Here is a 72,089-nt window from a genome sequence, read left to right as displayed (position 1 = left end):
GCCAATTATCGAACGAAGCATCCTGAATCCCTGATGTCTGTTTCTGAACTTTCTTCTGCATTCTGAATCATTAATATTTTGAAACCAAAAACACCATGATTCACTTGCTTAGCTTTGAATGCATTATTAAATCAGGCAGAGCTGGTTTCCTCTTATTACTTTCCTTTTCCAGAATTTTCCAACCATTCCTACACATTAGAACGTGACTTCCATCCTGGTTGACAAGAGAGCAGACAGCACATCCAGATGGGCCCTAAGCAATTTTTGCTTCCCTACAGCACTGAGACACCCCGTCTACAACCCGTGGGTGAGAAGCCCTGCCCAGGATGGCGCCCAGGGGAGCCTGCTCACAAGGGCCAGGTCACCAGGTCATGGGGAGATGGGATCTAAGTGGAGACAACAGGCCCTGAGGGAAGGCCCCAGGTGAGTGTGCACGTAGAGGACTCAGACAGGACACTTCAGAGTCAGACACGATTTGTGAGTCCAGAGAAGGGCATTTCAGGAAGGACAGACTGAGAATCCACTGAGAATATGACCTTACCTGAGAAAGAGCCATGCCTGACTCCTGTTCTTTCTTCTTCCTCCTCTTCAAGGTTTCTTCTTCAGGCAAAGACTGATCTTGAGAAGACAGTCCTGAGTGTCAAGAATATGCCGTTTAGTGCTTGGGATCAACACACCCCCTTCCTGTGCCCCAAACACACACACAGGTAGGACCTCGTGGAACAGACAGTCCTCTGTGTTCACTGTCTCAGGAGCGACTCAGGACAGTCAACTCCCGCACACAGTCCCAGCACGGGAGCTTTCCCACACTTTCCCTCAGATCATGCTACCCTCCTGGTGAGGAGTGGCAGAAGAGTGCCATCCTGTCCTGACTTACAGCCCCTTCAGGTTCCTGCCCAGAGACCTGCCCCCAGCACCTTCCTGCCAATGAAAACCCCTAGCACCTGACCCCAGTCCCCTAGACACTCCTATAAGCTCCCAGTGGGCCCTCCACAATATTACAGGACAGAAACCCTTACTGAGTGCACACTCTGCCATAGGATCCCACAGCACATCCCAAATGTCAATAGCTTTTGTTCTGGCAGGAGGACACTCACCAACCCAGGATCCAGTATATTCCTTCTTGGACTGTGTGTGTTAGTCGCTCAGTCATGTTGGACTCTTTGTGACCCCAAAGACTGGAGTCTGCCAGGCTCCTCTGCCCATGGAGATTCTCCAGGCAAGAATCCTGGAGTGGGTTGCCATGCTGTCCTCCAGGGGATCTTCCTGACCCAGGGATCAAACCTGGGTCTCCCGCACTGCAGGCAGACTCTTTACTGTCCGAGCCATCAGGAAAGCCCTCCTTCTTGGAGACCCCACCCTAAAGTCAGGCACAGCCATAACATCCTAATGCAAGAGTGATGACTCCAACAATCCACGTTTTCCACGGAGACTCTAATATCTTCCATCTTGGAAACATTTCTAAGATGTCATCTGTATCCGGCAGAACCCACATGACAGTAAAACTTGGGCAGTAATAATGAGATCCACCCACTTAAAACAAAGCAGATTACCCCCAAAATGGTCTGCGAAATTCTTCCTTTTAACCTCTTATGGGTCAATGGTCCTCGCACTCATTAGAGACCCCATAGAGGTTACTACATAGAACAAACTTCCTCAGTCTGCCTCTCAGGATTCAGACACAAACTCCTCCACAGCCAGGAGTTTGGCTGCCGATAGCTCACAACTCAGTCTCCGCTTGAAAATGGGACTCAACCACAGGGAGTGGCCTCCACAACATCACAGCACCTCGCTGGACAGGACAATGTCTGGTCAGCCTCGGATGGGAAGGCCTGTATCTTCCCTCAGATTGGACCAGTTGTGGAGGGTCACCCCACCTCCGGAGCCCCCTTTTGTAAAGTCCTACAGTGGAGTCTGGATTCTCCTCCTGAGGGCAAAGGGAAGACATGGAAGGGATTAAGACCAGAGAATTCGTCCCTGCTCTGTTTCCCCCTCTGCTTTCCTTGTCGCCTCTTTCCCCCTCTTTCTGTCCCAGGACCACTCTCTCTGTTGTCCAGGGCACCGATACTTTTATTTTCCCCTCATTCTCTCAGTTCCAGGTACCTGCCCCTTGCGGTTCCCACATCTACCCTGATCAAGGTCTCTCTCACCCAGTTTGCTTCCCTTTGTCTTTTTGAAGGCGCCTTTCTACCTAGGTTTCTTCTGACTCACTCTTTTGCTCTGACTGTATCTCCACATCCACCTGGTCCATCGTCTATTTCAGCCTCTCTTTTTCACTCTTCCTTTCTCTGTCGGTCTTTCTCATCCCCTACCCTGTACATTCACAGGTACGGAAGAGATAGGGAGATGTCCCCTACCCACGAAATGCATTTTCCAGTGGGGCTTCGGGAATGTAAACACACCGCGACAAGCACAGACAGTGGGATGCGTTTTGTGCAGAAGAAACACAAAGAATGTAATCAAATGGGTGCGTGTCACCTCTTTCAGCGCGTGGGGCAGAGAACTCCAACGCGGTGAGTGCAAAGTGCAAAGGATGACTACGGAGGGAAGGGGCCGACTCCTGAGGCTACGTAGATATGGAAGCTGTCAGGAGAGGGGTGATGTCTGCACGACCCCGAGGCAGAGGAGAAGATGTGGCCTCCGGGTATACATGGCCAAGCGGCAGAAGAGAATCCACCCCGGAAGTGAGAGCTTTGCACAGCGCGGCTGAGAGAGACAGAGAGAGAGGGAGGATCGGAGCCTGTGGAGGTCACTGCAGGCACTTCAAGCAGGCAAGAGGCGTCACCTGGACCCAAGGCTGAAAGGCCAGTGAGGAGACCCGCTTTATAGAGCGATTTTAACTCGAAATAGACGAGGACCTCCGATCCGCCGCGGAGCTGTTAGGCCTTGAAAGTATCGCGATAATGCCGAGACTTACCGAGGGCGGACGAGTGGATGAAGGGGATCTTAACGTAATTGACGACCCCTGAACCTTGGATGTGGCGGATCGGGGGCGTGAGGGGCGTCTAAAATACCCAGTCGTGACAGAAAAACCAAGGGCTGCGCCCCTCCCTCCGCTTCCGGGTTTGCGGGAAATTGCGCCTGCGCAGGCGGAGCGAGGGCGGGGCCGGCGAGGGGCGGGGCGTAGGCGGTATCAGGGACTGAACTGAAAGCAAGAGGGCGGGGCCGACAGGGCGGGGCCTAGAGGAATCAGGATCTGGCTTCTGTCCCACTGTTTTTCTGCCCAACAGGGCATGATCCTCTTCTTCAGAATTTTCTTTATTTTCTTTTTAATTTTAAAAATGTATTTTCTGCTGCTCTGGGTGTTCCTTGCTGGGCTAGGGCTTCTCCTTACAGTGGTTTCTCTTGTTGCGGAGCACTGGCTCTAGGCGCCTGGCTTCAGTATTTGCAGCACTCGGGCTCAGAAGTTGTGGTGCACATGGGTTTAGCTGCTCCGCGGCAAGTGAGATCTTGCTGGATCAGGAAAGTCCCTTTGGTGTCCCATGGACCCTACCGCTTCTTTGCTATTTTAAGTTAATGTGTCATCAATGATGGAGAAGGAAATGGCAACCCACTCCAGTTTTCTTGCCTGGAAAATCCCATGGACGGAGGAACCTGGTAGGCTACAGTCCATGGGGTCGCAAAGAGTCGGACACGACTGAGTGACTTCACTTTCAGCCACTTAAATTTCAAGCTGAGATGTTTTCCTCTCAAGTTGAAAATGGCTTAAGTCAATGCTCTTTTGCTAGTGGGTAGTGTTGAGTAATATAATTTAAAATGACATCATCTTACAACCCAGAAGTCCTCTCCACAAAGGTAGTAGAAGAAGGAAACAGTTTTACTATTAAATAAGTATTAAACCAGAAAGTGATGTCCATCACAGGCAATCTGCTAAGAGACTGCAGACTGAAAGTCCTAACCTGTAATATTAGATAAGCAGATACAAGTGTTTACATACTTGTTCTCAAGATAAACAATAACTCGTTCTCAGATAAGAAGATGTGATAGCATCATTTGTCACAAAAAGTTCATCCTAACTTCACCAGGTAATTGGACTAACCAACTGTGTTAGCTAATTGTCTTTATCCAGAGGAAAAACAAACTTATCCTATCTTTATGACAGGAGAGAGTTCTGCAGCATGGAACAAGGCACCTGCTAAGTTAGGTTCTTGTTGTTCAGTTGCTAACTTGTGTCCAATTCTTTGTGACCCCATGGACTGTAGCCCACCAGACTCCTCTGTCCATGGGATTTCCCAGGCAAGAATACTGGAGTGGGTTGCCATTTCCTTCTCCAGGGGATCTTCCCCACCCAGGGATCGAACTGGAGTCTCCTGCATTGGCAGGCAGATTCTTTACCACTGAGCTACCTGAGAAGCCCAAGTTAGATTCTTACCCTTATGCAGAAACTGGGAGATAAGTTTGCTATCTCCTTTGATGTTTACCTTTCAAAGAGATGGCTTCCAGATCCTTGAGGAAATATTCCTGGGTTGCAAAATTGACAAGAGCCTTGTTTAGCTTTAAGGTTGTGCATACATTTCAAGGAAGCCAGGAAAAGACCTTACAAGTTTCTAAAGGAAATGCTCTAAGAAAAGAGGCGGCGGGGAATAGTCTCTTCTCTTATTCTCAACAAAGAAAATTAAGCCAGGTTTTTTTGTTATTATTTTTAGTTTGTATTTGTCCTTACAGAAACAGCATGCATTCATACATTAAGGCATTATTTTTGAACATCTACTATAGGTTCACAAGAATGGTAGCATGCCCTCTATCTCATGACTGTGCTGGGAACCTCACATGAATTATGTGATTCAATCCTTATAATACTGTGGGAGTTGGGTGTTATATGTCTATCTTCCCTAGGAGGATTTGGGTGCTGGGCTGCGCCTTTCTTAGGGATAGAGATTCCTATGCCTCTTCAGTTTCCGACACTGATCATTAAAATGATCTTACATGTGATGGCAGCTCACTCAGTATACATGGAAGAGAGGAAGGCAGAAAAGAATGGTGGGATTAGGACTTTTCTGGTGGCGAAGTGGATAAGAATCTGCCTACCAATGCAGCGGGGGCTTCCCTGGTGGCCAGTGCAGGAAATGTGCGTTCCGTCTCTGGTCTGGAAGATCCCACATGCCTTGGAGCAATTAAGCCTGTGTACCACAACTTCCCTGGTGGCTCAGACGGTAAAGCATCTGCCTACAGTACGGGAGACCTGGGTTCGATCCCTGGGTCAGGAAGATCCTCTGGAGAAGGAAATGGCAACCCACTCCAGTACTCTTGCCTGGAAAATCCCATGGACGGAGGAGCCTAGTAGGCTACAGTCCATGGGGTCGCAGAGTCGGACACGACTGAGCGACTTCACTTCACTTCAGTTCACCACAGCTATGAGCCTGTGCTCCACAACAAGAGAAGCCACCACAATGGTAAGTCTTCACACCACAACAAAGAGCAGCCCCTACTCACCATAACTAGAGAAAGCCTGAGCAAAAGCAACAAATACCCAGCACTACCCCATGATAGATAAATAAATACATTAAAAAAAAAAAAAAAAGAATGGTGGGATTAGTCATTCTGAGTGATCTTCAGAGGCTTTGTCCATTTGTGTTCACATATTTTGTTTTTAACTTGTGAAACAACCAATGGGCCCCTAAGAGTCGGAGACATGATGCTTCGAGGAATTCTCTAAATACAAGTTATAAACAAAAAAGCAAATAAACTTACCAAACTTTAAGTTCTTTGCTCCCTTCTGTGTGTGTCCAGGTTTCCAGAAACTGGGAATTCTGAGTCCAGTTCCAGGTTAGCAGCAGAAGTCGACCTAAACTGAGTTCCCCACTAAGTAGTTATGAGAAGGGAGGATCTGAGGACACGTAGAGGATCGGAGAGATTCAAGAGGTAAATTCGCATCTAAGTTATTTTAGAGGGTACCTGAGAGTTCTATGGAACCCCAGAGACCCCAGCTAGGCAGAGATCGCCTCTAGGGTGCAGCTTTGGAGACAACTGAGCTTTGTGTGCACAACTGTTGTTGGCCAGAAGTGTGAGGTAGAAACCTAACAAATTTGGAAGAGCAGCTCTAGTTAGGGCCTGTGGGCCCCTTCTCTATTTATACAGCATGCGGTAAATCTGGCCGGCAAGCCCCCTGCGGTCCTAGTGCTGGATTCGGGCCCTGAGGGCTGCGGGCTTTCCCTTGTGTGTGTAGGTCGGAGGGTTTAGGCAGGAAAGGGGAAGGGTGGGGAAGATAAAGTGCCAAACGGGATGGTGGTGGGACTGGTTTGTGCAGCTGATTTAATATGTCCCAGGGGGCTGAACCCCGCAGCTTCTTCCTATGGGCTTGTGTCAGATTGAATTCTGGTTGATTGATCAGAGCCCCAGACCGATATAAGCACCAAGTTGTTGCTGCAAGTTTGGATCCTGGATAAAGGGGCTCTAAAGGGGCACTGAGATAGAAGACTTCTGGGCAGACGTGTACCATCTGGGCAGGAAAGCAGAGCAGACACCTTGAGAAATGACTCTTGAGGGCGGTGTCTCGTCCCACGAAGGGCGGGGCTATCTCAAGTTCTTGGGCGCACGCGCGTGTTTAGGTGCAACGTGCATAGGCGTGAAATGTGTCTTGTGGGCTTGCTAGGCGAGGCCGTCACTTCCTAAATTCCTTGGAGGAGCTACATCTTGAAGACCTGTGCCCAGTGGGGTACTGTCGTCTCCTTTTGACCATGGCTTTTTTTTATACATTGCTTGTGGTATCTAATCGTGACCATAAAATTCATGATAGTGTCTTCAAAATTTTTTTGTCCCCATGATCAGCAGAAAAATGACAAAGGTACAAATATTTTTCTTAATATAGCCCCATGGTACTTTTATTTTATTGAAGTATAATTGATTTACAATGTTGTGTTAATTTCTGCTGTACAGTAAACTGACTCAGTTATACATGTATATGTATTCTTTTTCATATTCTTTCCCATTATGGTTTGCTGCAGGGTATTAAATATAGTTCCTTGAGCTATATAGTAGGACCTTGCTGTTTATACATCCTATGCATAATAGTTTGCATCTGCTCCCCAAACTTGCAATACTTCCCTCTCCTACCCTGTCCCTAGGTTCTTGTTCAGAAGTCACAGAGACCTCTCTGACTTTGGTTATTTACAGCCATGTCTTCTGACAGATAGTGATGTATTTAAAAAAAAATTATTGAAATACAGTTGATTTACAATATTGTGTTACAACAGAAATTATGTTTTATGTGTGATAGTGTGAAATCGTGGAAAATATATTTATTACTCTCTGCCCCTGGTTCCTGGCACAGAGCACCTAAAACTCATGATTTCCTAAGTGATGAGAGCACTAGGCACATCTTTTGTTCTAATTTTGGTCTTTGATTCCTGACATAGGGCACCAAATCCTTTAGAATTTCCCAGGGTGATAAGAGTGTCTTTTATTTTAATGAGACAAATCTTGGTGCGCTCCTGGATGGGAGCTAGTCACCAGAAAGACCAGTCTATGATTAGAAGGTGGGAACTTTCCATTCCTCACTTCCTACCCAGTCTCCAGAGAGAGGAAGACTGACAATGAAGTCAATGATCAATCATGCCTATGTGGGACTTCCCAGGAGGTCTACTAGTTAAGACTCCAAACTTCTACTGCAGGGGGCACAGGTTCCATCCCTGGGTGGGGAACTAAGATCCTGCAGACCATGAGTACAACCAAAAAGAGAAAAAAGAATTCCTTGTAAAAATGCCCTAATTGCCCAGTGGTTAGGACTGTGCACTTCTACTGCAGGGACGGCATGAGTTTGATCCCTGGTATGGTATTCTTGAAGCTGTTCAGTGTGGCCCAAAACAAAAACAAACAAAAAATTAGTTCCTTTTTTTTTTCCTTCTTTTTCTTTTTGGCTATGCTATGGAGCTTGCAGAATCTCAGTTCCCCAACCATTAGGCCACCAGGAAACTCCCTTCTTATTTTTGAATCTTTAATTAATTGGCATCTGTTTGGGTTTTTTTTTTCAAACTTTAAACTTTTTATTTTGTATTGGGGTATAGCTTGTTAACAATGTTGTGGCAGTTTCAGGTGAACAGTGAAGGAACTCAGCCATATATACATATATTCATTCTCCCTGGCATCTGTTTTTCCATATGACAAGAAGCCCAGGGTGGGCCACCCCAAAACGTGCCTCAATGCAAATTTTGAATTAAACCTACTTAAGAAACGACCAGTGTAAGGGAGACACTCTGATCCTCCTTTCTATCTCCTGAAAGCAAGAAATAAATCCTCATGTGGAAGGTTCATTCCCTGCGTCTGGAGGTAGAAGGATGCCCTTATCACCAGAGATAAGAAATCCAGGCAAGACGCCTGTGTAAACAAACCTTGGAAATTCCCTGGTAGTCTAGTGGTTCAGTTCAGTTTGGTTCACCCAGTCCTGTCCGATTCTTTGTGACCCCAAGGACTGCAGCACACCAGGCCTCCCTGTCCATCACCAACTTCTGGAGGTTACTCAAACTCATGTCCATTGAGTCGGTGATGCCATCCAACCAACTCATCCTCTATCATCCCCTTCTCCGCCCACCTTCAATCTTTCCCAGCATCAGGGTCTTTTCCAATGAGTCAGTTCTTCGTATCAGGTGGCCAGAGTATTGGAGTTTCAGCTTCAGCATCAGTCCTTCCAATGAATATTCAGGGCTGATCTCCTTTAAGATGGGACTGGTTGGATCTCCTTGCAGTCCAAGGAACTTTCAAAAATCTTCTCCAACACCACAGTTCAAAAGCATCAATTCTTCGGTGCTCAGCTTTCTTTATAGTCCAACTCTCACATCCATACCTGACTACTGAAAAAAGCATAGCTTTGACTAGACGGACCTTTGCTGGCAAAGTAATGTCTCTGCTTTTTAATATGCTGTCTCAGTTCAGTTCAGTTGCTCAGTTGTGTCTGACTCTTTGCGACCCCATGAATTGCAGCACGCCAGGCCTCCCTGTCCATCACCAACTCCCAGAGTTCACTCAGACTCACATCCATCAAGTCAGTGATGCCATCCAGCCATCTCATCCTCTGTCATCCCTGTCTCCTCCTGCCCTCAATCCCTCCCAGCATCAGTCTTTTCCAATGAGTCAACTCTTTGCATGAGGTGGCCAAAGTACTGGAGTTTCAGCTTTAGCATCATTCCTTCCAAAGAAATCCCAGGACTGATCTCCTTTAGAATGGACTGGTTGGATCTCCTTGCAGTCCAAGGGACTCTCAAGAGTCTTCTCCAACACCACTCTGCAAAAGCATCAATTCTTCGGTGCTCAGCTTTCTTCACAGTCCAACTCTCACATCCATACATGACCACTGGAAAAACCATAGCCTTGACTAGACAAACCTTTGTTGGCAAAGTAATGTCTCTGCTTTTGAATATGCTATCTAGGTTGGTCATAACTTTCCTTCCAAGGAGTAAGCGTCTTTTAATTTCATGGCTGCAGTCACCATCTGCAGTGATTTTGGAGCCCAAAAAAATAAAGTCTGACACTGTTTCCACTGTTTCCCCATCTATTTCCCATGGAGTGATGTGACCAATATGGTGTCTAGGTTGGTCATAACTTTTCTTCAAAGGAGCAAGAGTCTTGCTAGTGGTTAGGACTCTGCATTTTCGCTACCTAGGGCACAAACTCAATCCCTGATCTGGGAACTAAGATCCTGCAAAATTCGTGGAGCAGCCAAAAAAAAAAAAAAAAACCAAGAACCCACCACCTTATTACTCTTTAATTTACTATCCAAATACCTGATTCTGTTTAGATTCTTCACTAATCGAGCATGCAAAGCGTAAGTTTCTATGTCCTGTCAATTCCTTGCAAATTTGTTTTTTCTTTCTCCAAAAATTATAAAAGCTGCTTTTCTGGCCACTTCTTATGACATCCTTATGGGGTTTCCCTGGTGGCTCAGCAGTACAGAAATCTGCCTGAAATGCAAGAGATGCTACTGGAGCCACAGGTTCGATCCCTGGGTCTGGAGGATGCCCTGGAGAAGAGATGGCAACCCACTCCAGTATTGTTGCCTGGAAAATCTCCTGGACAGAGAAACCTGGCAGGCTACAGTCCATGGCGTCACAAAAGAGTTGGATGCGACTTAGCAATGAAAAAAAAAAAAAAAAATTAGGTTCCTATGACACCTCCATGTGCTCAAATTAAAATTTCCTTTTCTTCTTTTATTACTGAAGCAAACTTGGGTCTGCTCACCTGAGTGCAATAAAGCCAATCTACTGACACCATGTTATGGAAAAGGAAAATACGCAATTTGTATTTGTATTGTAAAAGCGCCAATACAAGGAGGATGGGTGGCTTATGCCCAACAACCTCTAACTCCCTCAGGGCTTTCAGAGAGGAGTTTTATAGGCAGAATTTGGGGCAAAGGCTGCAGGGTGTGTGACTCTCATTGGTTGGTGGCGATGCTCCAGGAATCTTGTGCTCAGCCTGAAGTTACCATCCTCCACCTGAGATGGGGGACTTAGTTCCTGATGCTGCTGCTAAGTCGCTTCACTCGTGTCCAACTCTGTGCGACCCCATAGACGGCAGCCCACCAGGCTCCCCCGTCCCTGGGATTTTTCAGGCAAGAACACTGGAATGGGTTGCCATTTCCTTCTCCAATGCATGAAAGTGAAAAGTGAAAGTGAAGTGGCTCAGTCGTGTCCGACTCTAGCGACCCCATGGACTGCAGCCTACCAGGCTCCTCCATCCATGGGATTTTCCAGGCAAGAGTACTGGAATGGGTTGCCATTGCCTTCTCCTTAGTTCCTGCAGAGGAGCTCAAAGATATAGTTCTGCATTGAATATATTCCTTGAGGAGGAACAAGGACCCCTGCCCCAAAGCTGCTCTATTCTTTCTCCCTTGTCTCAGCACCCCCTTCCTTCCCTGATTAGCAATTGAATCTGCCCTTTGGAACTCAGGGAGGGTCATGGATGCTGAATGAAGCCTCCTTTGGTGCTCAGGGAAGGTCTTCAAGGCTGAAACCTATTTTCTACAAATAAGATGGGGGGGGGGCAGGGCTGGAAAGAAGGGGGACACAGAAAAGATCTATACCTCAGAGGGCCTGACAGTGTGCTTCTCCATTTTCACCGGAACTTAAAATAAGCAGGACTATCACTAAGCACATCTGAAACCCAAAAGTTTACCACAACTAGATGTTTGTAAGGTGTGTCTGAACAAGTGGGGATAACTTGCTCAAGTTATTAAGAAGGCCTACTCAATGTGAGTGGCTGCAGCAGGTTTGTCCTCGGCAGAGTGAGAACTACAGGTCTAACTGGCCAACTTGCACGCACGCTTAGTAGTGTCCAACTCTTACACCATGGACGCATGCCAGGCTCCTCTGTCCATGGGATTTCCCAAGCAGGAATACTGGAGTGGGTTGCCATTTCCTCCTCTAGGGAATCTGCCCGACCCAGGCATTGAACCCGCCTTTCCTGCATTGCAGGCGGATTCTTTACCACTGTGCTACCTGGGAAGTGGACTGGCTGACCGAGTGATGAGGAATTTACCCTTGACTCATAATCTAATTGTCTATTCCTAAATTATAAAGGTACTCATACTTTTTGGTCCTATCAGACAAAAATTTCATATGGATATATACAGCAGTTACTGTTAAGTATTACTGAACATTGAGTAGCAATCTGTACGTTTAAAATTTGTTAAATCTATTTTTTAAAGGTTATTAAAGCATACCATGTTAATTTGCTTTTGTAATCAAGGTGACTAATAATTTCAGTTGTGTAAATAAAGTCATGTATCGTTTAAAAAAAAAAAAACAACGAAACCAAGAGACATGCACAGAAAAAACAGTCAAGCCCTTCCAAGCCCTGACAACGCAGAGGCATTGAGAGCGGAAGCCCTGGCCCCGCCCCTGCTTGGCCCCGTCCAATTATGCCTCTTTCCACGCCTCCACGTTCCCGCCCAGCCCAGGCCCCGACCCCGAATTGCCCCGCCTCCGGGTTGCCCCGCCTCTTCTCTTCGTTCCCCTGCGCAGTTTCCTGCCGACCCGGAAGCGGTTATCGCGGAGCGAAGGTCGCCCTACGGGAGCGTGAGTTTCATCTTTCTTGTTTAAACCTGCGCTTTGCGGTACGCTGTCCTCCATACCTGGGTCTGAGGGTCAGTACGAATTTTAACGTTCCGGCACTCATCCTCTACCCGAAGTAAATACCGACGTCGCCTTGAGAGGGGGTAGGGGTGGGGTGCCGCTTCTCCGTCTTTTTGAAATCCGCGAGCTGCCTGCCACTCGTGCGCTGCGTGCCCCTCAACCTCGCCCTCTCGGCCACTGGAGAACAGCGCCAGCTGCCCGGGTGCAGGAGAGGGCGCGTCCTCTTTGTGACGCTGGGGCTCTGGAGAGTCCGCTACTTTCCCGAGACACACTCACGTCCCTTCACTTCGTACAGTCCTCAGCAGAGTCGTACCCATCCCCAGGCCTCCCCGTGTTAGTCACCGCCTGTCCTCACCTTGCGTTGGGGAAGGAGGCTAAAAAGAGCCTGTCTTGAGACACCCATGATTTTTGTGTCCGAAATTCTACCCCACTGAATAATGTGTCCTATTAATGTGAAATTAATAGGTATCTAATTCCAGGGCTTCCCTAATGGCTCAGTGACAAAAAAAAAAAAAAAAAAGCCGCCTGCCAAACAGGAGACGTGGGTGGATCCCTGGGTCGAGAAGATCCCCTGGAGAAGGAAATGGCAACCCACTCCAGTATTCTTGCCTGCGAAATCCCATGGACAGAGGAGCCTGGCGGGCTACAGTCCATGGGGGTCACAAAAGAGTCAGGGCTAAAAACAATCTAATCCCATGTATCCACTTGAGGGGCGGGGGACGGGAATGCACCACGTAGAAGTTGAGAATGCTGTTTCATTTGGCAGATAAAACTGAGGACTTAAGCCTGTAAGACAGCCTCCCAGATCTCTCAAGAAGTAAGGGAGGAACCAGGGTATATAAGAGTTTTGCAGCAACAAAAACAAAAAACAGGTAGTTGGAACATCAAAAGATTAGTTAATTTAAGGAAACCAGACATCTCAAGCTAATGAGTTTAGTACTTTTCTATGCATAGGAAAATGTTAGCTTTTGGGTACATGGAAGTCATTCCTTTGGTATGCACTTTATCATAGTATCTATGGCTTTTCTCCACCCTGAATTCCCTCAGAGTGCACAGTTGGGGTGGCTGCAGTGGCTCTTGCAACATCCTTTGTTTAGATAAGGCTGGCGACATTCTTCATCCACACATCCCATACCTGGGACTGACCCACTGAGGGACTGACCCACTGAGAGACTGACCCACTGAGAGAATTAGGAAAATGAGGAAAGAAAACTGAAGGGGAACCATCCACAGATGCCACAGTGAAGGATAGATGAAGTTTAGTCACTTAGTCGTGTCCGACTCTTTGCTACCCCGTAGACTGTAGCCTACCAGGCTTTTCTGGCCATGGGATTTTCTAGGCAGGAGTACTGGAGTGGGTTGCCATTTCCTTCTCCAGAGGATTTTCCTGACCCAGGGATTGAACCCAGATCTCCCACATTGTAGGCAGATGCTTTACCATCTGAGCCACCAGGGAAGTCATAAGAAACGGTTATTGTCCTAAAAAATAAAACAGCCAGTTATTTTACCAGCAGAATGGGTTTAGGAATTGCAATACAGGACAGGCAGACAGTAGCAGAAAACCATAGGCAAGACCAACAAGCCATGATGAGGAATTGCTTTATAGAGAAAAAGGGGAAAGTCGGGAGTAGTTGTTTTGAACAAAAGTCCTTTGGAGGGAAGTGGAAAGTTTGGAAACACAGCCAAGGTGTTTCCCATTGGCTGGGCTCCTGGGCGGGGAGCATAATTCCTGTTGGGGTTTGTAATTGTCTTCTTGGCATTTGTAATTGTTTTTTTTACTGCCCCCCGCCCCCATCAAGTGCTCAATATCTTTTTCTGTTTTGAAATATTTGTTTATTTGGCTGCATTGGGTGTTAGTTGAAGCACCGGGAATCTTTGCTGTGACTTGTGGGCTTCCTTGCTCTGGGGCATGTGGAATGTTAGTTCCCACACCAGGTATCGAACCCTTGTCATCCTTTGCATTGCAAGGGGGATTCTTAACCACTGGACCACCAGGGAAAGTCCCTGTAATTGAATCCCAGTGGTAGTGCCTGAGACCTTTCCCTGAAAACCTCCAGACTCCACATTTTAGAAATTTTATTTGTTCTGTTTCACAGAGTGAAAGAATAAACTGAGAAAGTAGCAGGGGGAGAAAGGAAGATCCAGATTATTTAGAGTAAGGTTGGGGTGGGGGGTTTCTCCAGGGAGATGAAGGAAAGCAAAACAGGGAGAGGAGGCCCCTGATCCGCAAGAAGAGCACTGTGCCTAGAGTGGGGGAGAGGGGTAAGAGAGTGGGCGGACAGAGCAACTTTGAGCTGGTACAGAAAGAAGGGACAATGGGAGACGAGAGGGGCAGAAGGAGAAAAAAGCAGGGAAAAAGCAGAGTGAGCCTGGGGGACAGAGGGTAGGGATGAGGCAGGTATAACAGGAAAAGAGTGAACACAGCAGAGAGCAAAGGTGGGGGAAGAAAGGCAGAAATCCACGAAAATGTGATGCAATCAGGGTGATTGGGGAGAAAGAACAACAGGGCTGGAAACAAGTCCCCAGAGTGGAGCAGAACAAGGCTGAGAGGAGGAATCGTTCGGCCAAGGGGAGAACAGCAGACAGGGAGGAGACCAAAATCAGCAGAAACCTGGGAGGAAAACATGGAAAAGCCAGTAGAAATGATGAGAGGGGAACTGGGAGCTGTGGAAAGAGAAGGAGCCAGATGAGTGCTGAGTTGACTGGAGATGGATGATGAGGGGGTGAGATATTTGGGTGTTGCTTTCTCGTGGCTCAGCTGGTAAAGAATCCACCCGCAATGCGGGAGACCTGGGTTCAATCTCTGGCTTGGGAAGCTCCCCTGGAGAAGGGAAAGGCTACCCACTCCAGTAATCTGACCTGGAGAATTCCATGGACTCTAGTCCTTGGGGTCGCAAAGAGTTGGGCACGACTGAGCTACTTTCACTTCACTTCTCATAGAATGCATTCAAGATCTGGTTAAATTAGGCACGTGAAGATGACATTTGCAAAACTCCTTTCTGAAAGGCTTGTACATTTTTGTAATTACTTGTATCAGAGGATAACTTCCATTTGCAGTCCCTATTCAGCCAGGAGGCAGTGATTTGACTCAGCTGGTTATCGGTCACCCTTTTCCCTTTTCCTAGTGTGGGGTAGAAGGTCAGGGAGATCAGAAGGAGGGCATGCAATGACTGTCCCTACATGGTGCTGTTTGTGGCCGCACTGTCCATTTTGCAGGATCTTAGTTCCCCACCAGGGATTGAACCCATACACCCTGCAGTGAAAGCGCTGAGTCCTCACACTGAACTGCCAAGGAATTACATCAAGGGTCCTGGAGCAAGTGTAGAACCATTGGAAAGGCAATGTAAGGTCTGTCTACAACACCTGCAGATGGGTTAATGGGTGGTTATGGGGCTGCGTCTTGGAGTGCTATTATCTTAGCTCAAGTTCCCTGGGACATAGATGCAGAGACTGAGATGTGCAGGTGTGGGTTTAATTGGGAAATTCGTGGTCACACTTGAGGAATGAAGTGGAATTAGGCCGAGTGAAAAGACATCCTACGATGTTGGAACCAAAGCCTGTGCTGGGCTCATTGTGAATTCATGAATTGCTGGGGTTTGTGCGATTTTGTCATAGGCGGGAGGTTCAGCACGGAGTATCTGGGGAATGTGTGGGGACCCAATGGGAGTTTGTAAGAGCATCAGATTCTAGAAGTGGATCAGTGGGGCACTTCAAACAGCTCAACTGGCAGATGGTTTTCACTAGGGAGAACTTGCTGGGTATGGGCCTGGAGGCAAAACACCAGAAGAGAGCCATGAGGTAGGGAAAGATCTCTGAAGAATCAGAGGGCAGTGACGCCACAGCAAAACACCTGCAGTAGAAAGGCTCCTCCCGGGAATTTTTTTTTTTTTTTTTTTAAACTATAATTGATTTACGTTGTTGTGTTAACTTCAAGTGTTGTTGTTGTCATCTGGTCTCTCAGTTGTGTCCGACTCTTTGCAACCTCATGGACTGCCTGCCAGGCTCCTCTGTCCATGGGATTTTTCAGGCAAAAATACTGGTATGGGTTGCCGTGTCTTCCTGCAAGCGATGTTCCCCACCCAGGGGCCAAACCCATGTCTTCTGCAGGTCTCCTTCATTGGCAGGCAGGTTCTTGACCTCTGAGCCACCAGGGATACCCCAATTTCAAGTGTACCGCACAGTTACTCAGATATATATATATATATATATATATTCTTTTTAGATTCTTTTCCCCTTATAAGTTATTACAAAATATTGAGTGGAGTTTCCTGTGTTATACAGTGGGTCCTTGTTGGTTATATTTTATTTATAGTAATGAATATTTTAATCCCAAACTTCTAATTTATTCCTACCCCCTCCTTTCCCCTTTGGTAGCCATAAGTTTGTTTTCTGTGTGGGTCTATTTCTGTTTTGTAAATAAGCTCATCTGTGTCTTTCTTTCTTTAAGATACCACATATAAGTCGTATCATGCACTGTTTGTCTTTCTGTGTCTGGCTTACTTCCCTTAGTGTGATCATCACTAGGTGGGACTCTCGTTGGAAAGACACAGCCTACCTTCCTTGCTGCCAGGGGAGTGGGGATTACTGTCTACTGGTCACATGGTCCCTACCCGCACTGACACTTTCTTTTTTAGAGTCACAGGCCTCTTTGCTTAAAAAATTATTTTATTGAAGTATAGTTACAATGTTGTGTTAATTTCTGCTGTACAGCAAAGTGATCCAACCCACTCAGGATACTGGAGTGGATTGCATGCCATCCTCCAGGGGATCTTCCCCACCCAAGGATCGAACCTGTGGCATCTTCTGCATCACAGGCAGATTGTTAACCATCTGAGGCACAGGCTTCCCAGAAGTTTGATCCCTGGGTTAGGAAGATCCGCTGGAGAAGGGAATGGCTATCCACGCCATATTCTTGCCTCGAGAATTCCTTGGACAGAGGAGCCTGGCAGGCTACAGTCCATGGGGTTGCAAAGAGTTGGACGCAACTGAGCAGTGAACACTTTCACTTTCACGTATATACATTCTTTTCATATTCTTTTCCATTATGGTTTAACATAGGATGTTGAATATAGTTGCCTGGGCTTTCTCTTTGTGGCTTATTTCACTTAGTATGATCATCTCTAGGTCTATCCATGTTATGGCAAATGGTATTGTTTCATTCTTTTTTATGCCTGAGTAATATTCCTAAGTATTCCATCTTCTTTATTCATTTCTCTGTTAATGAACATTTAGGCTGCTTCCATGTCTTGTAGATTTATCTGAATATATGCTCAAGGGTGGGATTTCTGGGTCATTTGGTAGCTCTGTTTTTGGTGTTTTGAGGAACCTCCCTACTGTTTTCCATAGTGGCTTCACCAGTTTACCTTGCCAGCAGCACCTCGTTTCTAAGGCCAGTATTTAACTTCCTGGGCACATTTGCTTTTCCCGTCAGCCACAGGTGCCACCGGTCATCACTCCGTTTTCCTTGAAACCTTGGTTTTGAGGATGTCTGACTAACCTCTACAAGCCTATCTGCCTATTTGTTTTATTTTCTTCTCCCCTCTCTGTTCACTTCTTAGTTTCGTCTGATGAATTCCTGAACTTCCTGGTCTTTGAATATGGGAGCATCCCAAGGCTTAGTCCGTGAATCTCTTCTCTGTCTACACCCGCTGCCTTTCCTCATCATCTCATCAAATGGCTTTCAACCCCACCTACTTGTGTCCCAGTTTATCCTTTCCATTCAGACTCCTGCCCTAAACTGTCAGTTCTGCATTCGGCTGTCTCCTCAGTATCTCTGCTGGGACGACCCACAGGCATCTCTGCCTTAACTTGTCCAGAACTGGTCCTGACCACCTCCGGTCCTGTTCCCCCTGCCGCCCTCCTTAAGGTTGCTTAAGGGCAACCCTGTACTTTCCAGGGCTTAGGTGAATATCTCAGCATGCTTTGACATACATACTCCATAATTTGTAAATGTTTTACTGTATAAGGTAAAGCAAAGATTAGATGTTTACTAAAAGTGAAAGAAGGAACACATAGTTTTCAAAATTTTCTTAAGTGATGGGAGAAGAATGTTTGGTCCTTCCTCTTTGGGTTCCCCACCCTGTGCCTCTCTGGCTGCCACTCCTGTCTCCCCGTCCCCTTCCCCTGCTCCAGAGGCACAGCTCTCTTTCCCCTTCGAGCCCCAAGTTTGCTACCGGCTCAGGGCCCTTAAGGGAGTGTCCCTCTGCCTAGAACTCTCTGGCCCAGCAGATGTAGATGGCTTCCTCCCCCAGGTCTTTGTTCTGACTTCACCTTCTGAGTGCAGCCATCTCTGAGCTCCCTGCACCCATGCCAGCCCCGTCCTCACCCCCACCTCTGTTCTTTAAGGCCTGCTTGGTGTGTTTTCTTCTGCTCCTTCCCCTTCTGTGGCTGGTTCCTGGTGACAGCAGTTCACCACGGGTCAGAGAGAGACAGAACGTGGGGCCGTGCTGGGTGTGCCTCGGAGTGGTGTGCAACCCAGCCTTCATGTTAGGTCCATGAAGCATTTTGCATAGACAGGTTTGTGCTCCTTTTCCCATCAGAGACTCTCCTCAGACAGTTGTGTGGGGCCTAGCCACAGGAATGTTTGCATGTGTGCATGCCAAGTCACCTCAGTCATGTCTGATTCTTTGAGACCCCATGGAGTGTAACCCACCAGGCTCCTCTGTCCATGGGATTTTCCAGGCAAGAATACTGGAGTGGGTTGCCATTTCCTTCTCCAGGAGATCTTCCTGACCCAGGGTCAAACCCACATCTCTTAAGTCTCCTGCATTGGCAGGCGGGTTCTTTACCACTCGTGCCACCTGGGAAGCCAGGAATGTGCACAGAGCCGCAGATGATTCCAATCTGGATCCTGCATTGAGGACCAGGGCTCTTAGCCTCCACTTCTGAGACTGAGCTCAGGCCCTGGGGGAGGGGAGGGTGCTCTGCTCTGAGTGGGACTGTGTGACCTGAACGGCATCGTGGGGTCAGCGGAGGTGCTCCCTGCTGCTGTGTACATGAGGCCTCACCAGGAGGGCAGTGTGATCCGAGGGAAAATGTGGGAAAGTCCTGTGTTGGTCTCTGTGCGGGAGTTGACCGTCCTGCGTCCCTCCTGAGACAGTGGGCACAGCGGACTGTCTGTTTCACATGGTGAGGGCTTCCCTGTGTATGTGGTTGGGGCTCAGGAAGGGGGTATGTTGGCTCTAAGCATTAAATAACATGTTTTCCACTTTCAAGACTGACTTCCAAAGTCTCAACGATGCCTGAGGAAAAAACCCAGACGAGGAGGAAGAGGAAAGAACAGGTAATGGCTCTTTCTCAGGTAAAGGTAAAGTCATATTCTCAGTTGATTTACCACCTGTCCTTCCTGAAATGCCCTTCTCCGGACTCGCGAATCTTGTTTGACTCTGGAGTATCCTGTCTGACTCCTGTACACGCACACTCACGCGGGGCCTTCCCTCAGAGCCTGTTGTCTCCACTTGGATCCTCGTGACTCAGTGATGAAGAAACTTGAAAAGGCTCCATTGTGGTCATAGAGAGACAATTCCTTTTATTTCAGTAAATTTAAGTGCATATACATGTGTGCATGAATGCACAGGTGTGCCAGCCTGTGGTTTTTATAAAATACATATCATTATGTCTATATAAGTTATATGGTATTGAGTTGTGAAATTATATTTTATATATTTTTCATTGTCTTAAAATTTTTCCACACAGTGACATTCATGAGTTAAATAAGAGTAATTAATGTATTTCTGCATGTGTGCGTGATGACATTTTATGCGATTCTAGGTTGTTAGCCTTGAACTTGTTTCAAGTTTGCTCAAGAAACCCTCTGCCAATGTACCTTTGGTGATTTTATATGACTTAAGTTTTTTACATTTAATTCTAGAACCTAAACACCTGGGTTTATATGCTTGCTCTACCATCTTTAGCTGTTTGACCTGAGGCAGATTTCTTAGAATGTCTGTGACACAACTGTCGCTGCCTTCAGATGTATGGGACTTGATTTTTTTATTTTAAAAAATTTGTTTTTAATTATTTTATATTGGAGTATAGTTTAATAGCAGTGTTGTGTTAGCTTCAGGTATACAGCAAAGTGATTCAGTTACACATACACATGTGTCTATTCTTTTCCCATTTAGCTTATTTCAGAGTATTCAGCAGAGTTGCTTGTGCTATGCAGTAGGTCCTTGTTGTTTATCTATTGTATACATAGTAGTGTGTATCGGAGAAGGCAATGGCACCCCACTCCAGTACTGTTGCCTGGAAAATCCCATGGACGGAGGAGCCTGGTAGGCTGCAGCCTACCAGGCTGCTACCATGACTGAGCGACTTCACTTTCACTTTTCACTTTCATGCATTGGAGAAGGAAATGGCAACCCACTCCATTATTCTTACCTGGAGAATCCCAGGGATGGGGGAGCCTGGTGGGCTGCCATCTATGGGGTCGCACAGAGTTGGACACGACTGAAGCGACTTAGCAGCAGCAGCAGCAGTGTGTATACACACCCAGTTCCGCCCCCTGCTCATGCCACATTTTCCCTTTGGTAACCGTAAGCTTGTTTTCTATGTCTATGAGTCTGTTTCTGTTTTGTTTTTCATTTATTTATTTACTTGCTTATCTATTTATTTTGATATTTTAATTTTATTGGAGGATAGTTGATATACAATATTGTGTTAGTTTTGGGTGTGCAGAAAATTGAGTCAGTTATACATACACAAATATCCATTGTTTTTAGATTCTTTTCAGATGTTTTAAAATTTGCTATTATGTTGTTATACGATTAGTACATGCAAAGCATTTAGAGGAATGCATGGCACCTGAGAAGTGTTGAAACACTTGATGAGATCCCTGTTGCCGTCATCACAGTTTCTTTAAAGTCACTATAGACACTGTCATCTCTAAAGATTTCATTGCTGCTCTAGTTCCTCTTAACATTGAGTATTACTTGGTGTGTGGAACATACTGTCTCACATTTCTATACAGATAATCCTGTGTCGATTGTGTGTGTTTCTTGTATTGTCCATAAAAATGGGAAATATATACTGATTTAGAGGCTGTTATAACCTCTCGTGGAAAAGTATAATAAACCAAAATCAGAGACACATAACTTGCTCAAAAGTACCTTCAGTGAATCTGTAACCACACTCACTTTAGTCAAAATCAATCCTTACACCTCTCTCCTTTTCTCATTTTGTGTGAAAATAAGACTTTCCTGGTGGGCCCCTTGGTGAAATGTGTTTTCGTTTCAGGGACGGTTGACATTCAAAGATGTGGCCATTGAATTCACTCCCGAGGAGTGGGAATGCCTGGACCTTGCTCAGAGGGCCTTGTACAGAGAAGTGATGGTGGAGACCCTCAGAAACCTGCTCTCTGTGGGTGAGGATCACTTCCCTCCAGAAGTTGGAATCTGCCCATGGGTAGCTCTGCATTTTCCCTCCTGTAACTCTTGGGGGCGCCTGCATTGCCTAACTGAGCTCAGAGCCCTGTTGACTCAGACATGAAAAGCTTCCTAATGCAGCAGGACTTTGAACTTGTCCTTTCTTCATATGACCTTCCCATTTCATGGTCGAGGGTGATTCCAGAGCTCAAATATGCACCAAACCTTATAACAAATAAAAAATATCCAGTTCCCTCTTTTCTACCCCTGAGCTTTTGATTCAGAAATTCTTGGAAGACAGCTAGGTATCTGCATATTATATACTGTGCCCTATGCATTAAAAATCAGGCAGCCAGTGGATGAATTTTTGGATTGTGGCGGGGGGAAGCTGTGTTGTGTGGCATACAGGAACTTAGTTCTCCAACCAGGAATCGAACCCAGGCCCCTGGGATTGGGAGTTGAAAATCAACCACTGAACCACCAGGGAAGTCCCATGTAATGGTTTTTTAGCTTTATTGAGGTATAGTCAAATAAAGTTATAGTATATTTAAACTGTACAACACAGTGACTTGATACACATGCACATTGTGAATAGGTTTCCATGAAGTTACTTAACACACAAATTACCTCACATGTTACTTTTATTTTTTGTTTTGGTGAGAACACTTAAGTTCTACTCTCTCAGCACATTTCAGTTTTATAGTATTAATGTTATTCACTGTCATTGTCATGTTATATGTGAAATCCTCAGAGCTTGTTCATCTTATGATGGAAATTGTGAGCCCTTTTATCAACCCCTCCTCATTTCTGTCACCCCCAGTCCCTGACAGCAGTTATTCTAGTCTGTGTTTCTTGGCCTGGTTTCTTCCCTTTTCATCACATTCCCTATCTTTTAAGTCTCTTCCTTTTGGCCCCATGTCATACAGTTAAGAAAGGACAGTATCATGCTACTTGCTAAGTCAGTTTCTCTTTTCTTCCCGGGTCAATGTTTTATGTGCCCAAGTACGTTTATCTTCCCACAAATTGGCACGTACAAACACTGCCCACATGCCCTTTGCTTCCTACCCTCCAGTGTTCTTTTTTTTTTTTATTCTCTCTATTAATTTATGTGTATTTGATTTATAATGTTGTGTTAATTTCTGCGGCTCAGCAGAGTGATTCAGTTATACAGCTATATACATTCTTTTTCATGTTCTTTTCCGTTATGGTTTATCACTGTTTACTGATCTTCACTATAACCTATAGATAATGATTTTTCAGGATGTATTTCACAGTATAACCGACTCACACCATTTGTTCATGTGGCAGAATGGCCATTCTAAGTGAGTATGGTTTTAGAAGTGGCATTCAGAGAATTATTTTATTTTTATAACATTTTATTAAATTCTTCCTCATTTCCACAGGGCAGATACGGTTTTCCAATTCTAAAGTGCCATTTACTTATATTACTCACTAATTAAATTTGTTGTGGCTTATTTACCATTAGAGTACTATGCTTTAGCATTATTACTATACATTAAGTATATAGTAAACATATATAATATGGGCTTCCCTGGTGGTTCAGATAGTAAAGAATCTTCTTGCAATGCAGGAGACCTGAGTTCAATCCCTGAGTGGGGAAGATCCCCTGGAGAAGGCAATGGTTACCCACTCCAGTATTCTTGCCTGGAGAGCAGTAAGATTGTTACTGTGTAATATTGTACTTTCAAGCATGAAGCAGCCATGTTTTCTGTGAAGTAATATGTGGGTTTAGGTCATGATGCCAAAATACCCCTGTCAGGACTAACGTAAGTTTGCATGCTGAGGTTTTCAGCCATTGATTATTTAAAGTAGGCTTCCCTAAAATTAATTTGAATTACATGTAATCACCCTTTTTTTTTTTTCTTTCACTTTTTTCAATTATGGTAGAAGTGACAGAACATGAACCATACTATCTTAACCATGTTTAACTGTGCAGTTCAAGCTTCCCAGGTGGCACTAGTGGTCAAGAACCAGGCTGCCAATGCAGAAGAAGTAACAGAGCTTTGATCCCTGGGTTGGGAAGATCCCCTGGAGGAGGGCATGGCAACACACAGAGTATTCTTGCCTGAAAAATCCCATAGACAGAGGAGCCTGGTGGGTTATAGTCCACAGGGTCACAGAGTCAGACACGACTGAAGTGACTTAGCATGCATGCACACAACTATGCAGTTCAGTGGCACTAAGTATATTCACATCATTGTGTAACTCTCACCATCATCCATCTCCCAAATTTTTCACTTTCCTAAAGTGAAACTCTGTCCACATTAGATATTAAGTCCCCATTCCCCCTCCCCACACCTCCTGCCCCTGACACACCTCGTCCCTGGCATCTTACCAGGGACTTTGTAACTGGAAAGAGTTTCTGACTCTGTAACTTTGACTATTTGACTCATAAAAGTAGAATCAAACAATATTTGTGTGCACCTCCTGCCAATATTCCTGGTGTGTTCCCCAAAGGGAAAGATCATGGTTGCACCATTTCTTATTGGTGTGTTCCCAAAAAGGAAAGATCAGGGTTGCACCATTTCTTATCTGTCCAAAGCACGTAGTCCTTTCGGTATAATACCATGTTCTTCCATGTGAAATATTTCTTTCCCAGCTATAATTAACAGGAGACATGCGATTCTGTTTGTCTTGCAGATACCTCTCCTAAACGTGTGTTGAAGGGATCAGCACCAAAACAGAGCAGTCACACAGGAGGGATCCTGCAGACAATGTTGTCGGAAAGACACAAAAGCCATGACACCAAGGACCAAGGCTGTCAGAAAATCCAGAAAAACGTGTACCCACGGGAAAGTGACAAAAGTAATCAGAAGGGAGTGCCTGCCACCCGTCCAAAAAATCTCACTTGTCCAAGAGACGAAGGAAACGAGCCAATTGAAAGCAGGCTGGCGCTAAGCTTTCCGTCATATCTGACTGGACTGCCTGTCTTCCCAGCTGAAGGGCAGTTTTATGTGTGTCATCAGGTTGAGAAGGCTGACAACACAGGAGCCTCCTTTTCAGTACTTCCAAGAATTGTTCCTCCTGTCCAAATCAATGTTTCTGATGGATACGGCATCAGTTTCTGGCATTCTCCACTACTCATACAAGACCAGAAAGCACATGTTCGGGAAGACCCTTACAGACGCAGCCACGATAACAAAGCAGTTCATGACGGCTCCCAGCGCCCCAGCCGTCCGGTGACCCATGGAGGGGTGAGGCCTCACATGTGTAACCTGTGTGGCAAAGCCTTTCATCAGAACTCACATCTCACTCGACATCAAAGAATCCACACGAGAGGGAAGCATCACAAGTGTGAAGAGTGTGGTAAGGGCTTCAGTTACAGTTCACACCTTGTACGCCACCGCAGAATCCATACTGGAGAGAGACCTTACCAGTGCAACGAGTGTGACAAAGCCTTCAGTGTACTTTCAAGTCTTATTTATCACCAGGTCGTCCACACTAGAGAGAAACCTTACAAATGTAATGAATGCGACAAAGTCTTCAGTCAGAGTTCAAGCCTTACCAATCATCGCAGAATCCATACTGGAGAGAAACCATACAAATGTGATCAGTGTGGCAAAGCCTTTAACCAGAGCTCGCATCTCACCAGACATCAGGTCATGCACACCGGAGAGAAGCCTTACAAGTGTGATGAGTGTGGCAAGGTCTTCACTCAGAACTCCAGCCTCGTAAGTCACCGGAGAATTCACACTGGGGAGAAACCCTACCAGTGTAACGAGTGTGGCAAAGCATTTGGTGTGTATTCGAGTCTGACTTATCATCAGGTAACCCACACTAGAGAGAAACCTTACAAATGTAATGAATGTGGCAAGGTCTTCAGTCAGAGTTCAAGCCTTCCTAGTCATCGCAGAATTCATACCGGAGAGAAACCCTACAAATGTGATCAGTGTGGCAAATCCTTTATTCACTGTTCAAACTTCAATAGACATAAGAAAATCCACACTGGAGAGAAACCTTACAAATGTGACGAGTGTGGCAAGGTCTTCACTCAAAACTCAAGCCTCGTGAGTCATCGGAGAATTCATGCTAGGGAGTAACCTGACCAATGTGATGAGTGTCACAAAGTGCTTATTGTAAGTTCTAGCATAAATTGACACCAGAGAGTCCATACTAAAGAGAAATTATATCAATATAACATATAGGACAGTTCATAGCTCACTAGACATCCAGAATCATACACCTTTGATGAAGCCACAAAAATGTAATGTGTATATAAAAATCAAAACTAAAGAACATCATGACATTCCTATTGGAGAGCAGCCTTACAAATGGAATGAATATGGGAAGGTTTCTTATTAAGCATTCATGCCTTTGATGTCCTGAGAGTATTTAAACTAGGGAGAAACCAGACAGACTTACTGAGTATGGAAAGGCCTTTCAGCAACAGTATCCCATCAGAATTCACCAAATAATTCATTAATGGAAAGAAACCTTACAAACATAATGAATATTTTAAATTTCTTCATGACTTTTCATAACAGTCTGCCTCAGAGCATTCACGTGAGGAATGACTAAGTCTCAAATTTAATCTGAAGTATTTCAGACTGCAGAAAAAAATATGTTCAAACTTAGATAGGTCCTGAGGATATTATCCTATGTTTTTTTTCTTACAATGTAAATTATGACGGTTTTACATTTCATGTTTAAAGCTATGACCAATTTTAAACTAATATTTGTACAAGTGTGAAGTTTTGGTGGAGCTTCTTTCATATTTTTTTCCCTAGTATGGGAAATCAGTTGCTAGGGTATAATTTTTCAAATTCTTTGTCCATCTGGTTTCCTTGGTACCTTGTCAGACTCAGTTGGAAGTACTTGTTTGGGGGCTGTTTCTGGGTTTTCTGTTTTGTTTCTTTGACCTGTATGTCTTACTCCACAGACATCACAGTCTTGATTACTTTTTACCATGTTAGAAGTCTCGAATGAGAGTGACTCCAAACAATTTATCCTTCTTCAGATGTTTTTGCTATTCTAGTTCTTTCCATGTAAGTTTTAGAAAAATCCTTTTTGTTTCTACAAAATACCTTGATAGAAAATGTCTTATCAGTTTGCAATCATTTGACAGCGTTTCTGTGTTATGCCTTCCAATAAATGGCTGTTGTATGTCTTTATTTGTCTGTTCTTTGGTTTCTTTCACCAATATTTTATAAATATCAGCATCAAAATCCTGTCAACACTTTGTTTAGCACATTTCTATACTTTTTGAATAATTGGACATGTTATTTTTAATTTGTCTCCATGTGTTAATTGCTACTATATAGAAATACAGAATGTATATAAATATAGAAACACACTGTGCAGTTACAGGAGAAGGCAATGGCAACCCACTCCAGTACTCTTTGCCTGGAAAGTCCCATGAACGGAGGAACCTGGTAGGCTGCAGTCCATGGGGTCGCACAGAGTCAGACACGACTGAAGCAACTTAGCAGCAGCAGAAATACAGTAGATTTTTGAATGTTGATCTTGTATCCTCAGAATTTACTAATCTCACTTATTCTAGAGATTTTTGTAGATTCTTTGGACTTGTGTATCTGTAATCATTTCAGTAGTTGCCTAGTTCATCTTGCCAACAAAAATTCAGTTATCAAGAAGAAAAGGGAATTTATTCGAGCCAAACTGCAGATTATAATCCAGGAAGTAGATTCTCAAAAAGCTCTGACAACTGTTCCAACTGTTCAAGGTACAGTCACAAACATTTTTGAGACAAAGGATTGTACGTCAAAATGACATATTTTAAAAAATTGTTTTAACATTTTATTTTTGACTGCTCTGGATTTTCATTGCTGCACAAAGGCTTTTCTCTAGTTGCAGGCTTCTCATTGTGGTGGCTTCTCTTGCTGTGGAACACAGGCTCTAGGGCACGCGGGCTCCAGTAGTTGTGGCTTAGTTTACCCTGTGGTATGTGGGACCTTCCCAGACCAGGAATTGAACTCGTGTCCTTTGCATTGGCAGGTGGATTCTTAACCTCTGGACCACCAGGGAAGCCCAGACTACTGATATTTTACATGAAGTTCACCAAGGATACATGGTCCAGGTAAGTACATTCAAAGTGAATAGCAGGTCACCAGGACCTCGTATAGAATTTGGAAAAGACACCATTCTTTTAAGAAGTTAAATTGCTAGTTCCAAAAGAAAGGGAGAATATTAGGCCTTTTCTGTTGGTTGGGCAGACATGGCCATCCCTGAGAAACTGTGGATCATGTGTAACACAGGTGCACACTGTACATTCGGGAGGGAGGGAGGAGGCCCAAACAATATTTAATGTTTAAATTTTTTCTTGTCTTAAAATACACATTGTATTTCATCAGGCTGTAAGAAATTACCACAAACTAAGTGGATTAAAACAAATTGTCTTCCAGTTCAGGTCAGAAGTCTAAAGTGAGTATCTTAACAGAACTGGGAGAAATTTGTTTCCTTGCTGTTTCCAAGTTCTGGGGACTGCTTACATGCTTTGCCACTTCAAAATAAGCCAGGTACCATCTTTTTTTTTTTTCAATTGCTTTTGGCCTCACTGTGTAGCATCTTGGATCTTAGTTTCCCAACCATGGATTGAACCTGTGCTGTCTGCAGAGGAGGTAAGGAGTCTCAACCACTGAACCTCCAGGGAATCCATATATATGAATTCATGTACACACACATACACATTATATATACATATATATGTTACACAAGCTTGAATATATTGTTTATTGTTGAAACTCCTGTAAATTTTTTGTCTCCTCAAATCTAGTGATCACAAATAAGGGTATATTCTAATCTTTGTGTATGATTGAGAAATTGTCCATTTCTACCACTTTTTTATTCTTCTGCTTTGTTCCCTTGGATCTTTGCCTAAAGAAAAATCCATATAAACGAAAAGGCCATACACCCCACCCCGTTTGTGTATGTTAGTTGCTCATGTCTGACTCTTTGCGGCCTCATGGACTGTAGCTCGCCAGGTTCCTCTGTCCGTGGGTTTCTACAAGCAAGAATACTGGAAAGGGTTGGGATTCCCTTCTTCAGGGGATCTTCCCAATCCAGGGATGAACCCCAGTCTCATGCTTTGCAGACAGATCTCTTCACCATCTGAGCCCCCACCCTGCTCCTCTGCTTTTCTAGAAATAGTAAAGATTCCACCATAGATATATTTCCTCAGTGGAGGACAGGAGGAATGATGCCAGGTTGTTTTGAGGTTCATGTGAAATGGTAGCTATTAAGCATTTGGAATACTGCCTGGCACAAAGTAGGAGCTCAGTGATCACTGTTTAGTAACTAAGCAGTGTCTGGCTCTTTTGTAACCCAGTGGATTATAGCCCACCAGGCTCCTCTGTCCATGGGATTTCCCAGGCAAGAATACTGGAGTGGGTTGCCATTTCCTTCTCCGGGGGATCTTCCTGATCCAGGGATTGAACCCTCAACTCCTGCATTGGTGGGTGCATTCTTTACCACTGAGCTACCAGGGAAGCCTGATAGAGGACGTGGAAGTTCAAACTGACTCCTGTCTTCCCTCAAACTTACTGAGATAGCATTTAACAAAATATTTCAGCCTCTAAATATCCCAACATCCAATTGATATTTTTATTCTTTTTAATATTTATTTGGCCACACCACATCTAAATTGTGGCACACAGTGTCTTCAGTCTTTGTTGTGGGATTTTTAGTTGTGGCATGTGGGATCTAGTTCCCTGAGCAGAGGTTGAGCCTGGGCCCCTGCATTGGGAGCACAGAGTCTTACCACTGGACCACCAGGGAAGTCTCTCCAGTTAGTATTTTTGCTTGTTAATTTCCATCTTAAAAATATTCTACAATGAGATGCCACCTCATATCCATTCAGATGACTATTATCTAAAAAACAAAAACCATAAAATATTAATAACAAGTGTTAGCAAGGATGTAGTAAAACTAAACCTTAATCACTGCTGGTTGGAATGTGAAATGGTACAACTAATATGGAAATCTCATGGCAGTTCCTCAAAAAATTCAACACAGAATTAACATATGATCCAAAAATTCTGCTACTGGGTATATACCCCAAAGAACTAAAAGAAGACTCAGAAAGAAATTTGTACAAGCATGTTCACAGCAACATTATTTACTGTAGCCAAGAGGTGGACACAACCAAGTGTCCATTGGCACACAAAAGAAACCCAACGTGGTCAACAGTAAAATACCGTGTATGTGTGCTCAGTCATGTCCAACTCTTTGCAACCCAGTGAATTGTGGCCCTCCAGGCTCCTCTGTCCATTGGATTTCCCAGGCAAAAATACTGGAGTGGGTTACCATTTCCTTCTCCAGGAGATCTTCCTGACCCAGGGAAAAACCTGCCCTTCAGTGCAGCGTCTGACACGTTATTCCCCCATCCAGATCCATCCTAGGTATGTAAATCAAAACCGAAGGCTCTTTCTTTCCATAAACTCTTCTCACTTTTCACTGCCTCCTGAATTGTAGGGAAATTTTTATTAGATTGAAGTACACATACTCAGAGAAACTTTATATTATCTTCAAATAATCACAGGCCACACTTTTTACAACAGATCCTTGTCTCTGAAGTCTTACATTGAAACAGCTCATGAAAATGAAACTCATGACATTTTACTTAGTAAATAACTGGTTCAGTGTCTTCAATATATTTTATTTTTTGTGTATGTTACTTATACTTTTTTTTTTTGCTTAATTTTTTATATTGGAGTATAGTTGATTTACAATGTGTTAGTTTCAGGTGTACAGCAAAGTAACTCAGTTATGCATATGTCCATTCTTTTTCAGATTCTTTTCCCATAGAGTTTATTACAGAACATTGAGTTCCCTGTGCTATACAGTAGATCCTTGTTGATTATCTATTTCATATATAGTAGTGTGTATATGTTAATCCCAAACTTAATCTATCCTCTCTGCCACATTTCCCCTTTGGTAACCATAAGTTTTTTTTTTGACATCTGTGAGTCTGTTTCTCTTCTGTAAATAAGTTCATTTGTATCATTTTTTAAAGAATCCACATATAATTGATATATGATATTTGTCTTTCTCTGAGTTTACTTTGTATGATAATCTCTAGGTCCCTCCATATTGCTGTAATGGCATTATTTTGTTCTTTTTCATGACTGAGTAGTATTCCATTGTACCACATCTTCTTTGTCCATTCCTCTGTTGGACATTTAGGTTGCCCTGTGTCCTGGCTGTTATAAATAGTGCCGCTGTGAACATGGGGACACATGTATCTTTTCAGGTTATGGTTTTCTCCAGATACATGCCCAGGAGTGGACTTGCTAGATCATATGGCAGTTCTATTTTTAGTTTTTTTAAGGAACCTCCATACCAGTTTCCATAGTGGTTGTACCAACCAATAGATTTTAACTTCTGAAGACAGTCTGCTGCTCACCACTCTGTGATATGACAGCTCATTGTGGGGCTGGACACAGCGAAAACTGAATGAATAAAGGATTTTACACTGTGAATACAAGTGGAAAATTTAGAGCTTTCTGACCCGCTTAGGGACTGGGTTATTCCTTCTGCAGCAGGCAGAGCAGAGCCTGGATACACAGGTGTCTGGACTCATGAGAAGAAAGGGACTGATAGTGGGGAAACATGAACGTGTTAGTGAGGAGATGTTAATCAGCCACCAACTGGGATGATTGAAAACCAACATAAAAGTCACAAAAATGGTGCAGAGCATGTAGAAAGATAGAAAGGTGCTCACCAGGGCAAGGATTCTTTGGGCAGCTCTGATCTCAGGTAGGGATCTGGCTGAACGGTTGTTCCTAGGAATGTGGCGGACTTGCTGGTGATGTCTGTACAGGGTGAAAACCATGTATCCGCTGGCCAGGGTCATGAGTCCAAAAGACAGAGTGCTAGGAGGGCTTAAGAAAGCTGCCAGTAGTGTGGATGTTATTGTATCAAGATGAGTAATAGAGCAGTATCCCACATCTTTTTGCTTTGTGGTGTTCATGCTGCTCCATTTCCCAGACACATATGTGAACACAAATGTATTTACAAGCAAGTGCAAAATCCAGCACAGATAAAGAGTGAAGCCGGCGTACTTGGGAGCTTTTCCTTTAAGACTTGTCCATGTGGAGTTCCTGGGGCTGATCATGATGGCCTGTAAGACACTTAAGAGACATGTGGTGCTGAAAGACACCCCCGCAGCCACCCTGTGAACGTAGAAAATGAGTTTGCATCCAGAGTCACCGAGGAAATGTCTCAACCCAAAGGCTGCCACCATCTGGGGAAGTCCTTTAGAAAGGAGGGCCAAGATGTTGGCGAAGATCAGGTGCCTGAGAGTGAAATCAAGGGGTTTTAACTTGTGTCCCCTGAGGTGAGTGGTGACATTCTGATAAAGAAACAAGAAATTCCCTAAGATTCCAACTACGGTCTGTGATAAGGAGATGACCCCTACTGTAAGATCCCTGGAGGCCACTCTGCCACCTCCCAGACCCCAGGGTTCATGTTCAGAGTAAGCTGACATTGCAGGAGTATGTGAGCTTTGTGTTACTTGGTGACGTGGCAATTGAAATCCGCTATTCTTCACTCGGGCTTCCCAGGTGGCTCAGTAGTAAAAAATTCGCCTGCCAAGCAGGAGACCCAGCTTCGATCCCTGAGTCAGGAAGATCCCCTGGAATAGGAAATGGCAACCCACCCCAATATTCTTGCCTAGGAAATCCCATGGAAAAGGAGTCTTGCGGCCTACAGGACTTAGCGATTAAACAACAGTTCTTCATTCAGCAATACTCATTCATAGTTTCCAACTGGTTGCATAAGTGGTATTGTTTTGTATGTAACAACATCGACTCTTCAACTCTGAGATGTTATTGTTTTGCAGAGGAGGAGCACCTAAGTACAGATTGTAAGAACCATGCAAACTCGCAGCCCCCTAGGTGACCGTGTGAGAAATGGAACCTGTGTTTTCTAGCTGCAGACAAGCCTCTTCACCACAATCCTACATGAAGAAAGGGTGTCAGTTTTACTCTTTGTGTCCTCAAAACCTGTACTTTTTTTTTTTTTTTTTTACTGATGTCCTTTGCCATTCTTAACTTTTTATCTTCATTAATAATTGTTATGGTAGCAATTTTATAATTATGTCTATAAGTTTATTTTTTTATAGGCCAGTGTTGCTTATGAATAAATATTTAAAATGAAAATCAGACGATAAAGCACCGACTACCATAAAACCCTGTAAGAATGATTATCCCAGACGAAGTGTTGGGTTTATAGGGGCAAGAATGGCTTAATATGATGTAACAGAGATGCATTTGTCCTTATTCCAAGAACAAGCATAAAGTGAAAGTAACCACCAAAATCTTTGTACTGTAATATGATGGGCTAAACTCTAGGCTTTGAAACAGATATGAGACAAAACACTGTAAAAGAGAGACTAAATTATTATTGATTACATAGGGCATAATTGATCAATAATGAAAGGATTAAATGAAACTCTGTGAGGAACAATGTAATAATTATTGAAATAGACTCATATACAAGCATTTCAAATGACATGCAGGAGGCAGGGAAACAAGTGTAGTGAATAAATTTAAATTGTAGATTTGGTATGAATTTAGGATTGACATTAAAAGTTATTCTGTTTTTCCCCCAGACCCTGTGGCATGTTCGATCTTAGTTCCCTGACCAGAGCTAGAACCTGTGCCCCCTTCTTTGAAAGCACAGAGTCCTAACCACTGGACAACCAGGGAAATCCCTAAAAACATTTAACAGAGAAGTATCAGGAGAACACAACTGAAGCTTCAAACTGTCCAGATCATTTTGCTCTGAAACCCACAATGTTTTTTCTGAAATAGTCTTTGACTAATTTCTTTTTTGGGGGGTGGAGTGGTGGGTTAAGTGTGATCTCTCATTGGTTTTCCAATTTTCTACACAAAAATCCACAAGAAAGACTGCTAAGTTGGATAATAATGAGTCTTTGCTGATGCCTTCCACTTGCTCTAAGAGTAAAGGGAAAAAATTCTACACGAGACTGAGTTTATCTTTCTGATGCAGGCAAGACGCGTAGGTGGGTCTTGAGAAAACCCAGAGGGGAAAACTCTGGGGCCGCCTCCTTGGAACCAGGAAGGGAGCCTGAAGGCACGAGGACTGAGGTATGTGTCTCAAACCGACCTAGGATACCAAGGAACTGAACTGGGACTCTCCCTTCCTCTGGAAATGTGACTGAAGTAAGTTCCCTCGTCCTTAGTGCTCCTGGAAAATGGGGCCCATTAACCAAGAGACTACATGCCCTACCGTGGCAGTAAGGTGCTTTGAAATCCCCTGCGAATCTCAGCCCAGAAAACAAAAGGGTCTGCGAGGGAGAGGGGAGGGGCGAGGATAGGAGGGGAGAGGGTCGGTGGGAGCCAGGGAACATGTGCCCTGGGAAGAGAGGACTAGCGGAGAAGAGGGCAGAGAAGGGCAGGAGGAGGGATGGGGCGTGTGGGTGTCCAGCCTCTGGAAGAACAAAGCAGAAAAAGAACAAAGCAGAAAAAAACCACGCCTACCAGTGGCTGTTGGCTGCAGGGCACCCTAAGCCCAGCATCTCCCAGGCAGCCCTAGATTGTCAGTCTTGGCCTAATTAAAGAGGGTTTCACCATAATCAGAGCACAGGGAGTTTCTGTTTGGGTGTTTTTTTAAATCCACATGGAGATAAAATTAGTGCATCCATTTGAAACAGATGATGTGCTCAGCTTAAGAGGGAAAAAAGATCTTTTTGTTGTAGCGTTAAAGAAGAATTAACCAATAAGACAACTTTACCAGCCAAACTGAGAGTTTTGAAAACTGTTTTGGGCGGAGGTCAGTTTACATGTGATTTGCGGGAAGGGGCTGTGAAATCCCCTGTGAAATCCCTGGTCAAGCATGCCTCTTAGTGGAAGGTTGCTGCTGGTCACCGGGAGCAGACATCCCAGGGAATGGTTTCAGTGCTTTTCTAAGTATAGGAAGATGCAAGGACCCAGATTCATGAAAACGTTTCTCCTGGAAATATCTCCATCTCTGAAGGCCAGTTCTGCCAGTTTTCCCAGAATAGAGTGCGCTTCATCCTCTCAGGGCAGCTGTAGGTCAGTGACCGCGGTGACTGACGTGGTTCTTGTAGAATTGGCTGGTGGGCAACATTCTTTATTTTTACAGTCCCTTCTCTTTCGGTCTTAATTTCAAGGTTTGGGAGGCATTTGTGACCAATTTGTCCCCCAGTGCTAGGAGCTGGGAATGCTCATTCCTAGGTCCGCCAAGGATTTTGTTGGTGGGCTACTCAATGTGCCATCAGTAGTCTAGACCCTGTAACAGTAGCCAAAGGTTTCTGGACCTTCTGTCTCGCTAGTCTGTTACAAGCCAGGAAATGATGGCCCTTGGTTATTTCTTTCCATATCTGGAGTTACACAACTACGGTCATTGATCTTAAAAGACTAGGTATTTGGACAATGGTTTTAAGTTATCTAATCAATTTGCTCAGAGGCTAAGTGAGACATACATCTGGTATGCAGGAAACTATCATCTTGTGAAATAGGCAGGACACAGGTAGTGTAGCTAGTAACATTTATAAGGAAGGTGATGCATGTTTAAACTAAACTTCCCTTAAGTGTGTCCCATTATCTCCCTAGTTGTCTGACCAGTCTGTTCTGTACCAATTGTTATCTTTAAGGGAAATGATATGACATTATTGTACATAAGTTTTCACCAAAGATGCCTGCATGCACGAGGTGAATGGCCAGTCACCGTGGTCCCTCACAGGAGTGAGAAAGGAACCTTATGTTCCAAGGCAGTGGTTTTCAACCTTTTTGGCACCAGGGACGGGTTTCGTGGAAGACAGTGGTTTCCACAGACCTGGCGAAGAAGGTAGAGGGTAGAGATGGTTTTAGGATAATTCAAGTGCATTACATTTATTGTGCACTTTCTTTCTATTATTATTACATCAGCTCCACATCAGATCATCAGGCATTAGATCCCAGAGGTTGGGGAACCTTGTTTTAAAAAGTTACATGGGGACTTTCCTGGTGGTACAGTGGATAAGACTCTGTACTCTTAATGCAGGGGGCCCAGGTTCAAGCCCTAGTCAGGGAGCTAGATCCCACATGCCACAACTTAAGACCTAGCTCAGCCTAAATAAATATATAAAATATATATTTTAAAATGTACTAGAGTAAAACAGCACTCATCCTCCTCAGGGTGGATTAAAAGGCATCAGGAATTGATATATAGAGTCAGAAACTATCCATCTCTCTCCATGAGTTCAGCACATACTCCAGGAATTATTCCTGCATCCCAAGGACTCTGTACACTAGACCGCTTTCTACCTGGGAAAATCCTGTTTCTGAAATGAGCACCTCTCCAGATTCTTGATACACTCCTGCCCTTATGGGTGGGAGAGGGCTCAGAATAAAAGAGAAAATATTCAGAATAAAAAAGAAGATACTCACCAGAGTCTTCTGGCTGCTAGGATGAGTGGGCTTGGTGCCAGAGTCCCCACAGTCAGTACATGTGAGGGGGAGACAGCCAGGCACTGAAATAAAACCTTGTGATGCTGTGACCTCACCTCCCCACAGAACTACAATTATTATTTCACCTGTAGCAGCAATGGCAGTACCCACTAGGGGAGCTGAGAATGTTTTTAAGCCATTCATCCCAGTTCTTGAGTATTAAAAACAACATGTCTAGTGAGTATCTCCCAAAAGGCCATTGGGGTGTGTAAGAAGAGTCTTTTTCATGTCTGTGTCTCTGGAGCATTGCCCTGAGGGCCAAGCCATGAGGGACTTCCAGCAAAGCAGGTCTCTCACGGCATCCTCTGCTGTCCTGAGAAGTTCTATTAAAGACTCTTGTTCTTTCCTCTCGCTCAAACCCCTCTCAAGCTTCCAGACCCCTTCTAAGTTATGGGAAGAGAAATTGGATGACACAAAAGAGACTGAGAAGGACTAGCGAATGGGGTAAAAGTGAAAGGAGAAATGATGTCAAGAATTGAAATATAAAAACATTAGATAGCCAGCCAGCAACAGATGACTGGGTAAAGAAGACACGGGAATACTACTCAGGCATAAAAAAGAATGACATTTGACATTTGCAGCAACATGGATATGAATGGACTTAGAGGGCATTGTGCTGAGTGGAATAAGAAAGACAAATACTATATGATACTGTTTATATGTAGAATGTAAAAAGTATAACAGTGAATATAACAAAAAGGAAGCAGACTTAGAGATATAGAGAACAAGCTAGGGGTTACCAGTGGGGAGAGGGAAGGTGAGGGGCAAGATGGGAGTAGGGGAGTGTAAAATAAGCTACAAGGTCTATTGTACAACATGGGGAATACATTCAGTATGTTATAATAACTCTAAGTAGAATATAACCTTTAAAAATTGTGAATCACTCTATTGTACACCTGAAACATATGGTACATCAGCTCATCTATCCCAGAAAAATTAGATAGTATATTGTGTTTAAAATAAACGCTTCAGACAAGACAGATAACCCATACAGCTGTTTTGCCAAAAGTTTTACTTTCTTTTTTTTTTTTATTTCAAATTTATTTTTATCTGGAGGATAATTGCCTTACAGTATTGTGTTGGTTTCTGCCATATATCAACATGAATTAGCCATAAGTATACATATGTCTGCTTCTCTTGAACCTCCCACCACATCCCACCCCTCTAGCTTGTCACAGAGCACCAGATTTGAGCTCCCTGCGTCATACAGCAAATTTCCACTGGCTATCTAATTTTACATATGGTAATGTATATATTTCAATACTACTCTCTCAATTTGTTTTAGGTTCAAAGGATTTGTTAACAGCAACAACAAAACCACTCATTACACGCAAATAAAGTTTCAATTGTTAATAGATTATTCAACTTAATTAATTTCAATATACAGTCATTAGAAGAAAAGTTAGAAACAAGAGAAGTAACAGCATATATTATCACCAAGTTCGGCTGAACCTACATTCAGACTTGAACAGTGCTGGTAAGTTATGAATGACAGCAATCTAGAGTCCCAGTTGGGGAAGGGGTCCCAGGCAGTGTGTCCACCCCACAGGTGAGACTTCAAATTGCAGTTTGAGGGCTCCTACTTATAATCTCAGGCCACAAAATGGGATCATCAGTCTGTGTGCAAAAATGCAGCTCTGTGGAGGCTGGGTAGGAAGCTGGCCAGGCCCCCAGAGGCTCAAGAATTCCAAGACCTACTACCTTATCTAAAGCGCTGCCTGACTTGCTGTGATTGGGGGCAGGCATGGAATCTGGGCAGTGTCTGAGCAGGTCAGGAGCAGGTCAGAAGCCTGCTCTCCTGCTACTGAACCCTGAACAAGACTTCCTTCATTTTAATTTCCTTAACAGCATGGTAGGCACTAAATTAACTTGAGGTTTTCTGAAGCTGTGTGAGGAGCACGTAGAGAATAACAGCATAATTATAAATCATTTATGTACTATATCCTCAAAGAGGTGGACTATAATTCCCAACTCTCTTCAGTGTTGCCTGCATTAATTTCTTGCTTTTAAACAGTATAGTCTGACTATAAATAAAGTAGATGAACAAGGTCCTGCTGTATAGCACAGGAAGCTATATTCAATATCTTGTGTTAAAACATAATGGAAAGAATACAAAAAAAATGTACATGTATGTATAACTGAATCACTACTGTATAGCAAAGATTAACATTGTAAATCAACTATACTTCAATTTAAAAAACTAAATGCAGCTCTGCATTTTTTTCTCTGCTACCTTTGTGGAGAGAATTTTATTTTTATTCCTTTTTCATGTTTTTAATTATTGAAATATAGTTGATTTACAGTGTTCTGTTAGGTTCAGGTGTATAGCACAGTGATTCAGTTTTACATATATATATTCACACCCTTGGGCTTCCCTTATGGCTCAGCTGGTAAAGAATCTGCCTGCAACGTGGGAGACCTGGGTTCAATCCCTGGGTTGGGAAGATCCCCTGGAGAAGGGAATGGATACCCACTCCAGTGTTCTGGCCTGGAGAATTCCATGGACTGCATTGTCCATGGGGTGCAAACAGTTGGACACAACTGAGCGACTTTCACTAATAACACCCTAATCTTGTCAACAACCCCACTGTTTTGAAACTCTGAAGAAGAAAGAAGACAGCAAGACTATTTCTGCTGATCCTTATTACATATCCTCCCCTGACTATATAAACTCTCCCTGCTCCCTGCTCACCAGGCACAGTTCTTGAGGTGCTAGGCTACTGTATCCCCACTTTGTCTGGAAAAGTTATAAAGCTACTGTTTCTTCTCCTCCATAACTCTTGTGTCCACGTTTCAGTTTGGCCTTAGGGCACCGAGAGCCAAGATTTTGGCATCAATATAACCTCTGGGTTCTTATTCAATTTAAGAGCAACCCAGACCTCTGACTTGACTTAATGATTTAGAGCAAAATTCCTTCAACACGTACTGGTCTCTAGGATGTGACAAGACCATACACAACACAGCCACATATAGACACGCAGGACCCTTCAGCATCATTCAGAGGTATATATGCCAAGGTTCTTGGGCCTTTGTTATTGTCTTATTATTATTACTTTAATATTCCTAATGTTCCATTTTCAGCTATAGCATGTGTATTTATCATTTTTGACTCTTGCCTGTTGTTACAGTTTATGGTGACAGAGTTGAAGCTTACTTCAGACCCTCTAATTGTGGAAAATAGCAAAGGTTAAAGATTTCAAGTTCCAGGAAATGGCTTACTGTCAAGACCCACCCTTCCCCATTATCACTGATTTAAGACTCCCGCTTGGTCCCTTGTTTACCTGGGGAAAAGCCAGACACAGACTGTCCAAAATTCCATTCTTTGGCCTGTCAATGATTACCACTCCGATGGCCCCGCCCACCGCGCCTCGAGGCCCCGCCTCCCCACCCAGGCAAGCCCCGCCCACCGCGCCCGGGGTCCCCACGCCGGCCCGATTCTGTCCACGACCCGCCCCGTTACAGCCTCGCCCCGCCTAGGCCCCGCCCCCCAGGCCGCTCGGCCTTTTCTCTCCTGGTGCGCGCAGTTTCTCACACACCCGGAAGCTGAGAGGTCTCGCTGTGCAGCGTGAGTTTCCGTCTTTTTAGTCAAATCTGAGCCTCGCAGTTTCCTTTCTTCTGTACCCAGGGTCTCAGGGTCGCTACAGACCATGAATCCCCTTGCCCGCCCCACAACCCCCCAGCAAATTAAGGCGTCTCCCCAGGTACTTACCTTTCGGTTTAAAGTCGCTCTGGAGCCGGTTCCTGCCTTCTGTCTGCTTAGACGCTGCCTTTCGCACCCCTTTCCAGCTTAAAACCTTTCGCTGACCTCACTGACCCCTCTGCCCCTCCTGCACCGCATAAAATTCCCTCCCATACCGCATAAAATTCCCTCCCATGAGGTGGATTTATTCGCACCACCGCCCCTAGCCTCGCTCTCTCGGCCCCTGAGGTCAGCCCCGGCCACCCTACTCTCGGAGAGGCCGCGTCCTGTCCCCGTCCTGAGACACCCCCTCCCCCCAGCCCCGCTGTCCTCGAGTCTCCTCAGGCCGGTCCTTCTGCCCCGCAGGCGTTCCCTTCATAGTGACCTTTCCTCTAAACCCGTGTTGGCAGAGGTGACCTGGGTCAGCCATGAGACACCCATGGTCTTCGGTTCCAAATTCCACCCTCTGGAAAATAGGCTCCTGCGGGAGAGGGGACTTCTTATTCAGTCGCCATCCCTGTAAATAGTGGGCGAGGGGGGTCAGGAGAAGCAGAGACAGCGACTCCGAGAGAAATATAAAGTTGAGAAAAGCATGAGGGAGAAGCGATGGCAATGAAGAGGATTGGTGGGGAACTTGGAAGAGACACCTTCATGAAAGAGAATAAGCCTTGAAGGTAGCGGGTGGGAAAAGAAATTTAGAGAAAAGCAGGATCTCCGGAGAAATGAAGGTGAGCAGAATAGGAGAGGGGCCCCTGCTCAGCAGTAGCAGCGGGGAAGCAGTGGTGAAGCGCGTCATTCTGATGGGGCAGGCCAGAGGGTGAGACTTGGAGCCATGATGGTGCTGGGACAGAAGGAGACCTGAAGGGAAATCTGCCCCCAAGGATGCGGGGCGGGACGGCTGGAGGGGGGGGGCGGGCGGTGAGGAGGGAGCGAGGGGAATGTCAAAGGGATAAGAGGGAGGGAGAGGAGAGGAAGCTCAGATGGGAGAAGAAAGAGGCAGAAATATTAATACTTGGAGATTTAGGACAGTCAGGCTGGGGGAAAAAGAGCAACAGAGAAGTACTGAGTGGCAGAGTGGGCAGGGCTGGTGTGAGAGGAGAAATAGAAGGGCAGTAACAGCCCAGAGCAGAGGGGAACAAAAGGACACAGAGAGAGAGAGAGGAAAAAAAGAAATAGATAAACAGAATGACAGAGGGGAACGCGTATTAGTGAAGAAAGAGGAGTGACCTGGACCCATGTGAGTCGGTTGGATATGAATTTGGATATAAATGGATATAAACTATTGTTGTGATATCATGACTTTATAGTCTAATAAATTTAAAAGTTTGTATATATGATGAGAATTGCAAAATTCTACTATCTAATGCTTGTGTTGTTTTAGATTTATTTTTATCAGAAGATAACTTCCATTTGCAATCCTTCAACCAGAGACATGGAATAGGGTGTATGTTTGGAGCAAGAGAAAATTGTCACTTCATGGTGCCTATTTAAAGGAAAATTACAACTCCTTTTTCTGGTAATTTTTTTCATTGTTCTTTTTTTAGCTTGAACTAAATCTTATCATTCAAGTTCTACTTTCCTATAAATAATAACTTCTGAATTGCTTTGCTGAAATTGCTGGGCATCCTGTAATCGGCTCATGTGATTTTCTAAATTTATATTCATAATATTTTCTGACTTTGACACCAGAATTGTGTAGGATATATATATATATAATTGTGTAGGCTATATATGTGTGTGTATATAATGGTGTAGGCTAATATATATATATGTATATATAAAATGGTGTAGGTTGTATATATCAGATCAGATCAGTCCCTCAGTCGTGTCCAACTCTTTGCGACCCCATGAATCACAGCACGCCAGGCCTCCTTGTCCATCACCAACTCCCGGAGTTCACTGAGACTCACGTCCATCGAGTCAGTGATGCCATCCAGCCATCTCATCCTCTGTCATCCCCTTCTCCTCTTGCCCCCAATCCCTCCCAGCATCAGAGTCTTTTCCAATGAGTCAACTCTTCGCATGAGGTAGCCAGAGTACTGGCGTTTCAGCTTTCACATCATTCCTTCCAAAGAAATCCCAGGGCTAATCTCCTTCAGAATGGACTGGTTGGATCTCCTTGCAGTCCAAGGGACTCTCAAGAGTCTTCTCCAACACCACAGTTCAAAAGCATCAGTTCTTTGGTGCTCAGCCTTCTTTACAGTTCAACTCTCACATCCATACATGACCACTGGAAAAACCATAGCCTTGACTAGACGAACCTTCGTTGGCAAAGTAATGTCTCTGCTTTTCAGTATGCTATCTAGGTTGGTCATAACTTTCCTTCCAAGGAGTAAGCGTCTTTTAATTTCATGGCTGCAGTCACCATCTGTAGTGATTTTGGAGCCCAGAAAAATAAAGTCTGACACGCTATATATATATGTATGTATATATAATTGTGTAGGCTATCAGTTCAGTTCAGTCACTCAGTCAGTCCGACTCTTTGAGACCCCATGGACGGCAGCACGCCAGGCTTCCTTATCTGTCACCAACTCCTGGAGCTTGCTCAAACTAATGTCCATCAAATTGGTGATTCCATCCAACCATCTCATCCTCTGTTGTCCCCTTCTCCTCCTGTCTTCAATCTTTCCCAGCATCAGAGTCTTTTTAATGAGTCAGTTCTTTGCATCAGGTGGCCAAAGTAATGGAGTTTCAGCTTCAACATCAGTCCTTCCAATGAATATTCAGGACTGATTTCCTTTAGAATTGACTGGTTGGATTTCCTTGCAGTCCAAGACACTCTAAAGAGTTTTCTCCAACACCACAGTTCAAAAGCATCAATTCTTCTATGCTCAGCTTTCTTTATAATCCAACTGTCACATCCACACATGACTACTGGAAAAACCATAGCTTTGACTAGACAGACCTGTGTCGGCGAAGTAATGTCTCTGCATTTTAATATGCTGTCTAGGTTGGTCATAGCTTTTCTTCCAGGGAGCAAGCATCTTTTAATTTCATGGCTGCAGTCACCATCTACAGTGATTTTGGAGCCCCCCAAAATAAAGTCTGTCACTGTTTCCATTGTTTCCCCATCTATTTGCCATGAAGTGATGGGACCAAATGCCATGATCTTTGTTTTTTAATGTTGAGCTTTAAGCCAACTTTTTCACTTTCCTCTTGCACTTTCATCAAGAGGCTCTTGAGTTCTTCGCTTTCTGCCATAAGGGTAGTGTCATCTGCATATCTGAGGTTATTGATATTGCTCCTGGCAATCTTGATTCCAGTTTGTGCTTCATATAGGCTAGCATTTCTCATGCTGTACTCTGTATATAAGTTAAATAAGTAGGGTGACAGTATACAGCCTTGACGTACTCCTTTTGCAATTTGGAACCAGTCTGTTGTTCCATGTCCGGTTCTAACTTGACCTGCATACAGGTTTCTCAGGAAGCAAGTGAAGTGATCTGGTGTTCCCATCTCTTTAAGAATTTTCTGCAGTTTGTTGTTATCTACACTGTCAGAGGCTTTGGCATAATCAATAAAGCAGAAGTAGATATTTTTCTGGTATTCTCTTGCTTTTTCGATGATCCAAAGGATATTGGTAATTTGACCTCTGGTTCCTCTGCCTTTTCTAAATTCAGCTTGAACATCTGAAAGTTCACAGTTCACATACTTTTGAAGCCTGGGGTTGGAGAATTTTGAGCATTACTTTGCTAGCATATGAGATGAGTGCAGTTGTGCAGTTTTGAACTTTCTTTGGCATTGCCTTTTGCCGGGAGCCAGCACAGGAGATCCCACCCATGACAAGGTCATGCGGAAGAGACCTGACAGGCAAGGCGGATCAGGACTCAAGGGACTCCCTGGACCTGCCCGAGCATCTACCCCAAAACCAAAGTCTGTCTGTCTACTGTTTACTATATTATGTCTTTTACCAACTCTTCTGACATTAACAGGGGGCTATCCCCAACCACCTTTCTCTGAAAAAAAAAAAAAAAATCAACTTAGGGCTCTAGTTATAAGTCTCCTGGGTTTGAAAGGAGTATTTCAATTCTAACCTCTCTGTTAGCATTTTAGCTTGCTTGGCAGGTTTATCCATACCCTTGCAACTAACGTACATGATTGCTCACAACTCCCCAGCCATGAAAGGCACGGGAAGCCTAAGCATTCTAAAAGTCCTAATGAGCATAGAGCCCTTGGAAGGATGAAAAATTATTAGAATAGTACTGGTAAAGGGCTTCATTACTGGGCCAATGCTTGCTGCATATCCATTTCCAGTTCCCATATCCATTATCCATTGTGCACCTGGGAGTGCATTAGTTAATGTAGTTGGAATGTAAGAAAAACAAGTAGTAGCCTTGGTATTAACCACATCAGACCTTTGAGCTAATAAGTTCTTTCTTTGTTGTGACCCACTACACCTTCACTCCCTGAAAATGTAACTTTATTTAGTACTTTCTGAGGCTGGGAGAAATAAAGAAAAAAACACTTTAAGGGAAAACAAGTTTTCTGGCTGGTCAACCTTTATCAGAAAAGAGTCATGAAATGTTAACAGGCCACAGGGCCAGACATAACATAAGACCTTTGTTTATGAAAAGGTGTACAGAAAATGTCCTGGTTTTGATAAAGATAAAATTGATGGAATGTTGAGCTGACTCTGTATCTTTTACTTTGAGAAATGTGTAACTCAGAGTATAAAAGTTCCTTTTTGAAAATAAAGTTGCGGATCCCACTTCACCAGAGCTCTGGTCTCTGTGTCTTTCTTTCTTTCTCTCTCTCTTCTTTTTCAGGCTGACTCCCTAGAGCACAGAGGCCCTCTGAGTTCACTTTTTTGCCCGGGCTTCTAAGACCCGATCAAGGAGGTGCTCTGCATCTCCACCCAATTGAGAAGGCGCTCTGTGTCTTCACCCCATCAAGAGGGCGCCTGAGGCCTCCGTGAACAGAGCAAGTCCCGTGTCAGGGGCTTTATTGGCTTTCTGTGTAAACCAAGGAATATCAGCCTCTTTCTCTCTCCCTTATTCTTTCTCTTTATTTTTTATTTTTATTTTTGACCCTGGACCACCAGGTCCCAGTCCATTATAAGGCCCGTGTCATCTCTCTCTAGTCCATTATAAGACCTGTGTCTCTCTCGCCGACGCCATTCATCCAGAGAGTTCCCTTGGATCCTGCTGGGGCTGGACCCCGGCAGCCTTTCTTTGGGATTGGAATGAAAACTGACTTTTCCCAGTCCTGTAGCCATTGCTGAGTTTTCCAAATTTGCTGGCATATTGAGTGCAGCACTTTCACAACATCATCTTTTAGGATTTGAAATAGTTCAACTGGAATTCCATCACCACCACTAGCTTTGTTCATAGTGATGCTTCCTAAAGTCCACTTGACTTCATATTCCAGGATGTCTGGCTCTAAGTGAGTGATCACACCATCATGATTATCTGGGTCATGAAGATCTTTTTTGTATAGTTTTTCTGTGTGTTCTTGCCACCTCTTCTTAATATCTTCTGCTTCTGTTAGGTCCATACCATTTCTGTCCTTTATGGAGCCCATCTTTGCATGAAATGTTCCCTTGGTATCTGTTGGGGATTTTTTTCCCGGGACTTGGAAGCGACGAACTTGAAAGAAGGACACTTGGCCAGTCTCTTGTAATAGACTGACAAGTTTATTTTTGTAGTCAAGCCTTTTTATAGAAGTAGGAACAAAGAGCTTAGAGTATACAGCCAGCAGAGCGCGTACGGGGTTAACACCTAATTAGTAAAAGTATTTTAAGGACAGCGCGCTCTATGTGACCCATGTGCTTATCCCATAACCCGTTTTTTCAAGCAACATCTTTAATATTTATTATTAAATCTTGGCGCCAGGCATATCCAAAGGCAGGAGATGTTTTTTTGCCCAAGTACAGCAAGCCGGGGTATTTCTGGCCCTTTGCCATTTTCCCAAGGACTTCCTCCAACCGGCTATTTTGTACTGAGCTTCCCAACAGTATCTCTAATTTTCTTGAAGAGATCTCTAGTCTTTCCCATTCTATTGTTTTCCTCTGTTTCTTTGCATTGATCACTGAGGAAAGCTTTCTTATCTATCCTTGCTATTCTTTGGAACTCTGCATTCAAATGGATATATCTTTCTTTTTCTCCTTTTCATTTAGCTTCTCTTTTCTCAGCTATTTGTAAGGCCTCCTCAAACAACCATTTTGCCTTTGTGCATTTCTTTTTCTTGGAGGTGGTCTTGAACACTGCCTCCTGTACAATGTCAGGAACCTCCATCCATAGTTCTTCATGCACTCTGTCTATCAGATCTAGTCTCTTGAATCTATTTGTCACTTCTACTGTATAACCATAAGGGATTTGATTTAGGTCATACCTGAATGGTCTAGTGGTTTTCCCTATTTTCTTCAATGTAAGTCTGAATTTGCAATAAGGAGTTCATGATCTGAGCCACAGTCAGCTCCCGGTCTTGTTTTTGCTAACTGTATAGAGCTTCTCCATCTTTGGCTGCAGAGAATATAATCAATCTGATTTTGGTGTTGACCATCTGGTGATGTCCATGTGTAGAGTCTTCTCTTGTGTTTCTGAGGGTGTTTGCTATGACCAGTGCGTTCTCTTGGCAACACTCTCTTAGCCTGTGCCCTGCTTCATTCTGTACTCCAAGGCCAAATTTGCCTGTTACTCCAGGTATCTCTTGACTTCCTACTTTTGCATTTCAGTCCCCTATGATGAAAAGAATATCATTTTGGGGTGTTAGTTCTAGAAGGTCTTGTAGATCTTCATAGAACTGTTCCACTTTAGCTTCTTCAGCATTACTGATTGGGGCATAGACTTGAATTACTGTGATACTGAATGGTTTGCCTTGAAATGAACCAAGGTCATTCTGTCATTTTTGATATTGTACCCAAGTACTGCATTTTGGATCCTTTTGTTGACCATGAGAGCTACTCCATTTCTTCTAAGGGATTCTTGCCCACAGTAGTAGATATAATGGTCATCTGAATTAAATTTGCCCATTCCAGTCCATTTGAGTTCACTGATTCCTAAAATGTCTTGCCGTATCCTGTTTGACCACTTGCAATTTACCTTGATTCATGGACCTAACATTCCAAGTTCCTATGCAAAACCGCTTAAAGACGGCAGAGTAGAAGGATGTACACTCATCTTCTTTGAGATCTCCAAAATTATAACTCGCTGCTGAATAACCATCGATAGGAGAATGTTGGATCCCACCAAAAAGAAATACTGCACATCCAAAGGCAAAGGAGAAGCCCCAGCAAGACGATAGGAGGAGCAAAATCACATTTAGAATCAAATGCCATGCCGGCCAGAGACGCTTGGAGGGCTCAAACAAAACCTTGTGCACACTAGGACCCAGAGACCCAATAGAGTGTAGTGTGTGTGTGTATATATATATATATATATATATATATATATATATGTGTGTGTGTGTGTGTGTGTATATGTATGTGTGTGTATATATATATATATATACACACACAAAATTTGTAGGATATATATGTGTGTGTAGGATGTGTATGTGTTATATATATATATATATTTGGTTGTGCCTGGTCTTCTTTGCAGTATGTGAACTCTTAGTTGTGAACTATTAGCACATAAGATCTAATTTCCCCCACCAGGGACTGAATCCAGGCTCCCTGAATTGGGAGCTCCAAGTCTTAGCCACTGGACCACAATGGACATCCCTTTGTACGGTTTGGGTTTTTTTTTTTTTTTTTTTCCCCCTATTACAAATTATTTCCCTTTTAAATTTGTTTCTGGTTTAGAGAAAGCCTGTGACTTTCTTCTTTTATCTTATATATTGGAAATATTATTTGGTAACTAGTAAAGAATTTTAGACTGTCTCCCAAAGAGTTGGAAGCTGATTTCACCTAGTTAGTCTCATACTCCCTTTTCTTTGGTTTCATGTAATCTATTACAACATGAGCCATGAGCTCCTAACCAGATGTCTCCAGTTGCATCCTGGGAGCTGACCCTTTTCTCACAGTTCCCTCTGCCCTGGTCACATTCACCTTTTCTCTGCTCCCAAACATCAACAGCTTTTCTGTCTCAGATCTCACCTCCTGCTTGACCCTTTGTCTCTAAAGCATCGCTGCTCTGGCCCTTTCTCCTCCTTTGGGTCTTGGCCAGAGCTGTCTCCCCACCTTCTCCTGCTCATCTTCTGAAGTTCCCTTCACCTGACATTCTGTGTCTCATGACCCAGGTTTTATTGCTCCCACATGGGTCTCCTCTATCAGAAATGCTCTTCATTGATTATTTTGGGTCTTTCCTGTTTCCCCTCCATTGGAGGGTGCCTGGTCTCTGTCTTCTTTCCAGGACACCTGTGACACTACCCTTTGGGAAGATTTAGATGCTGGGTACTAGAATTGGATGGAATACTCCTCAGGGAAGAATGAGGAGCTTGGGCAGGTGATGAGGTTAGTTCCCATATTTGTTCTGGAAATTTCAACTTGAACTAAACCTGCTATGACTACTTATTTACTCAAAATAAGAGCAAAATTATATGCACTGAGGCTTAGCCCTACAGAACCAGTATGCCCCATGCAGTGTCCTGAGGTGTCCCATGTTCATTCCACTGTGTCTCTGCTCCACTATAGCCCCCAGGTCTTCCAAATTGTGTGCTTCTGGGGTGAGCTGCCATCTTGAACGGGATCCTTGCCTTACAGCAGTTCATCTGCTCAGAGTCAGGGATACTGACTACACTTTACTAAGGATGCAGAGAAGCTTAGGAGTGTGGGAATGGGCATGAAGGAGGGCCCTGCCTTGGAGCTGGGGTACCTTGCAATTTTCTCTGAGTGGGGAGGACAGGAGACAGTGAGAGCGGGGCTGTCTCTCTCTCTCTCTCTCTCGGTGACTTCCTCACCAAACACAATCCAGCCAATCCTCAAGCACCTTTAAAACTAGACTCCATCATGTCCCCAGTTGCTGGTGAGGTTTCCAGGGAGGTCCCGCTTCTTGATCTCCATACTGAATGCTCAGTGTCCTGCTGTTTGCAGCACTGTTCATGCCTGTTGCAATGCCTCTGCATATGAGTTCATTTTAGCCTGATTTGTTCATACATGCCTGAGATGTGAGTGTACTGTCACTCAGTCGTGTCCAACTCTTTTGCAGCCCCATGGACTGTAGCCCACCAGGCTCCTCTGTCCATGGAATTTTCCAGGCAAGAATACTGGAGTGGGTTGCCTTTTTCTTCTCCAAGGGATCTTCCCCACCCAGGGATCAAACCCGCATCTCTTGCATCTCTGGCATTGGCAGGCAGATTTGTTACCACTAGTGCCACCTGGGAAGCCTGGAAGAAATGTCAAGACCTGCGGAAAAGTGGAGGAAAGACTTTAGGGGTCTGCAGGAGGGATATGGCACCAAGTGTGGACCTCCAGAGGAGCCCAGTGAGCTGTATGAGTGCCCGTCCCATGCATGGCTTGGGGTTCAAGGGGTGTGTGAAACTTTTGGAAAGGGGCATCTCAGTACTGGCTGGAGCATCTAGACATGGATTCTCTGGGAGCTGTGGGGCTGTGTGGATCGGGCTTGGTGCCATAGTGTCTTTTCTCAGGTTCCCTGGGACGTAGAGGCTGAGACTGAGTTGTTGGTTTTGTTTTTTGAGGTTGAGATTTTCAGGCATGGGTTTCATAGGGAAAGCCATGATAACACCTGAAGAGGAATGAGGAAGTAGAATTAGGAAAAGGAATGTTATCCTGTATTGTTAACCAAAGCCTGAGAGGAGCCCACAGGAAGCTCTGGGAGCAGGAGGATGGCTGCCTTGGCCCTGGGGGCACAGGGGGTGAATTCAACAGGTGCCCCACAGCACTCACTCCACACCGTGGATTTTGTGAGGTCTTTTGGTGCTGGTTTAGTCCCTAACTCATATCTGACTCTTGTGACCCCATAGATTGTAACCCACCAGGCTCCTCTGTCCATGGGATTTCCCAGACAAAAATACTGGTGTGGGTTGCTATATCCTTCTTCAGGGGATCTTCCCGACCCAGGGATCGAACCCATATCTCTTGCATTGGCAGGTGACTTCTTTACCACTGAGCCACCAGTGAAGTGTGGGGTCTTTGTTGGGGGAGAAATCATTGTGCAACCCATAGTGTAGTTACAGAGAACATCTCAGAGGTCATTTTGTGGGTTATCTTTGGTATTTTGGGATATTTGGGCAAAGTTGCAGCAAAGTTTCAGGTGCATTTTGGAAGACACAAAGAATTTGGAATGTTTCCTGGGAAGACGTTGGGGTCTCCTTGGCATCACAGGCCAAAGCTCTGTTTTGTTAGTAGATTTTGGAGGTGACAGTGCTCAGACTGGGGTCACCATGAATGAAAACGTGGTATCACGTCTAGTGGTCTTCATGAGTATCATTCCATCGTGAATGCATGAGTCATGGGGGCTTGGAGTGTTTGATGGGGTTGTGTAGCAGGTAAGGGGATGGCTCTGCTGTTTCTGGGGAGTGTGTCAGACCCCAGGGAAGACTGTAGGTTTGTTTGAGTCCAGAAGGGAAATGATAGGTATTAAGACTCACATGGCAGACAGTTATCAGCGAGGGCCTGCTGGGGATGGGACCAACTGGAGAAGGGCTATGAGGACTCATGACTCGGGGAAAGATTGTTCAGCTGATCAGGGGCAGTCACAGCGGAGAGACATCAGCCTCGGGAAGACCCAGCTGCTGTTGTCTTACTGCCAGACCAGTGGTGGTCACTCTGCTGGGGGAAAGATTGTTCAGCTGATCAGGGGCAGTCACAGCGGAGAGACATCAGCCTCGGGAAGACCCAGCTGCTGTTGTCTTACTGCCAGACCAGTGGTGGTCACTCTGCTGCCTCTGTCTGCCCATCTGGGAACTCACACACATGCAGTACAGTCATAAGGAAGCTGTGGTGCGGAGGGGCAAGCTGTTTTAAACTAAATGTGGAACAAGCGTATTTCTTTGAGAAGGAGGGCTGCTGTGTTCTGGGGAGGAAACAGGAAGGGGGACAGTGTTTGGGAACTCAGAGCCCTGGTGATAGCAGGAAAGCTCAGGAAAGAGGTGAAGGAAAACCTCTGTTCCTACTCACCAGTGCTCAGCAGCTAGCCCAATAGAAGGGGGTGAGGTATCAGGGCCCCATTTAGAGAAAGGATCTTGTCTTTCTACTCAGCACCCACTCACACTCTGTGCACATGTCTTCATTGTCTTCTCTAGAATGGCACTCATGGTGGTGTCCCCAGTAGATGACCTGAGGAAGTAAAGTGTTTTCTGTCTTTGTGCCCCAGCGGCCTCAGCTTCTCCTCCACCATTCTGTCAGACACCCACTTCCCTGCTGTTCTTCTCACTGTTGGTTTGCACAATCCCAATGAAGCCAGTCACATCAGCATTTCAGGCTGTGATTTTTCTTCAGCTAGCTCAGTTGGTAAAAGAGTCTGCCTGCAGTACAGGAGACCTGGGTTCAATTCCTGGGTCGGGAAGATCCCCTGGAGAAGGAAATGGCAACCCACTCCAGGATTCTAGCCTGGAGAATCCCATGGACAGAGGAGCCTGGTAGGCTACAGTTTATGGGATTGTAAGAGTCGGACACGACTAAGCACACAGACAGTATCAATGCAGAGTGAGAAACCTTAGATTCCAGGAACCTTTTTCCTGATTAAGTGTCAAGGCAGCCAAGAGCCTCCTCCTTTTTCTGTGGATTGTTTTATATTATGTTTGACTGCACAGCTTGTGGGCTCCTTAGTTTCCCCCAGGGATTGAACCCAGGCCCACAGCAATGAAAGCTGGTGAGTCCCAACCACTGGACTGCCAGGGAAGTCCCAGTTTTCAGCTGTCTATTGCCAGAATGGGTCTGCTCAGCCTCAAGCAGCTACCACTGGGATGAGCTCATTGCCATCCTAGTTGGACTTGCACGTGATCTTTGCACCTTTGGAGGGCAGGGAGCATTGTTTAAATGGAGGACACTTGGCTCCACCATCCTCCGCTGTTCCTGTTCGGCTTGTCCTCACTCCTCCAGGGCAAAGGTCCCCTGCCCATGTCAGTCCCCCAACGTGAAGACGATGGCAGAGTGGAAACTAGTGTAACTTTGTGTCCATCTCATTTACTTATTCACTACATAAAGAGCGTATACCATATTTTTAATTTCTGTGTGTGTGTGCTTAGTTGCTCAGTCGTGTCCAACTCTTTGCGACCCTGTGGACAGTAGCCCGCCAGGCTCCTCTGTCTGTGGGATTCTTCAGGCAAGAATACTGGAGTGGGTTGCCATGCTCTCCTCCAGGGGATCTTCCCAACCCAGGGATCAAACCCTGGTCTCCTGCATTGCATATGTTTTCTTTATCATCTGAGCCACAACAGAGGCTGGTTTTTTAATATTTATTGGGGTATGATTGATTTTCAGTGTTGTGTTAGTTTCAGGTGTTTAGCAAAGTAAATTGTCAAACACATACATCCACTGTTTTAGATTCTTTTCCCATGTAGGTCATCACAGAAGACTGAGTTTAATTCCCTGTGCTACACAGTTAAGGCTTAATTAGTTATCTATTTTATATATAGTTGTGTGTATGCGTCAGTCCCAATCTCCTAGTTTATCCCTCCCCTCTTACCCTTTGATAATTATAAGCTTATTTTCTACATCTGTAACTATTTCAGTTGTGTGGATAAGTTATTTGTAGCCCTTTTTTTTAGATTCCACATATGGTTGATATCATACAATATTTGTCTTTCTCTGTCTGACTTACTTCACTCAGTGTGGGAATCTCTAGGTCCATTTGTGCTGCTGCAAATAGCATTTTTTTTTTTTTTTTTTAGTGACTGAGTAATTTTCCCTAAATGATGGAAACAGGGACTTCCCTGGCTCTGCAGAGTGTTTAAGTGTTTAAGAGTGTTTAAGACTTTGTACTTCCTGGGACTTCCCTGTGGTTAGGACTCAGTGCTTCCACTTTAGGGGCACAGGTTTGATCCCTGGTCAGGGAACTAACATCCTGCATGCTGCCTGGTGCAACGCCCCACCCCCACCCCCCAAAAATGGAGACAAACCCACCTTGTCACTTACAGTCATGCAAGTCAAATGCCCCAAAGTGAAGGCCTGGTGTGTGGACGTGGATTCTCCCCCACACCCATTGCTCTCCCGACACCCCCATCAAACCAGTTCTACCTTGTCCCCGTATGGCTCATCACAGCTGGAGAAAAACACACCCCCGAACTGACTGGTCTTGCTTCAGATTCCTCTGTTCCCTCACATTCCCTGTGTGTCTGCTCCATACCTTTCCTATGGAGCTCCTCAAAAGTCCACCTCCGCCTGTCCCATCTTTTTTTCTCAAAGACCCTGTTTCTTCTCCATTGAGCTCCTGGAGCAAAGGGAAGAGATCTCTTCTAACTGCCTCAACCATTGGCCTTAGGGCCTGTGCTCTGTCCTTAATAATTGACTGCTAATAGTCTGAAACTGCCTCTGGCTGTTGCTGGCCCTGAAATTGTGCCCCGGTTGCCAGCTCCACTGTCTAGGTCAGGGCCATATGGCATCATGTATTTTTACTTCTTGGAAGTTACTTTGATCAACATTCAAACATGGTGATATTGTCTCTCTGAAACACAAAGATGGGCACTCACATACACCCCACACCTTTTTATATGCTCAGTTCTTTCCTCTTTAAAATACAGTGTTCTCAATTAGCTACATTTTCCTCTCCTATTAAATACCATGTTGTACTGTTGCAGAATAATGGGGTGCAGAAAGAATGGTCATGTCCCAGGGGAAATCTTGGGATAGGTCTCCAAGTAAGGGTCCCTGGTTTCCTACAGGAAAGAATTCAAGAGGGAGACATAGTAGAGTGAGCCATGCTGTGCCGGGCCGCCCAAGATGCCTGGGTCATGGTGGAAAGTGCTCATGAAACGTGGTCCACTGCAGAAAGGAATGGCAGACTCCTTCAGTATTTTCGCCTCAAGAACCCCAAGAATGATAAACAGGTTTATTGAGAGAAATACACTTTCCATAGGCAGAATATGGTTGTCTCTGAAGGGGAGAGTGACCCTGGGCTGTGGGCATACTTAGTTTTTATGAGCTGGGTAATTCATGCACTAACGTGTGGGAGGATTTTTCCAGCTATTTGGAGGAAAATGCAGAAGTTGATTTTGGTAGTTATTTCACAATATATGCGTATATATATATGTCGAATGTCACATTGTGTGTCTTAAATATGCATGATATTTATTTGTCAATTATACCTCAGTAAAACTTTAAAAGAAAAAGGTGCAAGGTATGCTGTGCTTGCCTCCACTGAGTGGTGCTCATCCAGGCTACACATTGCATCCATGAGGCATTTTGCAAATACATTTGTGCCCTGACCAGAGATTCCCCTTTGAAAAGTCCATGTGGGGGCTCAGCCTCAATGGTATTTAAGGGTGCTTGGTGCATCTAGCATTGAACATCAGGACTCTTAAGTCCTTCCATCCTGAGGGATGAGATCTGGGCTGAGGGTAAGGCTGCTTTGCCCTGAGTGGGTCTGGACCAGGGCCTGCTGTGTGACCTGAAGGGAATCATGGGGTTAGCAGAGGTGCCTCCTGCTGCTGTGTGCATGAAGCCTCACCAGGAGGGGAGTGTGATCTGAGGGAAAGTTTGGGAAAGTCCCGTGTTGGACTCTGTGCAGGAGTTGACTGTTCTGCGTCCCTCCTGTGACAGTGGCCACAGAGGACTGTCTGTTCCTCATGGTGAGGGCTTCCCTGTGTGCGGGGTTGGGGCTCAGGAAGGGGGTGTGTTGACTCTAAACATTAAACAGAATGTTTTCAATTTTCAGGATAGACCTCTGAAGACTCATGTTGCCTGAGGAAGCCCAGAAGAGGAGGAAGGTGAAAGGAGGAAGAGTCTGGAATGGCTCTTTCTCAGGTGAATTCATATTCTTGGTTGATTATTCTGTTTCTCCTTTCTTTTCTTTTTTAATTAATTTTTTTTTTTGAATACAGCTACTTTGCAATGTTATGTTAGTCTCTGCTGTTCTCCTTCCTTCTTTGCACTTGCTAATCTCTGACTCCAGAAGTAGCCTGCTTGATTCCTGTTCATTCACACTCACCCAGGGCCTTCTCTTAGTCACTGACACGTACCCTTAGATTCCATCTGTGACTCAGTTTTCTACTCTGTAAAATGGAAACGGATCTTTCTCTGATGAGTTATTACATTGACAACAAGTTAATTCATGAAAAGCATCTAGAGTAATGCTTCCGTGGTAGCTCAGATGGTAAAGAATCTGCCTGCAATACTGCAGACCTGTGTTTGATCCTTGGGTTGGGAAGATCCCCTGGAGAAGGAAATGGCAACCCACTCCAGTATTCTTGCCTGGAGAATCCCATGGACAGAGGAGCCTGGCGGGCTACAGTCCAAGGGATCACAAAAGAGTCAGAAACGACTGCTACTACTCCCACTAGTATTACTAGAGTAATTCATAACATACAGGAAGTGTTCAAAACTTGTAGTCATTGCTGTTAATCATCATCACAGTTTTTGGATTCTGAGCTTTCCTTAACACCTTTGTATAGATGACCCAGTGTTGAATTTCTGTTTGTGTATTTCATGTGTCATACAGAAAAATGAGAAATCCACATTGATTTGGAGGCCATTGTAATCTCCTATGGGAAAGCAATTAGAGAGGCATCAGATCAGATCAGTCGCTCAGTCATGTCCGACTCTTTGCGACCCCATGAATTGCAGCACGCCAGGCCTTTGTGTCCATCACCAACTCCTGGAGTTCACTGAGACTCACGTCCATCGAGTCAGTGATGCCATCCAGCCATCTCATCCTCTGTCATCCCCTTCTCCTCCTGCCCCCAATCCCTCCCAGCATCAGAGTCTTTTCCAATGAGTCAACTCTTCACATCAGGTGGCCAAAGTACTGGAGTTTCAGCTTTAGCATCATTCCTTCCAAAGAAATCCCAGGGCTAATCTCCTTCAGAATGGACTGGTTGGATCTCCTTGCAGTCCAAGGGACTCTCAAGAGTCTTCTCCAACACCACAGTTCAAAAGCATCAATTCTTCGGCACTCAGCCTTCTTCATAGTCCAACTCTCACATCCATACATGACCACAGGAAAAACCATAGCCTTGACTAGATGAACCTTCGTTGGCAAAGTAATGTCTCTGCTTTTGAATATGCTATCTAGGTTGGTCATAACTTTCCTTCCAAGAAGTAAGCGTCTTTTAATTTCATGGCTGCAGTCACCATCTGTAGTGATTTTGGAGCCCAGAAAAATAAAGTCTGACACTGTTTCCACTGTTTCCCCACCTATTTCCCATGAAGTGATGGGACCAGATGCCATGATCTTCGTTTTCTGAATGTTGAGCTTTAAGCCAACCTTTTCACTCTCCACTTTCACTTTCATCAAGAGGCTTTTTAGTTCCTCTTCACTTTCTGCCATAAGGGTGGTGTCATCTGCATATCTGAGGTTATTGATATTTCTCCCAGCAATCTTGATTCCAGCTTGTGTTTCTTCCAGTCCAGCGTTTCTCATTATGTACTCTGCATATAAGTTAAATAAACAGGGTGACAATATACAGCCTTGATGTACTCTGTTTCCTATTTGGAACCAGTCTGTTGTTCCATGTCCAGTTCTAACTGTTGCTTCCTGACCTGCATGCAGATTTCTCAAGAGGCAGATCAGGTGGTCTGGTGTTCCCATCTCTTTCAGAATTTCCCACAGTTTATTGTGATCCACACAGTCAAAGGCTTTGGCATAGTCAATAAAGCAGAAATAGATGCTTTTCTGGAACTCTCTTGCTTTTTCCATGATCCAGCAGATGTTGGCAATTTGATCTCTGGTTCCTCTGCCTTTTCTAAAACCAGCTTGAACATCAGGAAGTTCATGGTTCACATATTGCTGAAGCCTGGCTTGGAGAATTTTGAGCATTACTTTACTAGCGTGTGAGATGAGTGCAACTGTGCGTAGTTTGAGCATTCTTTGGCATTGCCTTTCTTTGGGATCGGAATGAAAACTGACCTTTTCCAGTCCTGTGGCCACTGCTGAGTTTTCCAAATTTGCTGGCATATTGAGTGCAGCACTTTCACAGCATCATCTTTCAGGATTTGGAATAGCTCAACTGGAATTCCATCACCTCCACTAGCTTTGTTCGTAATGATGCTTTCTAAGGTCCACTTGACTTCACATTCCAGGATGTCTGGCTCTAGGTGAGTGATCACACCATCGTGATTATCTGGGTCTTGAAGATCTTTTTTGTACAGTTCTTCTGTGTATTCTTGCCATCTCTTCTTAATATCTTCTGCTTCTGTTAGGTCCATACCATTTCTGTTCTTTATCGAGCCCATCTTTGCATGAAATGTTCCTTTGGTATCTCTGATTTTCTTGAAGAGATCCCTAGTCTTTCCCATTCTGTTGTTTTCCTCTATTTCTTTGCATTGATCGCTAAAGAAGGCTTTCTTATCTCTTCTTTTGCTCTAAATACCTTTACATGAATCTGTCAGAATACACATTTCAACTGAATCAATTTCTTCTCATTTTGTATGACGATAAGAGCTCTCCTTATGACCCCATTGATGATATGTGTTTTCATTTCAGCAGCAGATAACCGTCGAGGATGTGGCCATCAAATTCACTCCTGAGGAGTGGGAATGCCTGGCCCCTGCGCAGAGGACTTTGTACTGGGACGTGATGCTGGAGACCTACAGGAACCTGCTCTCTGTGGGTGAGGATCACTTCCCTCTCAAGTTGGGATCTGTCCTTGGGTATCTTTACATTTTCCCTCATATGCCTTTTTGGAGCCCCTACCTTGCTTGGCTGAGCTCGAAGCTCTATTGAATCAGAGGCCAAAAGCTTCATAATGTGGCATGAGGACTTTGAAATTGCCCTTTCCTCCTTTGATCTGCCCGTGTTATGATACCTCGAGGGTGGGTCCAGAGCTTGAAAATGCATAAAGCCTGTAGCAAACTTAAAACCTACACTTCCCTGTTTTGAAAATTTTATTTATTATTTTTTGGCTGTGCTGGGTCTTTCTTAGTTGCAGTGATCAGGGGCTACTCACCAGTTGCGGTGCTCGGGCTTCTCATTGTGGTGACTTCTCTTGCTGTGGTAGGCGGGCTCTAGGGCGCAGGGTCTCCACAGTTGTGGTGTACGGGCTTAGTTGCTCTGCGGCATGTGGGATCTTCCTGAATGAAGAATTGAACCTGTGTCCCCTGCACTGGCAGGCAGATTCTTAACCACTGAGCCACCAGGGAAGTCCCACTTACCTTTTTACTACAAGCAAGATGTCTGCATATTACACTCTTCCCTGTGTATTCACTTGATCTTAGCCAAAAGGCTAAGAAGCGATTCCCCTGTGCATTCAGAAGGAGGCAAGCTGTGGATTGAAGTGTTTTCCACAACCGCCCCATATTGTCCTCACTCCTCAGCTGAACAAAGAGCTGGGGTTCTGGAAACAATATAGCATGTGATGTTTCTTTCTTGCAATTAGCAATAATTTCTTTTTCTGACCTGACTATTCTTATGTCCATTTTGGAGTAAAGAAAAGAGAGCACTGGACCCTGGAGAGGGAAGTGAAAATAGCAAAAAAGAAAAAGAAAAAAGGGAAAAACCACTAAAGGGGTGGAAAGTACCATGTGTAGACACAGGTCAGATCTCAGATGAACGGAGAAGAAACTGCACCATTAATAGTTTCAGGGAATCTCTCCCCAAGGGGAAGAGTTCTGTGGGAAAACAGTTTATTTTTTGGTAAACTCTCAGAGGAAATTGTTGTTCTCCCCATTCTTTAGTATGTAAAATGTATCTCGTCCTCCTGTGGTGCCACAGCTCCTACAGAGACAAAGGCAAGGTCTTTATATGATCTACAACAGCCTGTCATTTGACTCCTGTCAGCTTTATCTCTTGACTTTGAGGAACGTGGGATGGGCTCTTTCAGAGGGGTCTCTTGCCCCTGCATCTCCACTTCTGTGTGTGCTTTCATTGGCTGCTCAGTTCTTGGTCCCTGCAAGTAAGAGCTGAACTGCTCTGTAGCACCACGCTCAGCACCTGTCCTAGTTCCATCCCTACTCACTCTTCTAGGAAGACGTAGTCAAGGAGGTAGGAAACCACTGGTGCTCTCTGATTCTATCTCTCACCCTAGAACCTGCACGGAGCTGTCTCAAGCCCCATCTGCCTGTTCAGATCCCTCAGCCCTTCCTTCTGGGGTTGTTATGTAGGAGAACTGTAAAGACAGTAGACAGATCTTCTCTTTGATCCTAGGTCCTACATGGGGAGCATATGTCGGCCTTTGAGATTCTTAACTCAGTGTCTGTGAGGAGAGCGCACATCTCAAGATCCTGCAGGATCCTCCCCTCCTGTCTTGTATTTTCATCACTCTTCCACTGCTCTACCTGGTCTGGGAATGTAGACTTTTCCTGATTGCCTATTGTCTTAAGTTGCCTCCGATGATTGCCTTTGAAATACACATTCCTAGGATCTGAGATTTTATCCTATATTTTTTTGCTGTGATAATAACACTTTTAAGGGATAGACAACTTCTAGGGACTCTCCTTATGGAGTAGGGTTATTTGGTGACAGAAACTTCCCCCCCACACACCCTGAGACTTTTTTTTTAATTGAAGTATAGTTGATATACAGTGTTGTATTGTCTTCTGATGTAAAGCAAGGTAATTTAGTTATACATATGTATACATTCTTTTTTTTATTGTGTTTATCACAGGATATTGAATATAGTTCCCTGTGCTGTACAGTAAGACCTTGTTCTTTATCTGTCCTATATATAATAGCTTGCATCTGCTATTTGCAAACCCCCAACCTGTCCCTATGCATGCACACTTGGCCACCAGAAGTCTCTTCTGTATGCCTGTGAGTCTGTTTCTGTTTCATAGATAAGTTCATTTGTGCTGCATTTCAGATAGGACATACAAGTGATATCATATGATATTTGTCTTTCTCCTTCTGACTTATTTTGCTTAGTATGATAATCTCTAGGTCCATCCATGGTGCTGCAAATGGTACTATTTCATTCTTTTTTATGGATGAGTAATATTCCAGTGTTTGTGTGTGTATGTGTGTGTGTGTGTGTGTGTGTATTTATATGTGTAGACACACAACATCTTTATCCATTCATGTGTTGATGGTCATTTAGATTGTTTGTATGTCTGGCTATTTATAATAATAAATAGTGCTGCTGTGAACATAGGGGTACATGTATATTGAAAAGAGTCTTTTTACTTATTTTTCATTTAAAAATTTTTTTATTTTTGCCACATCTCAGACCTTGTGGGAACTCACTTTCCTGACCAGGGATCAAACCCAGGCCATAAGTGACAGTGCCAAATCCTAAACACTAGACCACCAGGGACTCCCAGCATCAAGCTCTTGCTTCTTTCACTTTCTTTGTAATTCTGGGTTATGTACATAGCCTTCTAAGTCTTGTGCCCTCATTTGAAAAATAATGGTAGTTTACCTCAGGCTTTTAAAACAAATATGTACTGTTAGATAGCTTATATATAATAATATTGCATATTTTATAGAAAAGCTCTAAGTTACTGTTGTTTAATGATATATATCTACTTTGTCATGTTTTGTTATGCTATATCCCTTTGTGTGCATTATAGTTTATATGCTTTTATTTTGCAGTTTGTCCTCAACAATGTAGTCTGTGACCTTAGTTAATATACATTTTAGGCACACACTTCATACTACATATCTGGGGACAATAAGCTGGAGAATTAAAGGGCACTGCATAGATAAGAAATTGCTCTGCTTGGTTATTATATAATGGCAATCATGAAATCATGTGACTTTTGTCTTCTTTCTTCAGGTTCTGTTCTTTTGTTGTTCATTCACAAAGTCATGTCCAACCCTTTGCGACCCCCATGAACTGTAGCATGCCAGCTTCCTCTGTCTTTCATATCTTCCAGTTTGCTCAAATTCATGTCCACTGAGTCGGTGATGCTATCTAACCATCTCATCCTCTGCCACCCCCTTCTCCTTTTGCCTTCCATCTTTCTCATAATGTTATATATTTTCCTGACCTAATATTTTAGAAGTCAGTTATGTCAATACCTTTTACAGTTTTCATATTGTGTGCCCTTTCCAGGGTGAAATTCTCTTCTTTATTCTTAAGGAAGAATGTTTAGAATTCCATAGAATATAATGTTGTACAACATGTTTACTTATTACTGGTTGTTTTACTACAATAGTAAAGGGTTGCTTTACTAGAATAGAAAGGGTTACTAGAATAATGTGTTTATTAATTTTTATTGTGATTTACAGTTGATGGTCTTTCAGAACATATTATGCAATATAACTGACATTTACTTGTTAATGTTATAAAATGCCTGTTTTTCATGGATATTGATGCTTTTATAACAGGTAATTCAGGAAAATACTTCATTTTTTAAATATCCCTAGTAAATTCTTTATTTTCTCAGTGCTGTATTTGTTTTGCAATTCTAAACTGCCATTTATTTAGGTTACTTGTTAGATAAGCTTGTTTTGGATTATTTACCATTATATTACTTATTTTAAGTATTAATTTATATACAGTAATGATGTAGATACTGTATGTAGATTATGTATAATAAGTATGTGGAAAATATGTCTAATATGTTTCTCATCAGTTACAGTCAGTATGTATATGCTTTGGGTTCATGGTCATGAGATTAGCCACTTTTTAAGAGCTAACATAAGTTTACACAACCTGAGTGTTTTTGTCCTACAGTGTCTGAAATGAGGCTATGCTAAAATCAGTTTGAATTTCATGTGAACATACTTTATTTATTAAAGAATCCTATTTCTTTACTGTTTCTCAAAATTTGAAGATCATGGTTGGGAAGTTTCATAACTACATTCAGTGTAAGTGTTATTTTTGGTATAATATGTTTTCAACATAAAATATTTATGAATTATAATTAATAACATACCTATGATTTTTTTGTATTTTGTAGATATCTCTCCCATACATATTATCAAGAAATTACAATCAAAGGAGAACACTAACTCAACAGATACATTCCAAACAGTGATTTTGGGAAGACATGAAAGCCATGGAGTCCAAGATTTTTACTTAAGGGAAATACGAGGCAATACGCTTGAGTTTGAGTGTCAGTGGAAAGATGATGAAAGAAATTACAAAGGAGTGCTTGTAATCCATAATGAAAAGCTCACTGATAGAAAAGATCAACGTGGTAGAAGCAATGCAGGAAACAATGCAATTGAAAATAAACTTGCATTAAGCTTTCAGGATGAATTGCAGATATTTCGAATGGAAAGGAAAATTTTTGAATGTAATCAAGTTGAGAGTGTTATCAACAATAGTTCCTCAATTTCAGCTCTCCAAAGAATTCCTCCGAGTGTTCAAACCAACACTTCTAACATGTATGGGAATAATTTTATCCATTCTTCAATACTGACAAAAGACCGTAAAGCGCATAGGGAAAAACCTTACAGGTGTAATGACTGTGACAAAACCTTTACTCATGTCTCACACCTCACTAAACATCAGGTAGTCCATACAGGAGAGAGGCCATACAAATGTGATACATGTGGCAAGGACTTCAGTCAGAGTTCGAACCTTGCAACTCATCAGAGAATTCATACTGGAGAGAAACCTTACAAATGTAATGAGTGTGGCAAGGATTTTAATAGAAAATCAAACCTTGAAACTCATCAGAGAATTCATACTGGAGAGAAACCATACAAATGTAATGTGTGTGGCAAAGCCTTTAGGGTGTGTTCAAGCCTCAGGAGCCATCAAGTAATCCATACTGGAGAGAAGGATTACCATTGTAGTAAATGCAACAAGGCTTTTTCCCGTAATTCCAAGCTTCTAAAACATCAAAGAATTCATACTCGAGGGCAGCCCTACAAATGTGATGCATGTGACAAAGCCTTTATTTTGCGTTCAAGCCTAATCAACCATCAGGTAGTCCATACTAGAGGGAAGTCTTACCCATGTAATGAATGTGGCAAGACGTTCATCAAACGTTCACACCTTAGGCTTCATGAGAGAATTCATACTGGAGAGAAGCCATACAAGTGTACTGAATGTGGCAAGGGCTTCAGGCAATGGTCTGATATCAGAATTCACCTAAGAATTCATGCTGGAGAGAAACCTTTCAAATGTAGCAAGTGTGGCAAATCCTTTACTCGGAGTTCACACCTCACTAGACATCAAATCATCCATACTGGAGAGAAACCATATAAATGTGAGGTCTGTGACAAGTTCTTCAGTTGCAATTCACATCTTGCAGGTCATTGGAGAATTCATACCGGGGAAAAACCTTACAAATGTAATGAGTGTGGGAAAGCCTTTAGTGATCGTTCAAGCCTAACTTACCATCAGGTAATTCATACTGGAGAGAAGTCTTACAAATGTAATGAATGTGGCAAAGCTTTTATTAAGCCTTCATATCTTAGGCATCATGAGAGGATTCATACTGGAGAGAGGCCATACAAGTGTACTGAATGTGGCAAGGCTTTTATCAAGCTTTCGCATCTTAGGTATCATGAGAGGATTCATACTGGAGAGAAACCATACAAGTGTACTGAATGTGGCAAGGCCTTTCAGCAATGGTCTGACATCACTATTCACCAAAGAATTCATGCTGGAGATAAATCATAGAAACGTAGTAAGTGTAGTGTAGCAAATCCTTTAGCCTTTGAAGCCTCAGTAAATACCAGGTGACCCATACTGGAAAGAGACTTTACAAACAATGAATGTGGCAAGGCTTTTTAGCAGGTGTTCACACTTTAAGCTTCATGAGAGGATTCATACTGGATAGAAATCATACCAATGTATTGAGTATGGCACAGCCTTTAGACAATAGTCCTACCTCAGGATTCACCAAAGAATTCACTCTGGAGAGAAACTTTACCAATTCCATGAGTGTGGGAAAACTTTTGCTCAGGGTTTACACCTCCCTAATCATCAATAATCCATAATCCATACAGGCTTGCAGATGTACTGAGTTTTGCAAGGCTTTTAGCTATTGCCTTAAACTCCAGGTTCACCAAGTAGTCCATACAAAACAAATGTAATGAATGTGGCAAAGTTTCAAATTATTGCTCACTTTTCACTAAATAAAGGGATCTGTATTCTGGAGTGAAAGCATACAAGTGTAGTGTGTGATAAGGATTTTACCCATATAGTAAACATTGGGGGACGATATAGGGTTGACACCTTCAAAATACAATAAACATGGTAAAGACTTTCCCTTGAATTCAAATATTATGCAACAATAGAGTCTATATTGGAGAGAAATCACTAAACTTTAGAATATACATCCTTGAGAGAAGCCACAAAAAAATAATGTGCATGCTAGTTACAGTTCACAATGGTGGAGTAGAAAGACAAGTGTTCATCTTCTCCTGAAAGAGCACCAAAATCGCAACTAGCTGTTGAACAGCCATCAGCAGGAGGACATTGGTCCAAAGACCAAGAAGCCACAATAAGATGGTAGGAGGGGCGCAAACACTATAAAATTAAATCCCATACTGGCTGGGTGGGTGACGTACAAACTGGAGAACAATAATACCAAAGAAGTTCTCCCACTGTAGGGAAAGTTCTGAGCCCCACCTCAGGCTTCCCAGCCTGGGGCTCTAACAAAGGAACTGGGAATACCCAGGAATCTGACTTTGAAGGCCAGCGAGATTTGATTATAGAACTTCCACAGGACTGGGGGAAACAGATTCCACTCTTGGAGGGCACAAACAAAATCTTGGCATGCACCAAGACCCAAGGGAAAGGAGCAGTGACCCCCACAGGAGACTGAACCAGACCTACCTTCTAGTGTTGGAGGGTCTTCTCTGGAGGCATGGGTCAGAAATGGCTTGCCATGGGGGCAGGGGCACTGACAGTAGCAGCCTGGGAAGGTCCCCCTTGGTGTTAGTCCTCTTGGAGGCCACCATTAACCTGACCATAAACCCCAGAGCTGGGTTGCCTCAGGCCAAACAACCAACAGGGAGGGAGCACAACCCCACCCACCCATCAGCAGATAATTGGATTAAAGTTTTACTTGGTGAGGCCCTGCCCACCAGAGTGGGACCCAGTTTTTCCCACCCAGTCGCTCCCATCAAGAATCTTACACAAGCCTTTAGCCTCATCTACCAGAGGGCATATAGAAGAAACAAGAAGAACCACAATTCCACAGCAGCTAGAACAAAAGCCACATTACTCTAAGTTAATTAGGGTGAAAAAGAAGAATTATATCACAGATGAAGGGACAAGATAAAACCCCCAAAAAACAACTAAATGAAGTGGAGTTAGGCAACCTTCCAGATTATTCATGATTCAGAATAATCATGAAGATGATCCAGGATCTCAGAAATAGACTGGAGAAGATGCAAAAAACTGTTTGCCAAAGACCTAGAAGAACTAAAGAATAAACCAACAGAGATGAACAATACAGTAGAAAGAATCAATAGCAGAATAACTGAGGCAGAAGAATGGATAAATGACCTGGAAGACAGAATGGTGGAAATCACTTCTGCAGAACAGAATATAGGGGGGAAAGGAATTGAAAAAAAAAAAAAAGCCTAAGACCTCTGGGACAACATTAAATGCATTAACATTTGCATGATATGGGTTCCCAGAAGAAGAGAGAGAGAGAAAGGACCAGAGAAAATATTTGAAGAGATAATAACTGAAAACTTCCCTAACATGGCAAAGAATATAGTCAGCTTACCAGGAAGTTCAGAGTCCCAGGCAAGATAAATCTAAGGAGGAAAACACTGAGACACATAGTAATCAAACTGCAAAAATTAAGACAAAATATTAAAAGCAACAAGGGGAAAATGACAACATAAATGGGAGCTCCCATAAGGTTAAAAACTTGATTTCTCAACAGAAATTATATAAGCCAGAAGGGAATGGCACTATATATTTAAAGTGATGAAAAGGAAGAACCTACAAACCAAGAATACTCTAACCAACAAGACTCATTCAGATATGATGGAGAAAGCAAAAGCTTTCCAGACAAGCAAAGGTTAAGAGAATTCAGCATCATCAAACCACTTTTACAATAAATGTTAAAGGAACTTCTCTAGGAAGGAAACACAGGAGAAAGAAAAGACCTACACAAAATAAACCCAAAACAATTAAGAAAATGGTAATAGTACCATACATATCAATAATTACCTTAAATGTAAATTGATTAAATGCACCAACCAAAAGACAGACTGGCTGGACCAATAAAAACATGTGCATGTATGCACTTCGGCTTACCACATCACTCTCCTTAATCCCCCAAATTGTAGGTAATTATTTTATATTGTTAGGTTAATCATGTTCCTATTATGGCTTGCGATTATAATTATTTTTGAATCTTGGATGCTATTGATTGTGAAAACTGATAAACATCTTTTACTATTGTGATTATGTAACTGTTATTCACTTAATACCATTGTATCATGATTGGTCAACAGAAAATAATAGAATTCTATATCACCAAAATTGCCATTTAATGGAAAAACCTGTAATCACTTTTTTAAATCCAGATGCATAACAGAATTATCTTGGAATTTTTTTGAAAAATACAAATGCCCAGGTATTGCTTTTTTTCTCCAAAGCTCCAGATGTATTTTTTTTTCTAAAGCACTTTTTTTTAAATTTTTATTTTATTTTTAAACTTTACAATGTTGTATTAGTTTTGCCAAATATCGAAATGAATCTGCCACAAGTATACCTGTGTTCCCCATCCTGAACTCTCCTCCCTCCTCCCTCCCCATACCCTCCCTCTGGGTCGTCCCAGTGCACCAGCCCCAAGCATCCAGTATCGTGCATCGAACCTGGACTGGTGACTCGTTTCATACATGATATTATACATGTTTCAATGCCATTCTCCAGATGTATTTCTAATGAACAGCCATGTTTAAAAATAACTGGACTCTATGGCAAAAAAAGGGTGCAACACTAGTGGTTTTACCCAAAGATGAAAACTGGAGCATCAGAGGATTTATATTTGAGAGCACCCTTACAACTGTAATGAATGTTGTAAAGCTTCAAATGTCCGTGCCTTTGGCATAATGAGAGAATTAATGCAGGACAGAAAATACACAGATATACTTAATGTGAAAATACCTTTAAGAAACAGTGTGTCCTCAGGACGCACCAAATAATTCATATTGGGGAGAATATTTTAAAAAGTATGTGGTAAATTTCTTAACCAGTTTTCCCAATGGACCACATTTCAGAGGAAACTATACTGGGAATAACTAAGTCTTCAGTTTTTTTGAGATTCGTCTGAGATACTATATACTGCAGAATAATTCAAAGTCAAAATATGTTAAAACTCATGACACAATTATCCTGGGAACAAGGACTTGTGTGGAAATGTTTCATTATCTCCAGTGTGTATTTAAATAATTAAATTTTCTTGAAAAGACTACTTTGACTTTAAACTTGAAGTTTGAAATCTTTTGATCTTATTCATTCAATACAGGCCTTTCACAATGGTCTTGTTACAAAAATCACAAGTCGTGTGCCCAACGTACAGTGAAACTCATCAATACTAAACATAAAGAGTTTGGACCAGAGAAAGGTTTATTACAAATTCGTACAAGGAGATGGGTGGCTCATGCCCTAAGAACCCCAGAGTTACTGAAAGCTTTCAGCAGGTCCCTTTAAAGCAAAAGGTGAGGGATGGGCATGGTTAGTTGTTGGAGACTTCTCAGTGTCAGAGCCTTTGTTCTTGAGGTCCGGTCATGGTCAGGTAACGATGTTCCTGTACCTCTCTACCAGATGAATGTTATTCTCTGTCCTGAACAGAGAGGACAAAGTCCCAATGCACAACTTTCACTCTTCAAGGTCCCAGTCCTGACCAAGTGGAGGCACATCTCAGTTGGCAGTTCCTTCAGGGCCATGTTCCCTCATCCTTCCCAGCTGTCATCCCTTAGGTAGCCAGCATCCAACCCAACTGACCCTCAGTCTCCTCAGGCCACCCAAAGGAGGAGACCAGGTCTCACAGACTGACCCGTGCAGACGGCCACTGCTATTAGGTCGCAGAGACAGGAATGGAGGAGAGGTTCATCCACCTCACTTCAACTGACTCCAGCTCCAATTCCACTGTATTCATGTACCACATTTTCTTTATCCATTCATCTGTTGATGGACATCTGGGTTGCTTTCATGTCCCAGCTATTGTGTAGCATCTCTTTACCACCAGGTGTGCATGCCTCTTTACGTTCACAGGCAGAACAAGATACGATTATTTTGCTTCCCCCAAAGATACAGACTATTATGAACAGTAGTGTTAATCCACTTCTCTTAAGGCCAGTTCTGGGAACTGCCCTAGGCACAGACTCGGTACTGGCTCAAGATGAAGCACTTTATGGCATGGGTGCAGTCGGGTCATCATGCAGTTGGCCTTTTCCCTCTGGTGGCAGTTACGTATCTGTAAAACTCAGAAATGTAGGACTTCCCTTGTGGTCCAGTGGTTAGGAATTTAATTTCCCTTCCAATGCAGGGGACATAGGTTCCAGCCCTGATCATGAAACTGAGATCCCACATGCCACACGACAACTAAACTGGCACACCAAAACAAAAGATCCCACATGCCACACCAAAGATACCATGTGCCACAACTGAGACCCAATGCAGTCAAATAAGTATTTTTTAAAAGAACTCAGAAATGTGCATCAGATACTGTCTGTGGTTCCTTTGTCCTATTTATTAGATGCTTGAGTCTTTCTTTTGTGCCTCAGGGAAGTCTGGGAGACTTCAGCTTTTTTATCAACAAGAGACAGAAGAGAAAGACAAATCTAGGGTTTCATTTATCTGTGGAATCTAAACAAAGGGTACAAATGAACTTACTACAAAACCAGAATAGAGGTATAGACATACAAAACAAACATGGTTATCAGGGAGTGAGGTGTGGAGGGATAAACTGGGAGATTGGGATTGACACATACATACTAGTATATATAAAGTAGATAACAGTGACCTACTGTATAGGACAGTAAATTCTACTCAATACTCTCTAATGAGCTATGGGGGGAGGAATCTAACAAAGTGTGGGATGTGTGAAACATTGAATTTGTTGTACGCCTGAAACTAACACAATATTGTGAATCAACTATACTCCAGTAAAAATGTTTAGAAAAGAGAAGACATGGAGGGGCCTTTGTACTTGGGGGTGGGGTGGGGATGAGTGCAGGGTTCTGCTGGGTTCCAAGAAGATTCAGTCTTTTAAGGGGTCGGGATAAATGACTATCGAGGGACTCCCATACATATATATGTATTCATTCTTCCCCCAAACTCCTGACCCATCCAGGCCCACATGACATTGAGTAGAGTTCCCTGTGCTATACAGTGAGATGTTTCTGTTTTATAAATGAGTTCATTGGTATCATTTTTTCAGATTCCACGTATCAGTTCAGTTCAATCGCTCAGTCGTGTCCAACTCTTTGTGACCCCATGGACTGCAGCATGCCAGGCTTCCCTGTCCATCACCAACTCCCAGAGCTTACTCAAACTCATGTCCATCAAGTCGGTGATGCCATCCAACCATCTCATCCTCTGTCGTCCCCTTCTCCTCTTGCCTTCAATTTTTCCCAGCATCACGGTCTTTACCAATGAGTCAGTCCTTTGCATCAGGTGGCCAAAATATTGGAATTTCAGTTTCAGCATCAGTCCTTCCAATGAATATTGAGGACTGATTTCCTTTAGGGTGGACTGGTTGGATTTCCTTGCAGTCCAAAAGACTCTCAACAGTCTTCTCCAACACCACAGTTCAAAAGCATCAATTCTTCAGCGCTCAGCTTTTTTTATAGTCCAACTCTGACATCCATACATGACTACTGGAAAAACCGTAGTCATGTCTCTCTTTGACTAGACAGACCACTATTGGCGATGTAATGTCCCTGCTTTTTAATATGCTGTCTAGGTTGGTCATAGCATTTCTTCCAAGGAGCAAGCATCTTTTAATTTCATGGCTGCAGTCACATTCTTCAGTGATTTTGGAGCCCCCCAAAATAAAGTCAGGCACTGTTTTCATTGTTTCCCCATCTATTTGCCATGAAGTGATGGGACTGGATGCCATGATATTAGTTTTCTGAATATTGAGTTTTAGGCCAGTTTTTTTCACTCTCACTTTCATCAAGAGGCTCTTTAGTTTTTCTTCACTTTCTGCCATATGTGTGGTGTTATCTGTGTATCTGAGGTTATTGATATTTCTCCCGGCAATCTTGATTCCAGCTTGTGCTTCATCCAGCCTGATGTTTCACGTGATGTACTCAGCATATAAGTTAAAAAAGTAGGATGACAATATACAGCCTTGATGTACTCCTTTTCCTATTTGGAACCAGTCTGTTGTCCCATGTCCAGTTCTAACTGTTGCTTCCTGACCTGCATACAGATTTCTCAAGAGGCAGGTCAGGCGGTCTGGTATTCCCATCTCTTTCAGAATTCTCCCACAATTTGCTGTGATCCATACAGTCAAAGGCTTTAGCATAGTCAATAAAGCAGAAGTAGATGCTTTTATGGAAATCTCTTGCTTTTTCAATGATCCATCGGATGTTGGCAAGCTGGTTTCTGGTTCTTCTGCCTTTTTAAAACAGAGCTTGAGATGAGGACAATTGTGCATAGCTTAAACATTCTTTGGCAGTGCCTTTCTTTGAGATTGGAATGAAAACTGACCTTTTCCAGTCCTGTGGCCATTGCTGTTTTCCAAATTTGCTGGCATATTGAGTGCAGCACTTTCACAGCATCATCTTTCAGGATTTGAAATGGCTCAACTGGAAATCCATCACCTCCACTAGCTTTGTTCATAGTGATGCTTCCTAAGGCCCACTTGACTTCACATTCCAGGATGTCTGGCTCTAGGTCAGTGATCACACCATCGTGATTATCTGGGTCGTGAAAATCTTTTTTGTACAGTTCTTCTGTGTATTCTTGCCACCTCTTCTGCTTCTGTTAGGTCCTTCCCATTCTATTCTTTTCTTTTCTGAAATTTCTTTGCATCTCTAAGTTTCTTGAAGATATCTCTAGTCCTTCCCATTCTATTCTTTTTCTCTATTTTTTGAATTGCTTTTTTTTTTTGGAATCTCTTGCATTATTCTTGGAACTCTGCATTTCTTTCCTTTCTCCTTTGCTTTTTGCTTCCCTTCTTTTCACAGCTATTTGTAAGGCCTCCTCAGACAGCCATTTTGCTTTTTTGCATTTCTTTTTCCTGGGGATAGTCTTGATTCCTGTCTCCTGTACATGTCATGAACCTCCATCCATAGTTCATCAGGCACTCTGTCTATCTACTGGAGAGAAACCATATAAATGTGATATATGTGGCAAACCTTTAGTCAAAGTGCAAATGTTGTAGTTCATTGGAGAATTAATACTGGAGAGAAACTATATAAATGTGATATTTGTGGCCAGTGCTTTACTCAAAATGCAAACCTTGGAAGTATTCAGAGAATTCATACTGGAGAGAAACCTTACAAATGTAATGTGTGTGACAAAGCCTTTAGTCGGATTTCTGGCTTGTAGTTCATCAGAGAACTCATACTAGAGAGAAATCATACAAATATAATTAGTGTGGCAGAGCTTTCATTGCACATTCATCTGTAACTGACCATTAGGGAAAACGATATAAATGTAATTTATATGTCAAAGCCTTCAGTCACAGGAATCGTTTTGCAGATAATCAGTGAATCCATACTGGAGTGAAACCTTACAGATGTAATAAATGCAGTAAAGTATATCATCCTTTTGACCTTCAGAAAAGTCAAACTGTAGGAAAACTGCACAAATACAGTGGGTGTGGCAAAGCTTTGGATTCTGAGTTCAGAACTAACTAACCATCATGTAATGAATTCTGAGATCTTACCCATGTAGTGATTGTGGCAAATGTTTTAGAAGGCATTCAAACCTTACAAATCATGAAAAAAATCATATTGGAAAGAAGCCATACATTTAGAGTGCAGTAAATCTTAAGGGTAACCTGTACATGAAAGAAAGGATGTAAATGTAATATATGTGACCAGTGCTTCAATACAAGTCTCATTAGTCACATCATCAGGGAATTCATAATCCAGAGAAAGGAAATGTAATAAGTGGGGCAAATGCATCAGGTAGCATTCAGGCCTAAAAAGACATCAGGGGATCCATATGCAAGAGACTTTACAAATGTATTCATTGTGGTGAGGCTTTTGTCAGGTGTTTCCATTTAGCCTTCATGAGAAAACTCATACCCTGATACTAGAAGCTATGTTGATGTAATGAGTGTGTCTTGACAACAGTCTTATAGAGAGCTTATAGACAACAGTCTCAATTGAACTGTGGTGTTGGAGAAGACTCTTGAGAGTCCTTGGACTGCAAGGAGAGCCAACCAGTCCATTCTGAAGGAGATCAGCCCTGGGATTTCTTTGGAAGGAATGATGCTAAAGCTGAAACTCCAGTACTTTGGCCACCTCATGCGAAGAGTTGACTCATTGGAAAAGACTCTGATGCTGGGAGGGATTGAGGGCAGGAGGAGAAGGGGATGACAGAGGATGAGATAGCTGGATGACATCACTGACTCGATGGACGTGAGTCTGGGTGAACTCCGGGAGTTGGTGATGGACAGGGAGGCCTGGTGTGCTGCGATTCATGGGGTTGCAAAGAGTTGGACACGAACTGACTGAACTGAACTGAACTGAACTGAAAGAAGTCATTTGAG

The 72,089-nt window shown here is 43.5% G+C and overlaps 2 protein-coding genes across 15 annotated transcripts in view; one reads left to right on the top strand and one right to left on the bottom strand.

Moving 5' to 3' along the window:
• The window catches only part of LOC102279337 (zinc finger protein 665-like), a 20,860-nt gene extending 17,783 nt beyond the window's left edge, over positions 1-3,077 (bottom strand). Inside the window, exons 1-3 of the mRNA XM_070387052.1 lie at positions 2,918-3,077; positions 1,098-1,927; positions 542-633 (exon numbers count right to left, since the gene is read on the bottom strand). The gene's annotated coding sequence lies outside the window, so the exon portion shown is untranslated. The remainder of the gene's footprint in view (positions 1-541; positions 634-1,097; positions 1,928-2,917) is intronic.
• An 8,886-nt stretch (positions 3,078-11,963) lies between these two features.
• On the top strand, positions 11,964-66,814 carry LOC102279629 (zinc finger protein 665). 14 transcript variants are annotated; one of them, XM_070387040.1, is made up of 8 exons: positions 11,964-12,073; positions 19,278-19,344; positions 21,297-21,423; positions 24,086-25,521; positions 26,325-26,430; positions 27,398-27,479; positions 27,805-37,351; positions 40,935-41,069. In XM_070387040.1, the coding sequence occupies exons 2-4, from the start codon at positions 19,300-19,302 to the stop codon at positions 25,483-25,485; spliced, it is 1,572 nt and encodes a 523-aa protein (XP_070243141.1). In that variant the 5' UTR covers positions 11,964-12,073; positions 19,278-19,299; the 3' UTR covers positions 25,486-25,521; positions 26,325-26,430; positions 27,398-27,479; positions 27,805-37,351; positions 40,935-41,069. The 14 variants fall into 14 exon arrangements, with proteins under 14 accessions (XP_070243141.1, XP_070243140.1, XP_070243139.1 ...); XM_070387031.1 differs by lacking the exons at positions 11,964-12,073; positions 19,278-19,344; positions 21,297-21,423 and adding exons at positions 54,268-54,356; positions 57,034-57,160; positions 61,389-66,814 and having other exon boundaries at positions 25,487-26,430; positions 27,965-28,020; positions 33,413-37,351; XM_070387039.1 differs by lacking the exon at positions 26,325-26,430.
• The last annotated feature ends 5,275 nt before the right edge of the window (positions 66,815-72,089 follow it).

The sequence above is a fragment of the Bos mutus genome, chromosome 18 (genome assembly GCF_027580195.1).
Source record: "Bos mutus isolate GX-2022 chromosome 18, NWIPB_WYAK_1.1, whole genome shotgun sequence".
Lineage (NCBI taxonomy): Eukaryota > Metazoa > Chordata > Mammalia > Artiodactyla > Bovidae > Bos > Bos mutus.
The sequence above is the reverse complement of the archived record's forward strand: the minus strand, read 5'-3'. Positions and strand labels throughout refer to the sequence as shown.

Coding starts and splice junctions, on each gene's coding strand:
- LOC102279629 (XM_070387031.1), top strand. Junction 57,161..61,388: donor CAGGAACCTGCTCTCTGTGG/GTGAGGATCACT, acceptor TGTATTTTGTAG/ATATCTCTCCCATACATATT.